Source organism: Humulus lupulus, chromosome 3, assembly GCF_963169125.1.
Source record: "Humulus lupulus chromosome 3, drHumLupu1.1, whole genome shotgun sequence".
Lineage (NCBI taxonomy): Eukaryota > Viridiplantae > Streptophyta > Magnoliopsida > Rosales > Cannabaceae > Humulus > Humulus lupulus.
The window spans coordinates 52,924,463-52,996,551 of record NC_084795.1 but is presented as its reverse complement, the minus strand read 5'-3'; the positions used below and the strand labels follow the sequence as shown (position 1 = coordinate 52,996,551).

The 72,089-nt window shown below is 38.1% G+C and overlaps 3 protein-coding genes across 4 annotated transcripts; 2 read left to right on the top strand and 1 right to left on the bottom strand.

Moving 5' to 3' along the window:
* The first annotated feature begins 19,441 nt into the window (after nt 1–19,441).
* LOC133822701 (primase homolog protein-like) lies at nt 19,442–24,622 on the top strand. Of its 2 annotated transcripts, XM_062255133.1 has the most exons (13): nt 19,444–19,740; nt 19,828–19,949; nt 20,123–20,178; nt 20,255–20,306; nt 20,409–20,513; nt 21,770–21,850; nt 22,291–22,374; nt 22,692–22,757; nt 22,869–22,982; nt 23,100–23,147; nt 23,233–23,318; nt 23,634–23,694; nt 24,244–24,622. In XM_062255133.1, the coding sequence occupies exons 1-13, from the start codon at nt 19,563–19,565 to the stop codon at nt 24,355–24,357; spliced, it is 1,167 nt and encodes a 388-aa protein (XP_062111117.1). In that variant the 5' UTR covers nt 19,444–19,562; the 3' UTR covers nt 24,358–24,622. The 2 variants fall into 2 exon arrangements, with proteins under 2 accessions (XP_062111118.1, XP_062111117.1); XM_062255134.1 differs by lacking the exon at nt 23,233–23,318 and having other exon boundaries at nt 19,442–19,740.
* Nucleotides 24,623–27,323: 2,701 nt separating this feature from the next.
* Nucleotides 27,324–28,994, bottom strand: LOC133824158 (uncharacterized). Its single transcript, XM_062257033.1, has 3 exons — nt 28,856–28,994; nt 28,004–28,470; nt 27,324–27,545 (listed from the first exon to the last, which is right to left on the bottom strand). Exons 1-3 carry the CDS (start codon nt 28,992–28,994, stop codon nt 27,324–27,326), a joined length of 828 nt encoding a protein of 275 aa, XP_062113017.1.
* A 5,252-nt stretch (nt 28,995–34,246) lies between these two features.
* Nucleotides 34,247–36,973, top strand: LOC133822700 (small ribosomal subunit protein uS11x-like). Its single transcript, XM_062255132.1, has 6 exons — nt 34,247–34,403; nt 35,245–35,367; nt 35,450–35,495; nt 36,081–36,166; nt 36,358–36,487; nt 36,634–36,973. The coding sequence occupies exons 1-6, from the start codon at nt 34,401–34,403 to the stop codon at nt 36,699–36,701; spliced, it is 456 nt and encodes a 151-aa protein (XP_062111116.1). The 5' UTR covers nt 34,247–34,400; the 3' UTR covers nt 36,702–36,973.
* Nucleotides 36,974–72,089: the final 35,116 nt, after the last annotated feature.

Genomic DNA, 72,089 nt, shown 5'->3' with positions numbered 1-72,089 from the left:
TGATTTTATTTATGGAGTTCCATATTTGGTTATGACTAGGTGACCGCCAAGGGATCAAAGGATCGATCGTTCTCAAGGGTCGTTTTTAACTTGTTTCACACTCGAACCAGAGGTAAGAAAATTGCACCCAGTATGTGACATGCATGGTTATTAATGAATCTTTTTGAGTGCTCTATATGTGGACATTGATTGCATATTAAATGCTTAGCAGTCTTGCTTATCTATGAATGGTGCTGGCTTATTAGTCAAAATCTGTAATGGTGTCAGTATTGAGTGTGAAGCTATGACTCATTAGTCAAGTTCGACAGTTGTATTGAGCACTGGTCGTATGGTATTTGCTTATGAGTCAAGAATGGGTAGTAACTAAAGGCTAGTTACTAAAGGGTAGTTACTTAGAGCTAGGGCCAAAAGGCTCAGGTGACTACATCATCACATGGCTAAGGGTACAGAGCCCAAGTTTGTGACTTACTCATCAGTCACTTATCTAATTCAACTTCGTGACTCCATAGTCACTTATCTGGTTTAAGTTCGTGACTTACTCATCGGTCACTTATCTGATTCAAGTTTGTGACTCCATAGTCACTTATCTGGTTTATGTTCATGACTTACTCATCAGTCATTTATCTGATTAGGACTACACGCCCCATCATGATTATTAGAATCTCGATACCATCTTATTAGGGCTACATGCCCCAACATGATTATTAGAATCTCGATATTATCTGATTAGGGCTACAAGCCCAGTATGATTATCATAATCATCAATTGATATTATATACATGAAGTAATGAGCTTTCTTGCTGAGCCTTGGCTCACGGGTGCTATGTGGTGCAGGTAAAGGAAAAGAAAAGCTCACCCAGCCTTGAGTGGAGAGCTTAGGTAGTGATGTGTACATATGCGGCTGCTTGACCACCACAGCCAAGGTGTTTCTCAGATGAACTAGGGGTTAACCCTATTTTTGTTGCTTAGGTCGGGGGGTTGTAATTTTTTTACACTATAATGACCATTTTGGATTGTAAATAACTTGTGAACGTTGTATGGGCCCATGTATAGTTTTATGTTTTAAATAAAATATATTCATTCCTTTTAATATAAATTTTTCACCTTAGCCTATTAATAACACCTAGATGCACGTTTATAACCAAATGACTCGTTTAGCAAGTTAAGCATTGTTTAAAGTTCACAGTAACGGTCTTGGAGCTTGATTACACCATGGGCCTATGAAATCAAGCTCCAATAAGTTATATAAATCTAACAAATAAATTTACTAACTTATTAATTCCTCATGACTCCAGTAAAGACTCGGAATTGCACTCTTGAATTCATAGAACGCTTTATAAAAAATATAGATACGCTATTAATTATCTATTGTTACAACCATAATTTTCACTCAATTCTCTATAGACGATCTACAATGAGATGGAACTAAAATACCATTTTACCCCTCATTGTATTTTATCCTTAAAACACTTAGTTCCTTGTAAATGATATTTCAGTAAACTAATATTAATTACTAAAATGAGATATCTATCATCTAGCACCTTGAACCAAACTAAAAGGAAACCATCATTTCACTTCTTCATCAAAAGCTATAATATGTTCATATCTATGATTAACACTCTCACTCAATTATACTACCAAGTTCCCAAGATGAAAGTATGGGCTAGTCCGTAGGGTAAGCTGGTAACGAACAAGTCAAAGAACTAAAATAATACAATCAGTTAGAATATTAACCACTCAGAATTGAGATTGAATTGACATATGGTCAACTATATGATATAACTAGAATAGATAATAACGGTATGTTTACTTATCTTATCAACTCTCAATATCGGTCCAGTCTGATGTAACAAATACATTCGATCTTATCTACTTTGCTAATGTTCTAGAAAGAACATAACACTACAATGTGTAAGTAGATCATATCGTAGATTGGCAAGTCAGTGTAAATCCTATGCACTGACTAGTCTTAGGACTAACTTATTTTGAACATATAATCATATTTATATTCCACTATGATTACGTCACTATAAATACGATTTGCTATATGCTCTGGATTTTATAGAAGTTTATATTAAACAAATAATCATGAAAATAAAACATGTGAGCAAAGTGATTGACCAAGTCAAAAAATGACTTATATTCTTTTATTGATAATAAATGAGATTACAAACAAATTGGGTTTTAATTAGGGCATAAAACCCTAACACATATATATATATATGTGTATCATTATGTGAGTTATATTATAATATGACTTGATATGCATGTGTTAGGTGTATTAAATATGCATGTGGGTCCGTTTTTTGTTAAAATGGCAATTTTCGTAATTTGGCCCGTTATAGGTGTATTTGGCATATATGTGATATATGTGTGAGACCACATCATTATGTGGATATATTTGGGTTACTCGACGCTAGACGATCCTAGGGAATAAGTTAGTGGGAAAGTCACAACGAGGTCAAATACCGAGCTCGGGGTGAGCCTAGGGGTAATTTAGTAATTTATTACATTACCAGGACTGATCCAGTAATGGGGAAATTATTTGGTAATTAATTGAGAATATTGGAAGCAACAAGAATTATAGGACGTTAGTTATGATTAACGGGATATGTGGCAAACCACAAATTTGCCCTTGGGCATAAGAAGGCAAAGCTAAAGGGCAAGGGGCATATAGGTCATTTTGAGCCAAAATTAGTGACTTAGTCACTATTTCCTTCAGCAAAAGGAAACCCCAAAACAGAGCACCACTCAGCCCGTTCTCCCTCCCTCTCTCTCTCTCTCTTTCTCTCTATCTTTAGTTGGGAATTTCAGAAGCTAAAGTTAAGGGAATTCAAGGCTTGGCTTTGGGATTGGATTAGTTTCAGTTAGGAGGATACAAACCACAGCTGAGGTAAACTCCAATCCCTAATTTGATTCAATTCTATTTTTGGTTTAGGTGTTCTTGAGCTTTGAGGTTCAAGGTATTGGATTAAAGATTTGGTGGAGGTTTTGATTGAAGTTAAGCTTGGGTTTTAAGGGTGTTATTGTGCGGATAATGTTTGGGGGATTTAATTCTGAGTTTGGGATTCAATCGGGTTGAATTTTGGTTGAAATTGTCTGAGGAAAACAAGGGAAATTTTGGGTTCGTAGGGTCGCGCAGCGACCTTTTTCTTGGGGCGCCACGGCCCGTGTGAACCTAGGGCGTAGGGGCTCTATTTGGAGTAGGCGCATCGTGACCCTCAGGGTCAAGTCGCGGCGCGTGTCCCTGGGCAGAGGCAGGGGGAGGCCTCGGATTGGAGGCGCACCGCGACCCTCAAGGTCAAGTCGCATCTTGCATAGGCATTTTTGGCTAAGTTGGGCTTTTAGTGATGGGAAATCAAACCTAAGGGCTCGGGATCGAACCTACTACCCGGTTTAGTAGAGTTCGTCGTCCTAGAGGCTAGGACTCGGTTTGGAAGCTTTTATTCGCTCATTATTTATGGGATTCTATATTGTGGTTGTGACTAGGTTATCGCTAGGGGCTTGGAACCGAGATCATGCTCGAGGGTCGTTCATTCTTAACCAGTGCAAGGACCAAAGGTAAGAAAATTGCACCCGGTATGTGATACATGTGATTATGGCTTGGTCCAAATTGTTGAATAGGAATATGAATAGGCCATGAACGCTTGAGAATGTGCATGATTATGATTATGCTTGTGGTTGTTAATTAAGCATGTTGAATGCTTTGTATTTGGATATTTAATATATGATATATGCTTGTGTGCATTATCTGATTGAGAAAAGCATTGACTTATAAGTCAAGGGCAGCAATAGCGCGCTTAGCGCTGGTCGTTTTGGTTAGGCTAACCAGGAGTGCATCATACGGTTGTCCGACCTAATGGTCATAGAAAAACTCAGTGTCAGGTACGTTGGGCCAGCTCCAAGGCTGGTTATAAAGAGGATAAGGCAATGGGCCTCGGGGTGACTTATTAGTCCCATATCCTAGGGCACGGCCCCAGACTTAACTTATGAGTCAAAAACGACATTAGCACGCTGAGTGTCAGTCGGAAGCATTGACTTATGAGTCAAGGACAACAATAGCATTGAGCGTTGGTCGAAAATCATTGACTTATGAGTCAAGGACGGCAATGGCGCTGAGCGTTGGTCGATATGGTTATGCCTTGTAATGCTGCAAAATCCCTAATGCGGTTTAATGGTTGGATTTGGAGGCCGGGAGGTACATAATTGATTTATTATGCTATTAAATGATTTTCTGCATGTCTATGTGAATTATATTATAATATGATGTTAAATGCATGCATGTGGGTCCACATTTCATTATAGGGGCATTTTGGTAATTTGGCCTGTTGAGGGCGTAATTGTGTATTTTCATGCATGTTGGTGAATCATTGTTGAGGCCACATAATAATGTGGATTTGTTCGAGCCATTCGGTATGAGACGATCTTTGAGTGCAAGTTAGCGGTTTGGTCATAACAGGTTTAAGTTCGGGGCAGAGAATTGAATAAGTTAACAATCAAGAACAAGTATCATCTGCCAAGGATAGATGATCTATTTGATCAGTTGCAAGGTAAAAAGGCATTCTCAAAGATAGACCTTCATTCTAGTTGTCATTAGTTGAGGTTCAACGAGGGAGACATACCAAACTGCTTTTCGTACTAGGTATAGGCATTATGAGTTCTTAGTCGTGTCTTTTGGATTGACTGATGCCCCAGCTGCTTTTATGGATCTGATGAACAGAGTGTTCAAGGATTATCTAGACCAGTTTGTGATCGTCTTCATCGATGATATCCTGGTTTATTCTCAGTCAGAGTCAGAGCATGAACAACATTTGAGATTGGTTCTACAGAGACTGAGGGAACATAAATTGTTTGCAAAGTTCAAGAAATCTGAGTTCTGGTTATCTCGGGTATCTTTTCTTGGACACATTGTCAGTAAGAAGGGGATTAAGGTAGATCCAGCAAAGATTGAGGCAGTCAGAGATTGGCCAAGGCCAAAGAATGCTTCTGAGGTTTGAAGTTTCCTTGGATTGGCAGGTTATTACAAACGTTTCGTGGAAGGGTTCTCAAAGATTGCTACTTCATTGACTGAGCTGACATGCAAGAATCAGAAGTTTGTGTGGTCAGACAAGTGTGAGAACAGCTTATAGGAACTGAAGCAGAGATTGATTGCATGTAACGCCCCACGTCACTATGGCTGCTTCTTGGAATGACGACTGGCCCTACAAACCAACACGAGTATTTCCAGCGTGCTTTGTCCTCACTCGCACACTTCCTGGGAAAACTTCCCAGGAGGTCACCCAACTTGAGATTACTCCAGGTCAAGCACGCTTAACTTTGGAGTTCTCAAGTGATGGGTTATCAAAAACAAGATGCATCTTGTTGTCATAGGTAGTACCCATCAATCCATTTAAGCCTTCTTCAACTGTGTAGTCCCATACCTACACAGTCTTAGAATCATCACACTTAACCTTCCCCAGGCGGTGTGGGATTGCACAGCTTTACCCGGTCTTTCCCCCTACGGATCACGGGATACTGACTGTCACATTACAGCTCTGGTTCTGAGTCTTCCAACAGATCAGGAGAAGTTTGTGATTTACTGTGATGCTTCACATCAGGGTTTGGGTTGTGTTCTGATGCAGTCAGGAAAGGTGATTGCTTATGCATCACGTCAGTTGAAGGAGTACGAACACAGATATCCTACTCATGATTTAAAGTTAGCAGCTCTGGTTTTTTCTTTAAAGGTATGGAGGCATTACCTTTATGGGGAGAAGTGTGAGATCTATACAAACCACAAGAGCCTAAAATACTTCTTCACGCAGAAAGATTTGAACATGAGACAAAGGCATTAGATGGAGTTAGTAAAAGATTATGACTGTGAGATTCTGTATCATCCAGGAAAAGCCAACGTGGTAGCTGATACCTTAAGCCAGAAGGGTCCGGGGCAGATTTACAGTGCAAGGCTGATAGCCAGAGAGTTAGTAGATGATAGGACCAGAGCTGGTATAGAGTTGCTGGTGGACCAGTTGGCCAATATTACGCTACAATCTACACTATTGGAGAGAATTAAGGAGGGTCAATTGGATGATCCATAGCTGATCAAGATTATTGAAGATGTTTTAGCTGGAGTATCCAGGGATTATACAGTGTCTGAGATGGGCTTGTTGAGATACAAGGGTCGGATATGTGTTCCGTTAAACACTGCTTTGAGGCGAGAGATTCTGGATGAATCTCATACTACACCTTATTCTTTGCATCCAAACACCACGAAGATGTATCAAGATGTGAGATCATTGTATTGGTGGCCTGGGATGAAGAGGGATGTAGTGGAATATGTGGCTAAGTGCTTGAAATGTCAATAGGTCAAGGACGAGCATCAGAGTCCGGCAGAGTTATTACAGCCTCTAGATATCTCATAGTGGAAATGGGAGGACATCACGATGGATTTCGTGGTGGGATTACCCAGGACTGTTGGTCAACATGATTCTATTTGGGTTATTGTGGATCGCTATACCAAGTCAGCTCACTTCTTACCAGTGAGGACTACATATACAGTTGACCAGTATGCAGATCTCTATGTGAGAGAGATTGTGCGCCTCCATGGAGCACCAAGGTCAATTGTGTCAGATTGGGACCCCACTTTTACTTTCCAGTTCTGGGGGAGTTTACAGAAAGCCATGGGAACACAGTTGAAGTTCAGTACTACTTATCATCCTCAGACAGATGGACAATTTGAGAGGACGATTCAGATATTAGAAGACATGTTGCGAGCATGTGTGCTGGACTTTGGTGGATTCTGGAGTAAGTATCTACCTTTGATAGAGTTTTCCTACAACAACAGTTATCAATCTACCATTGGGGTTGCACCTTATGAGATGTTGTATGGTAGGAAGTGCAGATCTCCCATTCATTGGGATGAGACAGGGGAAAGGAGATACTTGGGTCCTGATGCAGTTCAGAAGACCAGTGAGGCCATTGAGAAGATTAGAGCTTGGATGCTCGCTTCTCATAGTAGACAGAAAAGTTATGCAGATCCCAAGCGCAGGAACGTGGAGTTCCAAGTGGGAGACTATGTTTTCCTTAGAGTCTCGCCATGGAAAAGGGTGAGGAGATTTAGGAAGAAGGGCAAGCTGAGCCCTAGATTTGTAGGTCCATTTAAGATCATGGACAGGAATGGTCAGGTGGCTTATAGGTTGGCCTTACCACCATCATTGTCAGTCGTGCATAACGTGTTTCACATTTCAGCTCTTCGGAGGTATGTATTTGATTTGACTCAAGTTTTGAGTTATGAAGATCTGGAGCTTGAGGCAGATCTCTCCTATGAGGTACAGCTAGTCCAGATACTTGACAGAAAGGACAAGGTCCACAGGAATAAGACGATACCTTTGGTTAAGGTATTGTGGAGGAACGGCAAGGTCGAGGAAGCGACCTGAGAGCTGGAGTCAGATATGCAGAATCAGTATCCCGAGTCGTTCAGGTAAATTTCGAGGAAGAAATTTATGTAAGGAAGGGACAGTTGTAATGCCCCAAAATCCCTAATGCGGTTTAATGGTTGGATTTGGAGGCCGGGAAGGCCATAATTGATTTATTATGCCATTAAATGATTATGTGCATGTCTATGTGAATTATATTATAATATGATGTTAAATGCATGCATGTGGGTCCACATTTCATTATAGGGGCATTTTTGTAATTTGGCCCGTTGAGGGCGTAATTGTGTATTTTCATGCATGTTGGTGAATCATCGTTGAGGTCACATAATAATGTGGATTTGTCCGAGCCATTCGACATGAGACGATCTTTGAGTGCAAGTTAACAGTTTGGTCATAACAGGTTTAAGTTTGGGGCTCAAGGTAATTTGGTGATTAGAACGTTGCCGGGAATTAAAGGGTAACGGGATATGATTTTATTAGTATTTAAGCATGTTGGGAATTGGAGAGTGTTAATTATGATTAACGAAATAGGTGGGAAAGGACGGTTTTGCCCTTGGGGGCTGTTAAGAGATGAATTAAGCATGGGGGGTATTTTGGTCATTTGACCTAGGTTATATATAAGTTTGAAGGCTGTAGAACCTTTAAACAGAGCCTTGTCTTTCCTCCCTCATGATCATCATTTCCCATCTCTTTTCCTTTCAAATCGTGAAGCAAGTTTGGGGATTCAAACTTGGAGATTGAAGCTTGAGGTCTTAGGCTAGTGTTCAGCCATTGAAGAGGTTTCAATTCAAGTTTAAAGTAAGATTTTAGTTCAAGTTTATGTTTCCTTGCTCTGTTTTTATGTTAGTTTTGAGATTGGAGTTTTGATCATTGAAATGGGAATTTGATGAAGTTTTGAATGGTTTAAGGCATAGGTTTTGTTGGTTATATGGTGAATAAGTTGTGGTAATAGTTGGTGGCTTTGCTTTGTGATATTTGGAGTGTTTGAATGGGTTATTGAAATGAGTTCGAAGGGGAAAAACAAGGGTTTTTGGCTTAGTTTCAGGTGGGATCGTGGCTCTGTTATAGAGCGTCGCGGCCCAAGCTTGTTGAAGGTGAAGGGTGCCTCGGATGGGCCGTTGGGCCGCGGCATGGTGAAGGTGGGCTTAGATGCGTGTTGGGGGTTGGAGTTCGAGTGCCTCTGGTTGAGGAGGCAGGCCGCGGCATGGTAGTGTAAGGTCGCGGCCATTAGTGGCATTTTGGCCAGAATTGAGCTTTTGTCATGGGGATTCAAACCTTAGGCCTCGAGATTGTTCCTACTACCCGATTTAGTAGGATTCGATGTCCCAGAGGCTAGGTCTTGGTCCGGGAACCTTTATGATTCATTTTATTGATGGAATCCCATAATTGGTTATGACTAGGTGACTGTCAAGGAACTAAAAGGTTGATCGTTCTCAAGGATCGTTCTTTTACTAATTCTTGCTCGAACCAGAGGTAAGAAAACTGCACCCCATATGTGACATGCATGACTATCATTGAGGCATGTTGAATGTTTAAATGTGGACATTGATTTCATATCAAATGCTTAGCAAAAATTGCTCACTTGTGCATGGCACTGGCTAATTAGTCAGAATTGGCAATGGTGTCAGTATTAACTGTGAAGTTGTGACTCACTAATCAAGTTCGACAGTAGTACTGAGCACTGGCCACATGGTATTGAATAATAATTCAAGAATAGTCTTAGCGTGTTTAACGCAAGCCGACAAAGATTAGATCTAATCGACTTCTGCATTGAATGACTCATCGTGAGCATTAATGCCAGACCAACCTCAAGTTCGATGAAAACTAAAAGCGCTTGTCTAGCCTATGGCTAGTCACTTAGAGCCAGGGCCAGAAGGCCCAGGTGACTGCTTTGTCACATGGCTATGAGTGTTGAGCCCGTAGTGACTCACTCATCAGTCACTCATCTGTTTAAGCTAGTGACTACCCATTATTCACTCATATGGTTTACGGTAGTGACTTACTCATCAGTCACTCATCTGGTTTACGTTAGTGACTTGCTCGTCAGTCACTCATCTGATTAGGGCTAAAAGCCCCATCATGGTTAATGGAACCTCAATCGTTAAATCATAGATCACTCATCTGTTCAGAGCTATAAGCTCTGTATGATCATCTTGATCATCATTTGATATTATATACATGCAGTATTGAGTTTTCTTGCTGGGCTTTGGCTCATGGGTGCTATGTGGTGCAGGTAAAGAGAAAGAAAAGCTCACCCAGCCTTGAGTGGAGAGCTTAGGTGGTGATGTGTACATATGTGGCCACTTGACCACACGGCCAAGGAGTTTCTTGGAGGAACTAGGGGTTAAGCCTATTTTTGCCGTTTAGGTCGGCGGGTTGTAATTTTACACTGTAATGACCATTTTGGATTGTAAATAACTTGTAAACATTTTTTTTTTTGGCCCATGAACAGTTTTATGTTTTAAATAAAATATATCATTTTCTTTTTTATTGGTTTTCACCTTAACCTGTTAATGACACCTAGATGCACGTTTATAACCAAAGAACTTGATTAGCGAGTTAAGCACGATTCAAAGCTCACAGTAACGGTCTTGGTGTAACCAGGGCGTTACATGCCTAATCAAGAGTGTGACATACGCTTGACTGACCTATTGGTCGTGGGAAACTAAAGCATCAGATACGTTGGGCCAGTTTCAAGGATGGTTATATAGAGGATAGGACAAAGGGCCCCTGGGTGACTCACTAGTCTCATATCCTAGGTCACGAAGCCCCAGTATGATTTATTAATCATGTATTAGGGCGCTGAGTCCCAGTATGATTCATTAATCATTTATCTTGGGCTATTGGCCCTATAAGACGATGTAGTCATTTATATGAATTGTATGCATGCACAAGTAGGATTATTACTGCTAGGCATGCCTATATTGTGTAATGACCTGACTTAAAATCCATAAATTTACTAAATGCTTCATATTTAAATAAATTAATGTTTACATGAATCTATTTAAAAAAAACAAAACTTTTATTGAAAGAAACACAAATTAACACCTTTTTATAAAATGCAACTCAAGATCTCGATATTTCAAATAAATTTGTTTTACATGCACGTCGTAAGTAAAAATTAATGTTTAATAAACAACATAAAACCAAAGGTTGAAGGATTTTATAACAACAATGCATAAGTAGTACCATTTTAAACCCCCAGGTCAACCAATCACAACATGCACACATCAGACTGAGCCTGCTCCAACTCATCGCCTCATTTAGTACGCTTTTGCCCTTACCTGCAACATAGAGTACCCGTGAGCTAACGCCCAGTAAGAAGAGCTATGTAGGTCACAAACCCAAAGCCCAAACAAAAAACATAAACATAAAATATAACATAGTTCAAACTATGACAACCTAATTCATATACTATTCATAATCTATACCTTAACATAAATAGAGTTCAATAATAATTCATATCGTATTACATCATCTCATCATACAATCGTAAAACGTATTAGCGATGTCATATCGATCGTAAACTAGTGCTAACTTGGTCAAGTGTGCAACTAAGCACGAGAAACATAAGCATGCATTTTATCATAAAGTACACACATTTTCATCAAGTAAGCATGTCGCACAAGTATACAACAAACAAACAACGTAAGCAAGCGTTGACGGTTTATAGTAGCGAGTGACGTCCCACCCTAAACCTCCACGGCCTTGGACACTTACCTATTGCGGTAACTACCCTGTCCAATAACTTACCAAACACCAAACAATGTTATAACATAAACATAGGTTATAGCAACTCTGCTCAAGTGTATTCATACTCATGTCAATGTAAGCATGCAACAACATACGTAAACATGCAATATTCATAAACTCATAACATACATATCAAAACCATAACCATAACATACATAAACTTAATTATATCACATATACATAAATTTGTGCCTTCAAATGCACACCCTGTGTTACAGTGACCACTCTTCTTACCTGAATTCCAGTAATTAAGTTGATAAAACAATCCAAGTGTGACTCTGTTCAAGCGTCTCTTGCCAAACCTAAACAAAACCAATCAAAATCGATAAATACCAAGCTTAGTTCATGATTCTGACTCCAAAGTAATAACATATAAACTTGGCTTAGGTTCTAGTACTGTAGATCTTTTCACAAGCTTTCCAACCATATAAAGAACGTTCAAATCCGACATCGGGATCAAAAGTTATGGTCAAAATACGAAACCCGAAAATTATAACAGAAAAATGTATTTGAGCCGCGACACCTTCCCATAGAGCCGCAGCGCTACCGAAGTCAGAGAGAAAATTTCAGCCTAAAAGAGATGCATTTGAGCCACGTCGCTCATTGCTTGAGCCTTGGCGCCACTGCGGAAAAAACCCATAAATTTATGCGATTTCTCAATCCTTTCGACTCAAAACATCCCAAAACACTAGGGAACTCAAATCTTGCCCCACAACAGCTATCCTAACATGTTTCTAACCCTTGGAACCCAGATATTAACATCTCTAAACATATATTAAACATTCATCAACCCAAAAACAATAACAACAAATCTCATAATTTCAAAAAACTTAAATTGACAAAAACACTTACAGATAAAGATCCAGCCACCAACACTCAGATCCTTGCCTTCTATGAAATTCCTAGCCCTTCAATAGCCCAGATTGGTGATCTCCTTCTACCTCAAGCTTTCAAAAAAACTTTGATCAAGAACGAGAGATTGTTCTTGGTCTGTTCCCTTTCTGTCTATCGCCAAAAACCAGATCTGAAAATTGTACTAATCTAAACCTAATTTTCTTATTAATAGGTTATTTAATCTGACTTAATTTGTATAAAACTAAATGAATTTTTTGTCCCCAACCTCAAATTTATCCTTAATAATCACTTAAGACCCTTATTTTAATTTCCAACCAAAACTAATAGTTTTAACTTTTGATAATTACGCTTTCTATCATAAAACTCATAATTTCACTTTGACCCGTAATACATAACTTCTATTACACTTTGGCCCCTAATACTTGAAGAAACAGGTGTGAGTGGATTGCTTGGCAGAACACATAAATGAACATACATCATAAATCATGCATATCATAATTCATATAATTAAACGCATAATGGCATACAATTTACCATAATACCCTTACTAGTAAAAGCGAATATTACAATTAGCACTTAAACCCTCAATACTTGAAGGAACCGTGTCTTCCGCTACCATACATACACATATCATAATCATGAAATAAATCACACATTATCATGAAATAATAAAAAAAATTCACATATGCATCAACATAAATTACCAAATTGCCATCACAAGCCAAAATTACCACAATACCCGTGAAATGCAAATGCGGGTATTACATATTGATTTGGTAACAAGTTGTTAACTGCTTATGAGCATGTTTAAGTTTTCTTGCTGAGCCTTTGCTCACGAGTACTTTGTGGTGCATGTAAAGGGAAAAGAAAGTTGGATCATCCATGAGTTAGAGAGCTTAGATGACAATGTGTACATATGCAGCTGCTCGACCACCATGACCGAGGTTTTAAAGAGGAACTATGGTCAAACCCTATTTTGTCACTTAGGTCGGGTGGTTGTAACTTTTAAATTGTAGTTAACCTTTTTAAATGTATTTTGGGAACCTATGTATGGAAGTAAACGTTTTAGTGAAAAAATTGTACCTTTTGACCAAAAAATTTAACCCTAAACCATTAATCACGTTTAGTTACACGATTATGGCCAAATGACTCGTTTAGCGAGTTTAGCACTATTTAAAATACATAGTGTAACGGTCCCTGGTAGTAGGGCATTACATATAGCCTCTAAAATTCACAATCCAAAGTTATTCTAAAAGTTAACCCTAATCCTCATTAAAAATTACATTTAAAAATCAAAATTTAAGAAAAATTATATCGTAGGCCGCGACCAGTGATTCTTGGTGGTCACGGCCACGGGACTGTTCTAGGAAAAATACACGCTCTGACCGCGGCCACTAGTCTCTAACTCCTAGGTCGCAGCCAGTGATTCTTGGTGACCACGGCAAGTGACCATTTTCAGCACGCGTGCATTTTTCTTCATTTTTTTGTGTTTCTTCCACTGCAGTCACTGACGATATTATAACCATAACTTCCACGATATAGCTTAAAATTGGACGATTCAAAAATCTATGAAAATCTAAGAAAAAGATCTAAAACTTGTATTTCTTGAAAGATTTTCAAAGAGCATTGAAAAATTATCAAAATCAAGTATGAATTTTTATACTTGTAATTTCGAGCTTAACCATTGCTTGTAAAACATCCCAAATTTTTTATTTTTCACCCAAATATATTTGAAATCCTAAAAATACAAAATAAACTCATTAAACATATGTAAGCAAATATTCAAGTGCATAATCATAGAAGAATAGTGAATTAAAAATAGACAAATTCAATACTTATCATGTACATATAGCTAGATTGTGGGATAAAGATTGTAACGACCCAGTAAAAACGACCAACATAATTGCAAAAAACATACATCATTTGTGGAAAACATCTTACTTTCCTTTAATTAAAAGACCCAAAAATTCGTATAAAAAAAATGTTAAATACTTACTTTGTTTAGAAGCATGTGCATGCTTAAAATAAGATTACAATATTTGAAACTTTAAAACAACCTAAACATAAACGACATAAAGTTTTTACACAGCTTAAAACTTGACAAAAGCGTAGCGACTTCCACAGTCGGGCCACATGTACATTCCGCATGACAAACTCCAGTGCTCACTGATCCGCCTTGCATTTTTTCTAACCTACAACATGAAATAACTAGGTAAGCGAAATGCTTAGTAAAAACAACTTAACATACATAGCATAAAGAAGACAAACAGGAAGCCATAACAGTGATCATACAGATACTCAACCATAAATAGGGTTTCGAAGATTGAACCCTAACATACAATTCAAGAACGTGTGAACTTCCTGCCAAACTTATGGTCATGCCCAATAACCAGATTTCATAACTAAGTAAACCTGCACGCAAAAAATCCCAGAGCAGGTGTACATATACATATGATCTTAACTCATAACCTACTTGTCATACTTAACATGCATATCATACTTATCATCTTATCACACTTAACATGCATATCATACATATCGTACTTATCATACTTAACATGTATATCATACATATCGTACTTATCATCTTATCATACTTAACTTACATATCACACACATCGTACTTATCATCTTATCATACTTAACTTACATATCACGCATATCATACTTATCATCTTATCATACTTAACATGCATACCATACATATCGTTCTTATCATCTTATCATACTTAACTTACATATCATACATATCGTACTTATCATCTTATCATGCTTAACTTACTCAGCACAAACACGAGTGTATTTACTAAGACTCCTAGGAGAATTCAACATACTCTCATAATCTTAATGGCTTGATTCTAGAATCACCTTACATATTTGTCACAGAGTTTAACCGGACTCTTATGTCGCGGGTGTTAAACTAAACGTCTTACTTACATGTCACTGAGTTTAACCAGACTCTTATGTCGCGGGTGTTAAACCGGACGTCTTACTTACATGTCATGGAGTTTAACCAGACTCTTACATCGCGGGTGTCAAACCGAACATCTTACTTGTAAGGTGGCCAACCGAGCTTACTTACAAAGTCACTGGAGGCATCCGATGCTTGCTTACTTACGTATCAGGAGCTACCCAATTCTTACTTACTTGATATCGGTAGTTAGCCAGATGTCATAATCATAACTTCTTACCTTACTTATGAGTATGTGAACCTCCTTAGGACAACGGTCTTAAGTAACCTTCTAGAATTAGTTTTCAACTGTGTACTTGAGTCTTGAATTAAAAATAGTCATGTCATGTTGTAGCCAAACATTCATAAGTTGTCTTACCAGTTGTCCTTAGTGGATAAGCGGGATTCCTGAGTCCAAAAAGAAGCTTTCTCGTGCAAATAACACTGTAATGGAATTCATACAGTGAGTGACTCAGATTAATTATGGCGTTTAATTAATTAAGTTTATGTCTTTAAGTTGAGCAATTAGGGAGGAACTTAACTAATTTTCAATACTGTAAAAGCATTTGTTCTTAAATCTTAAAGCTTAGACTAAACCTTTGAATATATAGTCTTATCACATTATTCATAAAAACATGCCTACAAATAGTGGTGCCATAAATTTGGAAATAAATTCCCAGTTGCATAAAGAGACCACATTCTTAAGCCTAAAGAAAACTTCCATTACCACTTTCTTATTTTCCTTATAAAATAAAAGTATTAAACGTTATCTCCCGATTTATTAAAATTGTAAAGGAAAGCGTTCTGAAATTAGAATTACCAAGTTTAAAAAATAGATTTTTATTTTACTAATCTTTTAAATTAAAAATGTCCATTTTCAGTAAATTAAGAAACCCATAAGTTTTATTATACAAAAAGATTTTAGTTTCTCAAATAACCAAATAACAAATTTTAGTCCTAAGTGATAATTATTTTTGTGAAAAAAAAATAAAGTCCTGACTCACACAAGAGTACTATCTTAAGAATTTTCAATAAAATATAAAACATCATTATATTTTAAGCCACTTAAATCCTAACCCTTAATTCATAGAAAGTTATCTTCTATTTTACTTTAAGAAAAAAAAATGATTTGACTAGTGAATTATGACTTAAAGTTTAAAAATCAAATATGTCCAAAACATAACTTATTTGATAACCTTTTTAGGAAAATCAAAACTCACAATTTATGGCGTATTTCTTAGTCAACTCTAGCAGGACTTTTAATTAATATAAAAAGAATCTAAATAAATAAAACCAGCTAAAAATGTTGATATTAAACTTGCTAAAACGTTGTTCAAACATGCACTCTTCAAGCTATCAGTTTTTCACTCCAGCTTGTACATCAATCACAAAAAGCTTATAACTTGACATAGACATAACATTTTTGAGTGTTTCAAATGCTAAAATTAATTAATCTTCATAAATAATGAAATGATGAAAGTCCCATTTTAAAATTTGATCAATAACCTAGTGTTTGACCCGTTGGAAGCCACTGTAACAACACCATCTTGGCAACAAACAATTTTGAGCATCTAAGTTAGAAAATTCATAACTCCCAAAATATAGTGAATTTTAAAAAAAAAATGTTTCATAGGTTTAATATTAAATATACCAAGAATGTCTAGTTAAAATTTCAGCCACAAATAATTAGTTTAACCCATTCAAATCATTGCTCAAAGTCTCAATATTAAAACTGCCAGTCAACATTTCAAATTGCACATGCAATCCCAAAATGCTCATAACTTGAGTTATACAAAACGTTTTTCAGTGGTTAAAGATGCTAAAATTATGTACTCTTCCTAAATAATGCATTAGTGAAAACTCCATTTATAAACTAGGTCATTTTAGGCACTGTAAAACTCGTTGGAAGCTACTGTAATGTTTTTGGCAGCAAGTTATTTTCAACAAAGCCTATGTAAACTTTGGATTTTCCATTGCAAACAACCATAACTTACATGCACGCAAACCAAACAGCCATAACAACAATAATACACATCAACTCACTTGTTTCAACACCAAACATGACCCAAAAACTCAGAGTGTAGGATCACTCAAAAAGATTTAAGGTAAAGAATCATGATTTTACATTTGTATTCAAGCTTTGAGTTTGGCTTCTAGGGTTTGGTTCTAAGCTTCCCAAATGCTTTCCAACTTCTAACCTCTCCCCAATACCTCTTCAAGATCAGATTTTATTCAATAAAAAGAAGGAAAAGAGAATAAATACTAAAATTTCAAAACCCTACAAAAACTTACCTTGTTAGTGTTCAAAGCTTCAAATATGCCATAGAAGCTCTTGGATCTTGCATGCAACACTCCTAGGTTCTATATCAAAGATCAAAGAATGTTTTTAAGAGTGGAAACTCATAAAAAAAAAATAGAGGGAAAAAGAGAGCCCTAGGTTCGGCATAAGGGAGACGAAAAGAAAATTTCATGAACCTTACTTTTTGTGTGACTTGTTTCTTCAAGATAAGCCTAGGAGCTTCAATAGAGGCTTTTCCTTTCCTTAGAGAGAGAGAGGGAGCACGAAATTTTAAGAGGAAATGGAGAGAAAAATGGTCTGACTTTTGTAATTGGAATGAAAGAGAGAGAGAGAGAGAAGAAGAAGAAGAAGAAGAAGAGTGATGAGTAGAAGAGAGGCTTTTGAGTTCTATAGAAAGACCAAAATGCCCTCCCATTTTTTTTCTCTCCAACCCAAGCTTTTAAATAAAGCTACTTATTCACCAAGGCTAGAATGGTACTTTTGTAAAAATGTAATTTTCTATAGTTTTCAACTAAAAGAACTTAGGATTTTTAATTTAATTGAATGTCATACCAAAAATATTTGATGACATTAGTCTTACTAAATACATATACATAATTTTTCTTATGTAATTTTCTTTTGTCTTAATTCCACCTTAAGTAGGATTAAGTATTTTCCCATAGCTTGCTCATATTATATTTTTCTGGAAAATTCATTAAAATTATTTGTTTTTCCCTTATTCATAATTATTTTATGTTCAACTTAATTTTCCTTTCACCATAATTATTGGAGAATATTTTAGATATGAGATTTGCACCCAATTAGGGAATTTGACTTGGTCCGCAACTGCAATCTTAGTTTGATTGCATAACCAAACTTAACATATAATAACTAATATTTAAACACATAACTTACATACAAGACATAACATATTTCTTAGGATTTTTTTCAGTTGCAGTCCACATATTTTATACTTTGTAACACTTAGGTTCTGAAAGTTGATTTTGTTAGGTCCTCAATCTTTTTAAATCGTATCATTTTGGTCCTTAAATGTTATTTTTGTTTCTTTTTTCTTTCAAAATACATAAATAAAATACAAAAAATGGTAAATCAATCTTAAAAGAAAATCGGACCACTTAATCTATAATAATATCAAACATGACATTAAAAACAATTATTTTCATGATATTTAAAAAATATATATTTAATGGTTTTATAAATTAAATTAATTTTTCGTTAAAAAAAATCCTTACCTAGAATTTTTAATATTTATTACTGAACTATCACGAGATTATCAATATTTATAATGTACATATTTATTTTTTATTTAGTAAATTTTTCTACAATGCAACTTATAACTAATCATATATATATGCACATAAATAACTTTATATACACTATTATTAAATTTTAAAAAGAATGTATGAAATAAAAAATCATAAACATAATCAAAATTGGTAATATCAAGATATTCGAGTTAATATAGTTATTAATATTCATTATAAAACAACAATGTAGGTCAGAATATTTTTTTAATAAAAAATTAATTTAATTTATAAAAATATTAAATATTTTTAAAAATGCCTTGAAATTTTTTTTTTCTCATATCATGTTTTTATTGTCATAAATTAAATGTCAATATTTTAATAATGATTCACTATTTATTTTGTATTTTTTATGTATTTTCAAATAAAAAAGAAACAAAAATAACATTTATAGACCTAAATGATAAAATTTGAAAAGTTTGGGAACCTAATTGATACAAAATCAATTTTTGGGACTTAAGTGTTACAAAGTGTAAAAAATGGAGACCGAAGCTAAAAAAAACCCCTATTTCTTACAAGTATCAAAATACTTAGAAATAAAATTTTCGATAATAAAATTTCCCTTAAACCTAAATTCTACCCGTGCCCTAAACGCGGGACATTACAAAGATGGTGTTAAAAATTTATTAAAACAAATGACTCTTGTAATAATTTGGTAAATATGCAAATAAATGGGAAAAAGAAATCAAACTATGGTTTTGTATAAGTATGCAATTAGTTTTAGTAACGTTATAAAACGAACTTAACTATTAATTATAACTATATATGTAAATTTCCCTTGAAATTTTTCTCAATGTTAATTAATGGTTGCTCATTTATTCATTGAATAGTGTAATTTAATTTAATAAAAATAAAAAACTATCAAAATGAGAAGCTGACAAATCATTTTTAACAGATAAACCCCTCCCACCATAGTTCCCACTTCGTTGAACAGATAAACCCCTCCCACCGTAGTTTTTTAAAAAGAAGTTAGGAAGTAGAAGAAGAAAATGAGAATGAGTTCATCAATTGGAAGTATTTTGCGTCCAATCAACACAGCCCTCTTCTCCTCCAACCGTCGCTTTATAAGCTCTCCGGCCCTTTCGCCGACCAGACTAACCAAAGTTTGGTGTCATTCTTCCTCTAACTCTTCCAACCTCCACACTCAATCTACTGTTTCACTTCCAGGTTCCTTCTTTTCTTTGCTCTGCTTACAACACTTGCTTCCATCTTACCATACCCATTTCTTATTTGTCGTTCGTTTGTTTGTTACAGCTAAGTTGGAGCCATTCGATGAGGGTAAAGTGAGTGTATTGAAGCAGAAAATGGAGCTGCTTGGGGTTACTTGCAATCATTCCTGGGTGCCCGGACGATACTATAATCTTTTATGTCCTAAGGTAGGTACTGGATATTTTTGGTTGTAAACATGTTCGTTTCTTTTAATAATAATGTTGAAAAGTTTGAGAGAAAACCCCAATTCTTGTGAGAGAATATTCTGGTCATTTATTTTTCTTGTTTATCATGACATGTCAAGCAGCTATTTTGAAATATTTGTGTTTTGATAAACTAGTGCAATGGTGGGCAATCTATGGAGAGGAGTTTGTCATTTCACATCGTCCAAAATTGGTGAGTTGCTTTATGTTCCTAAGTGGTTTGAGAAAGATATTGTGATTGTTGTAACTTTTATAATTTGATTTTGTAGGGAATTTGCTATGTGGAGGTGCTTTCGCATTGATTGCGGTTGGGCTGGTCGGGTACAGAATATCATTTTGCTATGTAATTCTTTTCTTATTCTGCTTATGCTCAAAAGCATTGAATTTGATTTATTCTCAGGCAATTCATTGTTTGCAATTCAGGTGTTTGCAGATGACCGGGAAGCAGAAAATAGAGCCGAAAGGAAAGTCAAATCATCTGGAGAATTGTCAGAAAAGAGCCTGGGTTTAGTGCCTCTTGGTGAGGAGGTATATGGATTAGTCTTTCTCTTACATCGTGTGTGTGTTATGTTTGTTATTGTACTATAATAATGTAATTTCCCACTCGTCATTTGCTTATCTCTGTTCTTTCTCTTTTCATTGGTATCTATCTTATTTATATTGGTTGAATTGCTGCAAAAAAAAAATTGTTTGTAAAGCATTTCTGTTGCTGTCATGCATAGTCCTCGACAGGACTAACTGGATTTATTACGAATCCCTTTGATTTCTTGATCATAGGATTAGATAACTTCTTAAATGTGTATTTAGGCTGCCTAACTTAAATGCTGTCAGAAGGAAAAAGGTAAAGCATTCAAGATTGGATTTTGTCTGATACTATAGGAGTGAATAAGCTATTTCAAATGCAAAATGTGGTGATATTTCTTCCTAAAATTCAAGCAGCGCATTATTGACACAGTGGCCCTCAAACTTTTCCATCTGTGCTCTTGCTGCTGTCCTATTTTTAGAAGATTTACCAGGATATTCAAGTAAGAATTGTCAATTACTGTCAATTACTATGGAAAAATCTTTGAGAAACTTAACCCATTCACAAATTCTTTTCCGAGTTTAAAAGTTTGCAGTAAGTATTGGTCTGTTGTTGGAGCTTCATAGAAAAATCCCAATTACATATACTTAGCACTACTGCCATGAAAAGAGATACAAAAACTACTCGGTGTGTTCTCTGTTCCAAAAATTCATGTAGGAAAAGGAAGGAGATCATCTTAAAATGTTGTACTTATTAAAGTTATGTAGAAATAAGTTGAACTATCCTGATTTCAAAATAAAGATTTTGAATTTGATTATAAAGTTGAATGATGCAGATACATACATGTATGAATAAGAGGTTCTCACTTCTTCTTTTGAATAAAACAATGTCTTTTTGTTTTCCTAATGTTTGTGCAAAGTTGTGACTTTTATTAACACTCATTCTATTTTCATCAACCAACATTAATTTAATGCTGAAAATCTCCATCGCTTTTACCTGGTGTTCTTCCTTTGATACACAATAGAATTTGATTAGTTTGGTTTCAGAGAAATTAGTGTATTTATCAACCAGGGTTTCTTGAATTGGGAATTCTTGTGCCATAACTCCTTTCAGAGTCATTCATGAAACTCATGTTATTGTACTCATTAAGTTGGTTAAGTCATTTCCTGTTAATATTTATTCTACAGCTCAAAACATCCATTTGTGAGATTGCAGGAACATTATTTACTTTAATAGGTGTTTACTCTGTCTTATTCTTCAGCTTATTGCCTACTTCCGTGAGCGAATGATCTCTGAGGAGACTCTGCATAGAAATAGTGTTATGCAACTTTCTGGTAGCAAGGTACATTGAATTGCATCAACTGTTAAATTTATTTGACCATACTGTCCCTCAAAATATCTTAGACTATTCTTGGGTATTTGTACCAGTCTCTTTTATGGCCTGATAAATTTTTTAAATATCTTTCCTTTACAACTATAGTTATCCCACATGGCCAGTTCATTCTCTAATATAAATTTGCAAATAAATCTTACCAGATGTTTGGATTGCGGAATGTAATCTATATCACAATTTTATCAAAATATGCATACATACGCTTAATTCATATGTTTTTAGAATTACAATTGCCAATTTCTTTCTAACTGTTGGTATAATTGCTGAAATAATATAGTTGCATGATTAGTTCTTCAGTTCGGCTCTTTTCAGCAGTTAATTTTGGTTTCAGCTCCCAGTAACTTCACTGATGAAAGGTTTTATCATATCTAAATAGACTGAATTTGCAGCTTGTCATTGCGTTTACTTATAGACGAAATGGACTTCTAGTTGGTTGCAAGTACCGGACTATAGAGAAAAAAAGATTTTGGCAGGTACATTGCTCCTTATCCCTTTAAAGTCTCTTTGGTATGAGAGTGTTACATCCTAGTTGCTCATTTAGTTTGTTTGCCCATCACATTATGTATTTTTTGAATTGAAGAGATCTCATATGATGATACCATGTTGGCTTGTCCAGCGTGATCTGGATTGGTTCTTGAATGACTTTGTTTTATTTTTATTTTTATGAGAACTAATAATTATTTTATTGGAAATCCCTTGCACACAACAAAGTTTGAAAAGTTAGGCTGTATATTTCCATTTAAAAAGTTTGTTCTGTGTCCTTTCGATTCCTTTCATCCCTTTTTTTCAGATGAAGGATACAGCAAAAGTGTTATATGGACTGGATGACATTATTGATGCATCTGAAATCATCATTGTAAGCTACCTCATTTGGATTGCTACAACAGATATTTTATTTTATTTCTTTTTCTTTGGGTTAAACTATGCCCCTCTGATTTGATTCTTTTTATTTTGATGCTGCTTTTAGGTTGAAGGTGAGTTAGATAAGCTCTCAGTGGAGGAAGCTGGCTTTCCCAATTGTGTGAGTGTTCCTGGTGGAGCACCAGGAAAGATTTCTCATACATTACCATCTTCTGAGAAGGTGAGTACAAAAACCAACCAAAAACATGAAAAATAAACATATTTCCCTTTAAATTCTATTACCATCCCTCTATTTACATGCTTTTTTTTTTGTATGCATATGTTTGCATGAACTTAGGACGTTGCATTTCAGTACCTTTGGAATTGCAAACAATATTTGGATAAGGTAAAAAGACTTCTGCCCACTAAAAGCAACATGAATTATGCTTCTATAGAATTTTTCTTTATAGCATTTTCCTTTATAAATGAAGGCTTCTCGAATTATCCTTGCGACTGACAGTGACGTACCTGGCCAAGCTTTGGCTGAAGAGCTAGCTCGTCGTCTTGGAAAAGACAGGTTATTGACTGTGCGAATTTTCAATCTTATATATTTTCTTCCTAAATTTGTATGATTTGATTTTGATTCACTATTTTTTTCTTCGTGAACAACTTTTACTCAATTGATGATGCTTGACTGGCACATCTTGAGCTTGCAAATAAAGATTGAGGTCTTGAATTTCAAGATTACCTAGTGCTTGGACATGTGATAAGAGTTTTTAACATAAAGATTCAACGGCTTTTAATTCTTCTCTATAATGTAGATGGAGCTAGTAAGGTACAATTAAATCATAAAGCTGACCAACTATGACTTTCACAATTTTCTGTCTGTCAGGTGTTGGCAAGTAAGTTGGCCAAAGAAAGATGAGCATAGCTGTTACAAAGATGCTAATGAGGTGCTACATTGTTCCCACTCTGTTTCTCTGCTATCAATGTTTTATTCATATTAGACTGAGGTTGCTCTTGCTGTTATTTCTTAGATGTCAAAACACGTATTTGATTAAGATTTGTGACAACTGAGTACATAGGGGAAATTTTTACTCAACTTCAGGAACAACCAAAGAATCTGTAATGTGTAAATTCTGTTGAATTTAATATTAACAGTAGAAATACATAATAGTTGCTTACAGACATAGAACATATGATGTAAAATTGGCATAACTGATTGCATAATTAGCTCTTATTAACATTAAAGGGAGGTGCAATATTGTCGAAAATTTGATTTGATTCAACATCCTTAAACACATAATAGATCAGCTGCTTCTGGTTATCTTTGAGAATTTTTTTCTTTAGGTCAAACTGGAACCACACAATATTAGCCTTTCTACATCATAAGAAGTTTATGGATTAGTTCTTTCAGGGGAGAGTAGTAAAATTAAATAAATTAATTAGAAGAAAAGCTTCATATGCGTTGGATTCACTTACTATGTTTGATTTGTATACAGGTTTTGAGATATATGGGACCATGTGCTTTGAAGACTTTAATTGTTAGTGCCAAGCTATATCACAAGTCTATGGATGACCAAGAAATAAAATCTATGGATGACCAAGGAATATGAGGCCTATACTCTATAAATTATACTCATACCAAACTTCTGTATTATGCAATTGCAACAAAAGATGGAGGAGAAAGGTGTTGATTTTACAAACAGAACTGAGTTTCCCTCTTATAATCTGATTGTAGATAAAGTTAAAATCTAGTTGTACTTGTATGTATATGAAACTGAGAGAGGGACGTAGGAACTAGTTCTGATACAAGTAGTCTAATTTTATGTAACTGATGCTTATGGTTGTGTTATAATTTACTATGACAGATATTTGTTAGATTCATGAATCATGTTGCATCAACAAAGAAAAAAATAAGAAAATCACAAGCTAGAATATTGATACACTGCAGTAGACTAGATAAAGAGATAAGATGAATAGAGAGTGTGTTTTATTGATAGTCGGGGAAATTCGAGTCCCTGTTTCTCTCCAAGAGCCAAGGCTCAATACAGATCAAGAACAAAATATGCCCCCCTCTACCTCTCTTGCTATTTAATTACAAAAACATTCCTAATTAAACAGATAACAAATTGATACATTTCAAATCAATCAAGATAGCAAATTGATTCCATATCTTTGATACATCACCAAACTTAGCTATTACCATAATCAGCCCTCATGATTCATGTGCCTAATATAAGTGTGCCTAATTGGAGGTCTATCATTACCCCCTCCCAAACTTTCACCTTGTCCGCAAGGTGAAAAGAAGGAAATTGTTGGACCATGGTGTCATAGTGTTTCCAAGTGGCCTCAAAGAGCGGTAGGTCCTTCCATTTGATGAGTACTTCCACTTTGCTGCTTCCATCAGCTTTAGTATTCCGAACACCCATAACATTTGCAGGTTCAACCAACAACTCCATATCGGGATTCAATTGCGGTGGCAACAATGGGGAAGAGTGATGCACGCCATGGGCTCACCGAAGCTGAGAAATATGAAACACCGGATGCACCAAAGAGGTGGCAGGTAATGCCAACTTATAAGCGACTTGACCAATGCGTGCGAGTACTTCAAAAGGCCCGTAGAAGCAAGGAGAGAGCTTTTCATTGCGCCTGCCAACAATAGATTTCTGGTGGTAAGGCTTCAACTTGACAAATACCTTCTCTCCTACTTCAAAATGATCATCACGCTGCTTTTTATCCACCGTTAACTTCATCTTCTGTTGGCGCATGGAGCAGATGCATTTTGAGGTCATCAAGTTACGCATCTCGTTCTTCTAACATTTCCTCAAACGAAGAAACTGGGGTGGAGCTAGACTTGTACCAAATGAGTGAAGGAGAATCGCGACCATAGAGAATCTGAAATGGTGTGTGTTTCGATGACGCATGGAATGAGGTGTTGTACCCATATTCTGCCCAAGCGAGCCAAGCCAACCAAGTTCGGGGTTTCTCTGAGGCATAACAGCACAAATAAGTTTCCAAACATCGATTGACAACCTCCGATTGACATTCTGTTTGCGGATGATATGCAGTGTTGTGACGGAGCGTCGTGCCCTGGAGCTTGAACAACTCTTGCCAGAAATGACTCATGAAAATCTTATCACAGTCAGAAATGATAGATCTCGGAATTTCGTGTAGACGAACGATTTCCCGAACAAATACCTCAGCCACTATTTTAGTCGTAAAAGAATGCTTCAACGAAATGAAGTGAGCGTATCTGCTGAACCAATCCACCACAACCAAGATTGTATCCATACCATATGAACGAGGCAATTCCTCTATAAAATCCATGGTCAAGTCTTCCCAAACCAAGGAGGGAAAAGCAATGGGCTGTAATAACCCAGCAGGAGATATGGCTAAGGATTTGTGTTTCTAGCACACTTCGCAATTGCGCACCCATTCCGCCACGACCTTTATCATTCCCAACCAGTAAAAATCAGATGCAATGCGTTTGAAAGTTTTATCCTCACATGGCCCCCCAGAGCAGAATCGTGGTATTCCTTGAGTATGGTAGGGATAAGAGAGCATGTTTTGGACAACATTAAGCGTCCTTTATACCTCAATTGTCCATGGTCCAGGGAGAACCCAGCGGCGTGAGCCTTCCCTTGGTGTAAATCGGAAACGATTCTGCTTACAAAGTCATCTTGTAGTATCTCTTGGTGTAATGCCTCCTAGCCAATTCCCTGTGACAGTAGTATATTATGACATTCCACCTGGTGGGAAACTCGAGATAGAGCATCAACCGCCTTATTGCTAGCCCCCGATCGATATTGGATTTCGAAATCATACCCTAGCAACTTAGCCATCCACTTCTGGTACTCGGGAGCCACAATGTGTTGTTCTAATAGAAATTTTAGACTTTGCTGGTCAATGTGAACCACAAAACGCTGCCCAAGCAGATAAGGTTGTCATTTTTTAATAGCAAAGATAATAGCCATCAACTCCTTCTAATAAATCGGCTTGACTCGGGCTTGAGGCCCCAAAACTTGACTGTAAAAAGCCATCGGTCGCTGTTCTTGTATTAACACAACACCCACTCCGTAGCCAGACGCATCGATCTCTACTATGAACGGCTTGGTAAAATCAGGGAGGGCTAAAACCGGAACAGTGGTCCTAGCGTGTTTGAGGGCATCAAAAGCAACAGCAGTAGAGGCATTCCATCCAAACTGATCCTTCTTCAACTATTCGGTGAGGGGCTATGCAATCTCACTATAGCCTCGAACAAACTTGTGGTAGTAACCAGTAAGCCCTAAGAATCCTCACAGTTCCTTGATGTTCCTCGGAGCAGGCCAATCTAACATAGCCTGTACTTTTGCTTGGTCGGCTACCACTCCCATACCTGAAATGATGTAACCCAAGTAATCTAATTTCGCCCTTGCAAATAGACATTTTTTTAAATTTGCATAGAGTTTATGCTTGGAAAAAATTTGTAAAACTGTGGATAAGCAGGCAACATGCTCAGTGATATTACAACTGTAAACAAGGATATCATCAAAAAATACCAAAACAAAACGACGAAGATAAGGGCGAAAAACCTCATTCATCAAGGATTGGAATGTCGCCGGACGTTGGTGAGGCCAAAAGGCATGACCAGAAATTCATAATGACCCTCATGAGTGCGAAAAGCGGTCTTGGGCACGTCGGTAGGTTGAACCTGGATCTGGTGGTAACCAGATTTTAGGTCGAGCTTGGAGAAGATAGTAGTGCCATGAAGTTCATCCAACAACTCATCAATGGCCAAAATGGGAAATTTATCAAGAACCGTCTAACAATTAAGGGCCCGATAATCGACACAAAACTGGCAACTGCCATCTTTCTTCCAAACAAGCAATACCAGACTAGAGAATGGGCTCACACTCGGCTAGACAATACCAGCTGCCAACATTTCCCCAACCAACTTTTCGATCGCATCTTTTTTAACTTGAGGATAACGGTAAGGATATACACTAATAGGAGATGCACCTTCACGTAGAACAATGGCATGCTCTCATCCCCGTAACGGTGGAAGTTTCATGGGCATGTCAAAGACTTCCTTGGCCGTAGTTAACACCTCCTGCATTTATGGGGGGGTGTTGGAAGGATCATCAGGCGGTACGACCACTGCCCTAAGCTCAATCAGCGGGCATGCCCTTCATGTTGAATGGATCGCATCATTCTTTTGAGGGACCCAAGCGTTTTATGGAGGGCGGGATCACCTTGCAACAAAATAGTGTTATTACCTACCGAAAACTTCATGGAATGAGTCTTCCAATTGATGTGAGTGACCCCCAGAGTTTCCAGCCATTGAATGGGCAATATGATATCTGTATTTCCCAAATCCAAGGGAAGGAAATCCTCAACAATTTCAATGCCCTCTATGGTCACGCCGATGCCCCGACAGATTCCTTGAGTTTGAGTAGCCTTTCTCATGCCCAACACCATGCCGTACGATGCCGTTGTCGTAATAGGGAGCCCTAATTTGTGAATAAGGACATTGGAGATGAAGTTATGAGTGGCACCACTATCAATCAAGACGATCACTGATTGTGTCCCGATGTGGCCATCGAGCTTTAGAGTCTTCGGAGAAGTGAGGCCAACAACGGAATTTAGAAAAACTTCCACGACCTTATTTTCCAACTGTTCATCAACTGTGTCGACAACAAGGTGCACATCCTCAACGACGTCGTTGTGAACATCGTCGGTAGGTAAGTCTTGTAATATAATGACTTAAAGTTCCTTCTGTGTGCAGCGATGGCCGGGAGAGTACTTCTTGTCACATTTGAAACACAAGTCGCGCGCTTTGCGCTGTTGAAGCTCAGATTTTGACAGTCGGCGGAACCCGGACCATGTAGTATGACTATCCTCGGAAATTGTTGTAGTCCTGGGTGGAGGAGTTGAGTTGAGTGGGCCCGTATGCGTCCCACTAAAACGAGAAAGGGGTGCTCTCATGGCTAGTTTAGCTCTTTGTTGGGCCAATAATTTAGTCTCCACAATTTGGGCCAATTCCATGGTCTCCTCAAGCCCACTAGGGCTCAATATAGTAACCTCGTGTCCAATTTCAAATAAAAGCCCAATAATAAAAGTATATTTCAATACCTTTTTTAGAGAGACCCTCCAAAGAAGACGTGAATAGCTCAAACTGCTTCCGATAATCACGTACAGAGTCGGTTTGCTTCAAGGCCAAAAACGCACGATACATTGAGTCATCGGGCAGAAGCTTGAAGAGTCGCACCATCTATCGCTGGAGATTGGCCCACGACATGAATGGACAGCGACTATTCTCCCACTGGAACCAGATCAGCGCCTCTCCTTCAAGGCTGGTAACTGCAGTCTCAAGGCACTCGACATCAGTCAAACAGTGAAGAGAAAAGAAATGTTCATCCTTCAAGACCCAACCATCTGGGTTGTCGCTGTCAAAGGAAGAAAGCTCGATGCGACGGAGACGTATATCCCATCTCGGCGTCGGGGCGGGAGTGTCATGAGAAGACCCACCATCCCAAGAGCCTCTGCCTCCTGGGTCGACAGCCATACCCAACACCAACGAAGAGGGAACAGAGTCCACGTGAGGGGCTGGTTTGGATGCCAAAGCCTAGGTCCGATCAGCTGCCGTCGGTTGCACTTGCCGCTTTGTCTAGGCTGTCATAAAGGCGTCCAACCGACTAACCAAGGCAGCAATGCTGTGCTCCAAAACGGGTAACCGCTGCAAGTCCTCTTTGATGGTAAGCAACTCAATTTGGACGGTAGAAAGGAGACCTTCAACTGCTTCCACTCAAGATTCTATCTTGGTCACCATGGAGTTTGGTGACAGACGACACCAATTGATACACTGCAGTAGACTAGATAAAGAGATAAGAGGAATAAAGAGTGTGTTTTATTGATATTTTGGGAAATTCGAGAGTCCCAGTTTTTCTCCAAGAGCCAAGGCTCAATACAGATCAAGAACAAAATATGCCTCCCCCTTCACTCTCTTGCTATTTAATTACAAAAACATTTCTAATTAAATAGATAGCAAATTGATACATTTTAAATCAATCGGATAGCAAATTGATTATATATCCTTGATACATTACCAAACTTAGCTATTACCATAATCAGCCCCCATTCATGTGCCTAATTGGAGGTCTATGAAATATCATTTGTAGAATATTCTATTGAACAGATTTGAGTAATACTTGGTCTCAATGTATCAATAGCTTTACTTTTAGATTTTTCAATACTTTTTTTATAATGTGCTGAATTTTGTTTAAAAAACATATAATAAATGTTTTTTTATTGGGGGAATTAGCCTGACTTCTTTTTCTACATTCGGGAAAACAAATTCAGTGTCCCAATAATAAGAAAAATAAAATTAAAATATATGTCAAATCCCAAAAAATGATGATTTTTAATTGCGAAACACCAACAAGGGATTAATTTTAAAGGTCATTTGGCAAAATGAGTTATTTTTTAAAGTTATTTTGTATTTTAGCTTAATTTTAATAATTATTTGTAAAATAAAAAATATGTAGATAACATAAATTCTTGATTTTAAAGTTTCTTTTATTAACTTTAACATGATATTCTAAATATATAACAAAATATATTTTAAAAATATATATTTATTAATTATATTAATATAAAGAGATTTTTTAATTAATACGTATATAAAAAATTTATAGTTCATTTACACGGTAGATAAAGAATTAATTCAAAACTACATAAATTAAAGTTTTTTTATTAAAAATACGGCCTCTTGTAACCTTTAATCTATTCTTTATTTTCTTATGCTTTTACGGGAATAAGGTTTCAGCCCTAATCAACGAGCCTTGCCAGCGTCTCTTCCCACTTCTTTCACTTATTCTCTCTGTCCCTTTTTTGCTCATTTGCCTGTGCTTTCTCCTATGTTTTTTTGCTTATTTTTCTGCTACTTTAGTAGCTTCTTTTGTAGCTGCACAAATGTAGTTTTTGAAGTAGAAAGGATTAGGATATGAGAGCATTATTTTTTTATCAAATGACAACAACAATAATAATAATAATAATAATATCAAGTAGACTATTGATTTAAGCACGAGAGAGCTAAACTCTGGTTGAAGTGTGGCCAGCAACACCTACATTAGCACGAAATGAAGTAATAAATATATGTGCCATCACTCAATTGGATCGCTATATATATATATATATTGGTTTCCCATATGCAAATATCATTTATTAATTAATCTATAGATTCTTCTTCACATACTAGATATGTTATGAAATATGTCATCATCTATATAAGTGGGTCATGATGCATACACCAGTAGTTTTGTTACTAGTTGCTTTGATCGACACATTTATTTGTGAGCATAATTTTTTTCAATATGTATATATATATATATATAAATATATGTACATTCTCATCCATGGCAAGATCATTTTGCATAGAGATGAAAACAGTTTTCCATTAAAGTTCACCAAATGCAACGCCAAAACTCCCTGATTGTTTTCTGACATTACAAGGACTTACATGATAAAATATTGGCACAACAATTTGCCCAATGCAAGCTTAGGGCAAATATGTAGCTTAAAGCAACCTCAAATGCCATTGGGTTAAAGGAGTTACATTGAGCTTGCATTTGAAGCTGCAAAGGGTTACATGAGTTGGATAATGATGAAATTTACAAAAGAATTTTTTTAAATTTAATTTAGGTCGCATGGGGTTGCATTGGACTTGTATCTGAGGTTGTAGAGGGTTGCAAGAGTTGCATAATAATTAAATTAAGATATAAGTTTTTAAGTTGCTATGAGTTGTATTTGGTTGCATGTGCTTACATTTGAGGTTGTAGTGTGTGTTATTTTAGATTGCATTGAACTTGCATTTGAAATTGCAATAGGTTGCATGAGTTATATAAAGAATGAAATTTGCAAATGAATTTTTAAAGTTGTTTTAGGCTGCATGAGATTGCATTGAACTTGCATTTATGGTTGTATGAGTTGCATAAGGATGTAATTAACATATGAATTTTTAAGTTGACATGTGGTTGCATTCGTAATTCATTTGGATAACTCACATTAGGAGTTGCAGTGGGTTGCACTTGGACTAGCCATGTGTTGCTTTAGGTTGCATGTGGTTGCATTCGTAATTCATATGGATAACTCACATTAGGAGTTGCAGTGAGTTGCAGTGGGTTGCACTTGGACTAGCCATGTGTTGCTTTAGGTTGCATGTGGTTGCATTCGTAATTCATTTGGATAACTCGCATTAGGAGTTGCAGTGGGTTGCACTTGGACTAGCCATGAGTTGCTTTAGTTGCATGTGGTCGCATTCGTAATTCATATGGATAACTCATATTAGGAGTTGCAGTGAGTTGCAGTAGGTTGCAATTGGACTAGCCATGTGTTGCTTTAGGTTGCATGTGGTTGCATTCGTAATTTATTTGGATAACTCACATTAGGAGTTGCAGTGGGTTACACTTGGACTAGCCATGAGTTGCTTTAAGTTGCATGTGGTTGCATTCGTAATTCATATGGATAACTCACATTAGGAGTTGCAGTGGGTTGCACTTGGACTAGACATGGGTTGCCTTAGGTTGCGTGTGGTTGCATTCGTAATTCATATGTATAACTCACATTAGGAGTTGCAGTGGGTTGCACTTGGACTAGCCATGGGTTGTTTTAGGTTGCATGTGGTTCCATTCTTAAATCATATGTATAATTCACATTAGCAGCTGCAGTGGGTTGCACTTGGACTAGCCATGGGTTGTTTTAGGTTGCATGTGGTTGCATTCGTAATTCATATATATAACTCACATTAACAGTTGCAGTGGGTTGCACTTGGACTAGCCATGGGTTGCTTAATACTTACAGACACTTAAAGACCATTTCCTTAATACTTACATATTTATAAACAAATTTATAATGTTTCTGCCAACACTACAGCTCTCTCTTTTCTTCTTCTTTTTCTCTCCTTATAATAAATCCCCTCTTTGATCTGTTACTAGGCTACTACACTAAGACTTAAGTATGGATAAGTGGGAGAAAGAAACGAACCCATGAAGGAGAAGAACTCCATCTTTCTCTTCCTCTCTTCTAGACGTTATCTACCGTTCGATTGACGAATCAAAGGGTGGTGGTGATCACGAACAAGAGGAAGAGGAAGGTAGGAGTGGTTATGCTACTACTACTAGAGTAGTTATGAAGAAAAAACAGAAATAAGAGAAGGAGAAAAACAATCTCAGGCGAGCTATGATGATCGAGAATTGGGTCGAGAAACAATGATGATCGAGAATTGGGTCGAGAAACAGAGCGTTCAAAGTTCTGCGCTTTCGACTTCGGCCTGGAGCTCTTCGGTCGACTCAAGCTCCAATGCTCTGTGGTCTTCCTCCGAAACAGAGTCAACCCAAAAGTGAAGCAACCCATTTCTCCAGGGGTCGTATAGCGACCTTTATTAACTCCATTTTCAATTCGGGCAACGTTAAAAAGGCCAAAATTAAGTAAAAACTTAGTATGAAAAAAGGAAAAAACTAATGAACAAAACGTAAAACTGAAAATATAAAATTAAGTAAGTAGTATTAATGATAAAAATTCTTTATAAAAGTGAGAAGCTTTTTCAGGGATAGTAAAAATGAAAAAAAAATGCAAAATGTAGTAACTTTGGTAATTTCCTTAATATAAATTCAAATATTATAAAATATCATTATTATAACTAAATTTTTATTAGTTATATTAATATAAATTCAAATATTATAAATATTATTATTATTTGTATAAAAATCATAAAAAGCTAATAAAGATAATTAGTAAATTTATTTAATTTTTCTTTTGATTATTTAACTTAAAATTGATTAAATGAATCAATTTTTTAAAACAAAGTTAATTTTTTTTATCTCATATTGAGGTGTTAGACCTCTTAATTTTATTTATCTTAAAATATTGACTTAATACAATCAAAATAATTTTTTTTTATTTTAATGGTTTGTTCAATTTGAATATAGAAAAAATATATATTAAAAGAAGATATTTGTGGTGAAAGTGTTCAAATTTATCTATTTTGACGACAAAAGTTCAAAATTAACTTTTAGTTACATCATTAGTACTTATCGTTAGATGGTGACAATATGAATCAACGATGCAAATAAAAGTTGAATTTTGATACTTTTATGTAAAAAGAAATTTAGATACTTAATTGAAACTTTGTATAACTTGAATACATTTACCATAAATATTCCTAAATATATACTATAGATTAGGATCTACTCAATATACGTACGACCTTTTTATTCCAAAAAAATATTTGAATTAAAAGGTTGAATTTCAGTTTAAAAAAAAAACTCAATTTTTTATTTTTAAATTAAACTTTTAAATACATTATTTTGACACTTTGTAAAAAAATAATTATTTTGACACATTATTTCATAGACATTAAAACAGTAATGATATTTTTTATATAAAAAAAAACCAGTAATGATATTTAAGTAATATATTACCTTTTGTTCCAATAAGCATGTAGCACACAAATTTAGGGTTATTTTTGTAATATCGTAAAACCCTAGTCTCATATATAATTGAAGGCGAAGCCTCATTATCCTCTTCCTCCGTAGGGTTTTCTGGCAGGCGACTAGCAGAGCTTCACAACATTTCCTCAAAACCCTAGCTATCTCAGTCTCTGTCGTCTAGCTTCGAAAACATGGTGAGCGAATACGAATCCTATGCTTTCTAATGTGTTTTTCATTCATCCTCACTTACTGCTTTCATGCAAAGATATTTCCATACACTTCCATATTCAGCTCGAAATCGAATTTACTTTTGTTTCATTGCAGATTGAGAACATTAGCCTGCTTAAAAATATGTTTTTGATTTGGAATTTTAGGTATTTGCATTTGCACTACTTATTTTTGTTATTTTTCTGTGAATGTTTTTAGTCTCTGAAAATGTTCATCTAAATCTGTGTATTTTTATTAATGGGTTAATTTGTTGATTTTTATGATACTCTTTGTTCTTAATTCTTGTAAATAAATTTTTTTATACTTACCGATGTTGGTATTGTGATACATGTTCATTTTTAAGCATGGTTTGGTACATCAAATCTGGTTTTTGTGTTCTTTGGTGGCTCGTGTTAGAGTTTGATTATCTGTTTGACTTTCATATGTCGATCTTCTTTTTGAAATTTTGTTGTGCTTTTTTTTTTTTATAATCCTCTTGTAAGTAGCCTACATTGATTAATTGTCTATAAACAAAATCTGAGAGGGATTGAAATTAGCATGATGCATATTTCAAATCAAAATCAATTTTCTTTTTTCGAGAGTGGCATTGAGAAAAATGATAACTTCTCTTTATTGTTTAAGAAAACATTTAAAAGTGAAAATTTTCTTGTGGTTTTGTGGGGATTGTGAAATGTTTTTTTTTCACTGTTATAAAGTAATGTTGCAATTGGTCCATATCTATAGACTGTTGGCAGGTATAAATGATTTCCTAATTTTTAAATATTGTTAGTTTTATGTTAATTTGTTGTTGTGATATGTTTCTTACAGGCATCTAAGAGGAAGAACAGAGAGCCAAAGGAAGATAATGTCACCCTTGGCCCTGCTGTCAGAGAAGGAGAGCATGTTTTTGGTGTGGCACATATTTTTGCGTCTTTCAACGACACATTCATTGTAAGTGTAGTTCATTTTTCTGTGGATGTATTTATTGTCAATGATATTTGGTAGTAATTTTTATTTTTTGTTTTATATGCAGCATGTGACTGATCTTTCTGGGAGAGAAACCCTTGTTCGTATCACTGGTAGGGAATTTTTCTTGTAGACTTGTATTTGTTATTTTATTTAGTGTGGAGGTGTTAGCCCTTGTTTGATTTTTTCCCAATGAAGCATGTGATTGTGTTCTGTTTCTGTTTTAATGCGATATAACTCAACACAGTTTCTTAAATACACTTCCAAGATACTTGATGTGTCTTTGTTATCATCGAAAGATAGTAACACGGATGTGAACTGCCTCACACCCGAGATGTTTTAATTTACACCTTGTGGCCCCATGATTTCAAAGTTTGATAATAGATAATAGGAACTTTGTTATCAGTGCTTAGGATGTACCTATATTTGCAATTACAATGATTTGATTTAGTTTTATTGGTAGAGTAAGCATTTTTTTTTATTAAGATGCTTGGTTATGTTTTACCTCCGTTCAATTGTTGTGACATGTTTGTAATTGTCAATGTGAATCACATATATGAAACCTATAATTCAAATATTGGTTTCTGGATTTTACAGCACATGTGACGAGTAGTTTATAATTACCTTTTAGGATGTATGTTTATTCAATATTCCTGTTTGGTAATGTTTCCACAATATAATTTTTTTAATTTGCTCAGGTGGAATGAAGGTGAAAGCTGACAGAGATGAATCTTCTCCTTATGCTGCTATGCTTGCAGCTCAGGATGTTGCACAGAGATGCAAGGTTTGGACTCATTCATCTTAGTATTATTACTATACTCATCTTTTGTCTTCTCTTTTTCTTTTAAGTTTGTATTTGTAAACAGAAAATTATTGTGTTGCTGAATGTTGGAATTTTTTTGGATGACATTGTTCATCTATTTTAAGTTGAGTCTGTCTTTTTTAAGATACCAAGTTAAAGTTTTAATCATGCAGGAGTTGGGTGTTACCGCTCTTCATATTAAGCTTCGTGCCACTGGTGGTAACAAAACCAAGACACCTGGTCCAGGTGCCCAGTCTGCTCTTCGTGCTCTTGCTCGATCTGGAATGAGAGTTGGCCGTATTGGTAAGGATCTCATTTTGTGTCTTTTCTTGTAGATAAGAAAGTGAACTTTTTTAAGGTGTAAACTGAGCATTATTATTTGTTTCTTCTTTAGTAACAATATTTACATATACTAACAAGTTCATTTTAACATTGTGTATGTGTTTCAGAGGATGTCACTCCCATCCCAACTGACAGTACCCGTAGAAAGGGTGGTAGAAGAGGTAGAAGGCTTTAAGTTTTCTATATTCGCTACAAGTCAGTCTCAAAAAAATGGCAATTGTTGTGGTTCTCGATGGTACGAGGGACTTGAGTTAGGTTGATTGGACTTTCTAGTTTTGAGCCATATGTAGTTTTCTCAGTTGAGACTTTGCAAAGATTTTAATTAAGATTGTAGGAAGAGTTTGTGATATCATAAAATATTCCGATTCTTTTTCTACTTATCAAGTTGATTTAAGCTGATTATGGTACTTGCACAATGAGTTTTGAAAGAATTTATGTTTGCTCTGACTTCTTGGTCATGCTTTTACTCATTTGTTTGAATCCGTAAACCAATTCCAATTAGAAAAAAACGAGTATTTATATGCTTTTCTTTTCTGGTGAATATATTTATTCTTTTAGGTCGTAACAAGTTTGCCTTGTTCATTACTCATTGAAATGTGACAATTTAGTTATACGGGACATTATCTCTGAACTATTAACCCACCTTTATAATAAATAAAAAATGCAAATGACGCAAATATAAAGCACATCTCGTGATTAAAAAGCTACTAAAATAAATTATACTTGTAATCAAGGTAAATATCATTTTGTTCTTTGTTTTTTGTAAAGGTTACTGATTGGATAAATTCTACGTTTTTGTAAAATAGAAGCTTAATTTTGGTCAAATCTATGACCAAAATACATTTGAGTTTTATTAATGAATGAAATAATTAAATATATAATTGTTGACGCGGTTCTTCGCCAATAGATAATTATACGAATAAACAAGATGGATTAGTGTTAAATAATGAACCGTAATATGAAAATGTCGTAACTCTAAACTGGAGAAATTAGTATCGTGGGAATGTTATCACTCATTTCTTTTTAGGTGGTTTGAAGGTTAAAATCCCTCTAGTCCACCAGTCAATATTATTGATCTCTCTTGACAATTCCTTACAGGGTGTTTCTTTACAAAAAAATATGCACCCCTTGCAACGCCCAGGGTCTTGGTATTTATAGGGAGAGGATACCTGGGCGTTGGTAAAGGGGGTCATCCCGTGACCTTCTTATCCATCATGTCATCTCTGTGACACTGATGATTAATTCTTAAAATCTGACAGTAAGGTGTGGTCTAATCAATAGGTAAGGGGGGATAATGGGCTGCATGGCCCAAACCAGTCGTGGGGTGCTTGAACACGCACGTTTATACTGTGTGTCCGAGAATTCAGGAATGGAATAGACACGCGATGTCTGATATGTGCACGTTTACATTGCGTGGTAGCCTATACAAGGATTCGAGTGTCAGATCTATGCCGCATCTCGAGCTTGATGTAGCGCCAGCTCGTGATATCCATACTACTGACCCGCTGCCTTCGAGTAGGTTGTTAACTCTCTGATCAGCTCGGGCTAGAGAGGTGGAGACTCGTAACAGCAGCTCCCAGTGGACGATTTACACGTGGCAGATTGAATTATGCCATTTTCCAGCTCGCTAATAACTCGCGGATATTTAGGGCGTACATTTGCCCCCAAGCCCCTGCTCGTGACACATGACGTCATCTGTGACCACAGCGGGGGCTTTTAGGTTTCTTTTTCGACTCTTCATGTCCCGTCCACTGCGCAGGTATCAGACACGTGGAGCACCGTGGTTGGCGACGGTCCGGCTTCCGAGAATTGCATTAAATGGCCTAGCCTATCTTCGGCCGTCGTTTCGTTTCTCGAGTTGTGACCCTCGTATCTCGCATTAATGCAATCGAACGGTCCTCGTTCCTTTGCCTTTTACGTATATATAAGTTTGGACACCTTTCGCATGAGCCACCCTTTATTTGAAAAAATTTCCCTCATCTTCTCTCCTTTTTAGCCTCAGAAGTCTTTCAATTTCCAGTTATTGTCCCAGAGGCCTCTACGCTCCGGCCACAAGAGTTTCTCCGTGAATTCAGTTCTAAAGGCTCCACCAGGACTCCTACTCCTACGCTCCTTGCGACTTTCACATGGAAAAAACACTGTAAGTCCTCTTCCTGTTGCACGTTTTGATGTTTCTCTTGTTAGGTAAACTTCTTTCTTAGTCGCACACTGTAGGTTGTTTTTTGGCTGGTGTTTTGTGCGTAGGTTTTTATCCTAGGGGTATCGATCATATGAGAACATGTTTAGGAATGTGACGTATAGGTCAAGATAATTTCTGGGTAACTTTTCTAGGTAGCTTTTCGGAATGCCTGTTTGGAGAGTGGAAGGCGATAGGTTTCTGGGGTGCAAAACCGGGTAGCTTAGGGGTCACGCTTCCCAGGCGGTTTTTCTTTTTGAAACTTTCCCTCCAAGGCAAGCATTATCCTGAACCTCCTGACACACAGATCCCGAGAAATCGGGGATTCGTTGGGAACATAGGCGCGTGATCACAACATCGCGTGGCCTCACGCACCGCGGGCTGAGATTACCTCAGCCCGTGTACGAAAATCAATTCTCGCGCTAGATTCCCTTTTCTATTTTTAGGTCGCCTATCTAAACTTTCTTCATCTTTGTTCGCTAGGCGACCAGATGGGGCCCAGGAAGAACATGCCTAAAAAGAGCGCCGCCAGCTCGTCATCCCAGTAGGCCAACAAGGGGAAAGAGATAGTTGCTGAATCCCTAATCCCCCACTTTGGTCCCACCGTGGAGAAAGAGGTCGAGGTGGGACCTGACGCCTTCTTCGAGGCAGAGAGGATAGTCTCGAAGATTACGACTCAAGGGAAGGTCAACAAGATCTTGCTGTCCCATAACATCGAAATTGGGATAGGCGCTCTTGTTGCCCGACCTCCCTTCGAGGGCGAGAGGAGCTGCACGCCCCTCGACGAGGAGTTCGCGGCCTGGAGCGACAAACATCTCAAGGCCAGGGCCTTCTTTCCTTTGGACCAGTACTTCGCGGACTTTCTGAACTTCGTGAGGCTGGCTCCTTTCCAACTGCCCCCTAACTCCTACCGTTTGCTGGCGGGGCTGAGGTACCTCTTCCTGAAGCATGAGTGGGAGGTCCCTACACCAGCGGACATCCTTTATTTTTTCTGCCTCAAAGCCAGCCCGGATCAACGGGGGCGAGGCGACGGGTTCTACTACCTGACCCACTTTCCCAATTCTGCTGCAGTAATCGAGCTGCCCAGCCAGCCCAACGACTTCAAGGACCAGTTCTTTATGTCGACAGGGTTTCGCAACTGCGACCACCACTACTTCAACCATCCTCGTAAGTTCTTTCTATCCTTAGCTCGCAAAATCGTCACTGATCTATTTCTTTCTATGTGTATTGACTTGAATACCATCGTGCAGCCATTTTTGCGAGGACGGCCAAATCGGTGACCCTCGGGGGTCAATATGAGACCTTGGCGGGGCTCCCACCAAGCGAAAAAGACTACCGCCAGCTCGTGTCTGATGAGACGATGCTGGCATGCAAGTTAATTTCTCCGGGCCAGACCTTGGCCTTGAGGAGGTCACGGGCCTTCCTAGCAGCTTGTGAGTTGGCGCCCATTCCCGAGGGGGGTGCTGCGGTGAATGACGAGGAAGAAGAGGTGCCGCTCGTGCGCCGGAAGCGGGCCCTCGAGGTTGTTCAGGACCCTGACAGGAATCGGATCCAGTCCGGGGCAGCAGCCAGCCCCTCCGGCCAAGGTAACCCATACCTGTTTAGGGATTTAGACAGGGCTGTCGTAGACCTCGGATCGCTAGGTTTAACCCAAGCCAGCTCGTACATCGTCACCAAGATGACCCAGACCTTAACGTAACCCTACTCCAGTGTGTAGATCAACTGGTGCTACCCTATGACATGAGCCACCCTAGGGGCACTGTAGCAGTAGACAACACCCTGGCTTTTAGGTCAGCCTTTTTTTAGGAGTACGGGACCAACCTTAGGTCGTGGTCCTCCCTTCTAAAGGGTGTAGTCGCTCTGGGGCTTAGGCAGTATGTAGAGGAGTCCAGTCCTGAGGCTGATTCGGACCCCGAGCCCCCTCTCATTCACGAAGTTATAAACCTAGAGTCCCCCATAGAAGCTCTGCGGCTGGAGGTCGTGGCAATAGATTCCTCCTCCAGCTCGGAGGGTAGGACCTTTACAATATATCCTTAGATTTTTCTTCTAATCGAATAACCTTACATGTGTCCTAACGCTTCCTTCTTTTTGTTTCAGGTGAAGAAATAGCACAGCCCAGAGACAACGTCCTGCGGTCCATCTTCCAGGGGGAATCCTCCCTTCGGATTGTCCGGGCCACTAGTCAAGAAGCCCTGGTTTACCAAGAAGACTCCTCCCGAGCCCGTCTCCAAGTCTCCTGCTAAGGGGAGGAGCCAGGGCTTTGCAACAGTGGAGAACATGCCTCCACCTCCTCCGCGACCTCCTGTCCCTGCTCGAGATCAGGAAGCACCAACTGGAACCCTGCCAGCTCCCACTCCCACCGTGCGTATACCGATTAACACTCAGGCTCTGGAGAAACTCCCCGAGGCCTTCCGAGGGACGGTCTACGAGACCGCAAGCTATACAGTGGAGCATTACTACAACGCCACCCCGAGGGACTTGCGGGAGATCGAGACGAGGAGCCCCGAGAATGTCATAGAGTCTTCGCTGGGGATGAACCTCACGGTAAGGTTACCTAGTTAACTTAGTCAATTTTCTCTGCTTTCTCTTTAGCACATGCCTTACTATCTTTTCCTTTGCAGGCGACTTCGACTCTACACCGCAGCATAGCTCGGTCCAAGGCTAGGTTTGACAAGATCAAGGGCGAGTTCCAGACTGCTCAGGCCACACAGGTCGCACTGGCTGCTGCGAAGGCCGATCTGGAAGCCGCACAGGGCGCCTTGGCCACGGCGAAAACCAATCTCGAGGCTGCACAGGCCGCCTTGGCCGCTGCGAAGGCCGAGCTTGAGGAGGCCAAGGCCACCCTTGTTGCAGAGAGGGCATCTTCCAGCTCCTCCATGGAAACCATGCTCTATCTTTGCTGGGTCTTCAACCAGGATGGCGATTTCTCCTTCCTGGCGCCGGAGGTGTGGGAGCCCTTCCTCGAGAAGTTTAAGGCTCGCCTTCAACAGGAGGCGCCCTTTGAGACCGGGGAGACTTTCGCTGCAGGCGAGCAGGAGACCGAAGGGGTGACCTCAACGGAACGGCCTGGGGGGGCCTAGAATTTTTATTTTTATTTGTTTGTAATCTTTTACCACGAGGTTTTTCTCCTCGAGAAAATTGGTTTTCCCGAGTTTCATTTTAGTCTACTTTTACCATTATTGTTATTTACTTTTAGCGCATTTGGTAAAAACTTAGTTTGTGTTAATTTATTATTGATATTTCGTGCTTTTTTAAGAAAAACATCGATTGACCAATTTAAATCAACTTCTAAGTTTGGGACCTGGTTGTATCTAGGACGTTGATTTTAAAAACATAGTTCGCGTTAATTCTTTATTGATATCTCGTGCTTTTTAAGAAAAACATCGATTAATTAATTTGAATCAACTTCTAAGTTTAGGACCTGGTTGTTTCCAGGATATTGATTTTAAAAACTTCGTTCGCGTTAATTCTTTATTGATATCCCGTGCTTTTTAAGAAAAACATCGATTAATCAATTTGAATCAACTTCTAAGTTTAGGACCTGGTTGTTTCTAGGATATTGATTTTAAAAACTTAGTTCGCGTTAATTCTTTATTGATATCTCGCGCTTTTTAAGAAAAACATCAATTAATCAATTTGAATCAACTTCTAAGTTTAGAACCTGGTTTAATCCAAGACGTATGTCCCCCAAGTAACCAGGAAAAGACATTTCGTGGTTACTTGAAACGTGCTCTTTTAACATTACGTCCACAAAAATACACAATAATACGAAGAAACTGTCTCATTATCTAATAAAACAAGCTGGCTTTTCTAACTAAGCCTTACAAAAGTATTACTGATAATATTTCTTTAGGTGTATAGCGTTCCAGGTCCATGGGATTGCCTCTCCATTAAGTCGAGCTAGCTTAAAGGTTCCTTCTTTCACAACCTCTATTATTTGATAGGGTCCTTCCCAGTTTGGCCCCAACACTCCATCCTTGGGATCCTTACCGGCTAAGAAGACTCTTCTGAGCACCAGGTCGCCTACGCTAAAGATGTGTTTCTTGACCTTTGAGTTGAAGTAACGAGTGATCTTCTGTTGATAATGCACGTGTTGATAATGCGCGAGCTGTAGCTGCGAAGCTTCTCGTTTTTTGTCAATTAGGTCGAGGGACGCGCAGAGAAATTTGTCGTTCTGTTCTTGGTCAAATGTCCGGACTTTGTGCGAGGCTATCTTTGCTTCGATGGGAAGGACGACCTCACTCCTGAAAGCCAGGGAGAAAGGAGTGTGACCTGTCGAAGTTCGGTGTGAGGTCCGGTATGCCCACAACACCTGGGGGAGCTGTTCGGGCCAAACTCCCTTGGCTTCATCCAACCTCTTCTTAAGGCTCGCTTTCAATGTCTTGTTCACAGCCTCGACCTGCCCATTAGCCTGGGGATAGGCCACAAAGGAGAAGCTTTTAACTATGTCGTGCCTCTCGCAGAATTCGGTGAAGAGGTCACTATCGAACTGTGTTCCGTTATCCGATACGATCTTCTTTGGCAACCCGAATCGACAGACAATATTCTTGACCACGAAGTTGGGGACCCTCTTTGAAGTAATCGTCGCCAGGGCTTTTGCCTCTGCCCATTTTGTGAAGTAGTCTATAAGTACCACAACATAGCGAACTCCTCTATTTCCCATGGGAAGGGCACCAACTAAATCAATCCCTCAGACCGCGAACGGCCACGGGGATGAGATCATCTTTAGCTCGACTGGAGGGGCTCGGGCGATCGTGGCGAACTGCTGGCACCTGTCGCAACTTTTGACATAAGAGATCGAGTCCTTTGAAAGAGTGGGCCAATAGTACCCTTGCCTCAACACCTTTAAGGCTAGGGATTGCCCCTCAGCGTGATCTCCGCAAAATCCCTCATGCACCTCCTGCAAAATGGTCTTCGCCTCGCCTGGCAGAACACACCGCAGAAGAGGTAAAGAGAGGCCACGCAGGTACAATATCCCGTCTATCATTATATACCTCAGAGCCTGGTAAAGTACCCTCCTTGCGTCGTTTCTCTCCTCGGGTAACTTCCCTGTGGTAAGGTACTCGATTATAGGAGTCATCCAGGTCGGTCTGGTGTCGATCATCTCGACCTCCGCCCCAACTTCCTCTATGCTTGGTCTTTCCAAGAACTCTACCGGTACCAGGCCCAAAGTTTCTGCCTCCCTGGAGGTGGCGAGCTTTGCCAGGGCGTCAGCATTGGCATTCTGCTCCCGAGTTATCTGCTCAATTAAGCCGTGCTCAAATGCAGATAGCTCCTTCTTTACCTTGGCCAGGTAAGCAGCCATCTTGGTTCCCCATGCTTGGTATTCTCCTAATACTTGGTTTACCAGGAGCTGGGAATCGTTGTAGCATTGGACGGAGCTGACCTTCAGCTCCCGGGCCACCCTTAGCCCGGCCAATAAAGCTTCGTATTCGGCCTCGTTGTTGGATGCTTTGAATCCGAATCACAACACAGAGTGGAATCGATGTCCCTCTGGGGATATCAATATGATTCCTACCCCAGACCCGTTCTCGTTAGACGAGCCATCTACGAAGACTTTCCATGAGGCCCGAACCAGTTCTTCCACTGGTTCTTCTCAGAATCTTGTGCACTCTGCCACAAAATCAGCCAGGGCTTGGCTTTTCACATCAGTTCGCGGCACGTACAATATCTCAAATTGGCTGAGCTCGATAGCCCATTTCAACAGACGTCCCGATGCCTCAGGTTTCTGCAAAACCTGCCTTAAAGGCTGATCGGTTATGACGTGTATTGAATGGGACTGGAAATACGGCCAGAGCTTTCAGGAGGCCGTAATAAGGCAGAAAGCCATCTTTTCCATCAACGAGTATCGGGATTCAGCTTCGAGAAGTCTCTTGCTGATGTAATAGACTGGCTTCTGAGACCGGTCTTCTTCCCGGACCAGTACGGTGCTAGCCACATCTTCCGTGACAGCCAGGTAAAGGAAAAGAGGCTCTCCTGCTGTTGGTTTGGACAACACTGGCAGCTCGGCTAAATGTGCTTTCAGGTCGAGGAAGGCACGTTCGCACTCGTCGATCCACTCGAATTTTTTATTTTCCCGGAGCAGGTTGTAGAATGGCAAACACTTGTCAGTAGATTTGGAAATGAACCGATTAAGGGCTGCCACCCATCCTGTCAAACTTTGAACGTCTTTTCGCAACCGAGGTGATGGCATCTCGAGAAGCGACCTAATCTTATCAGGGTTCGCCTCTATTCCTCTGGTATTGACAATGAAACCCAGAAATTTTCCTGACGCAACCCCGAAAGTACACTTTTGGGGATTTAGCCTCATGCCGTATTCTCTTAAAATCTTAAAGCATTCCTTCAGATCAGAGACATGTTTATCGACAGTTTTTGTAACGCCCCAACTCCAGGGACCGCTACAGTACACATTACAAATAGTGCTAAACTCGCTAATCGAGTCGTTTGGCCATAAATGTGTAACTAAGTGTGATTAGCGGTTTAGGGATTGAACATTTTGGTTAAGGTATAACGTTTCACTAGAACGTTTACTGTATACGTGGGGATCCCAAAAATATAATTTCAGAGTTTATTACAAGAAAGTGTTTACATTAGGCCGTTCTAAGCGGCAAAACAGGGTTTAGCCCTAGTTCCACTTTCAAACCTCGCCCAAGTATTGGTCGAGCAGCTGCATATGTACACGTCATCACCTAAGCTCTCCAACTCAAGGATGGTCCAGCTTCCTTTTTCCTTTACCTGCACCACAAAGCACCCGTGAGCCGAAGCCCAGCAAGAAAACTCATATGCTCATAAACAATCATATCATGATATAAAATCATATCTGGCATGCCTAGCAAACATAGCTTTATTCAAGCATGCAAATGAATTCAAACAATGCTGGGGTATCCAGGATAAGAAATCCTGCCCTTCTGATTGGAGGACTATTAAGTCAACTGTAATGCCCCAAATATCCTAATAAGGTTTATGACCTTGATTAGGAGGCCGGGAGGACCATAATTGCTTTATTATGCTATTTAATGATAATATGCATGTTTAGGTGTATTAAATATGCATGTGAACCCATTTGTGATTAATTGGGTGATTTTCATATTTTGGCCATTTCGGGCATATATGTGAAATGGGCATGGTGCTTTGTTATTATCTGGTTGTGCCAGGGTTACCCAGCACAAGACGATCCTAGGAGGTAAGCTAGTGGGAAAGTCACAACGGGATTTAAGCTTGACTTGGAGTAAGTCAATGGGTATTTAGAGCATTACCGGGTTATTGGGTAATGGGAATTAATATTTGGTGATAAATTGGGAGTTAGTAAGACCAGGGGAAAATTCTGGAAGTTTTGACTATAATGTCCCCGGGGGTGTTTTCGGGACCCCGAGCATTAGGTTTTATTGGAAGCTACTTAAGCTTGAAGTAACCTTTTAGGAAAATAAAAAGAACGTTCTGTACGTTCTCTCTCCCTAAAGTTCCCTTTTCGTTCCCGATTGCGTTTTCGAGGATAACTTGAGTTCTAGGACTCGGAATCAAGCGAGGATCGAGGCATAGCAATCCTAAGGAGAATTAGAAGCTTATTAGCTGGAGGATTTATTTGGAAACAACTCAATCAGAGGTAATTCAAGTTTAAATTTTAAGTTTTTAAAAGTTTTAAAGCTTGAATTGGGATTTGTGAATCGTTGAGTTTTTAGGTTGTTTGAACCTTGGGTTTTGGTGGTTTTGGACCATTGAGGAGTTTGGGAAATTTGATTTAATGATTTGGGAATGTTTAGACATGTTTTTGGGAGGTTTTAAAAGGTTAAAACAAAGGAAAAATGGCTGCCCCGAAGTTGGGCCGCGGCCCTGTTCTTGGGTGCCGCGGCCCTTGCTCGATGAAGCAGGTGCCTATTCTGTCTTGCTGGGTGCCGGGACCCTTGGGTTGGGCGCCGCGGCGCTCGCCTCTGGTGGTGCTGGGGGCCACGGCTCAAGGTGTCAGGGCCACGGCTCAGGCAGGCTTTTGAGCCCGTTCGGGTGTTTTGACCCCAAAAACATGGTTTTAGGCCTCAGGATCATTCCTACTACCCGGATTAGTGAGGATTGATGTCATGGAGGCTAAGTTTTAGTTCAAGGGTTGGTTTTAGAACTTGAACTCATTAGATCACCATTTGTGGTTGTGACTAGGTTAATACTAGAGGCTTGGATCAAGATCGTGCTTGTGGCTCATTTGTTGGTAACCTGTGCTTGGACCCAAGGTAAGAAAACTGCACCCCATATGTGACATGCATGGCTATGATTGATGCATGTTGGATGTTGAATGTGAACATTGATAGCATAATGAATGCTTGGAAATCTTGCCCATTTGCATATGATTATTATTGAGGCGTGCTGGTTGGTTAAGTGTGATGCATGTGATGCACGAGAAACATGTGATTAGGGCATGCCATGAATGATGAGTATGAGTTTGGTCAGAGCTTGAGTCTCTGAGTTAGTGCATGATCATAATTATGCTAGCAACTGTGAAGTAAGCATGCTGAATGCCCTACTTTTGGATAATTGGCATATGATACACATTGATAGCATTGCTTACTTGTGCATGGTACTGACTAATTAGTCAGATTTGGCAAAGGTGCTAGTATCAACTGTGAAGTTGTGACTCATTAGTCAGGTTTGGCAGTGGTACTGGGCACTGGTCACACAGGGCTGACTCATTAGTCAGAATTGGCAAAGGTGTTAGTATCAACTGTGAAGCCGTGACTCATTAGTCAGGTTCGGCAGTGGTACTGGGCACTGGTCACATTGTGCTAACTCACTAGTCATGACAACCCTAGTGTGTAGTGCAAGCTTTGTCGATTGGATCTAATCGACCCTCTGCATTGAATGACTCAAAGAGCATTAATGCAGGACCGACCTCAAGTTCGATGAATATAAACAAGCATTTATCTAGCCAAGGGCTAGTCATGTAGAGCCATTGCGGGAAATGGGCACTGGGCCCCTAGTGACCTGGTTGTCAGTCACTCAGTATGGTTTACCAGAACCTCAAGTGATATTCACTCATCTGATCAGAGCTATGGGCTCTGCATGATCATGTTGATCATCATATGCATGGCTTGGGCACCGAGGCCCCAGTGACTTGCTTGTTGGTCACTCAGCATGGTTTATCGGAACCTCTAGTGTTACGACACTCATCTGATTAGGATTGACTTGATAGTCCTCTAATCAGAAGGCCAGGACCTCTTGTCCTGGATACCGCAGCATCTGTTTGAATTCATTTGCATGCTGAATAGAGCTATGAGTGCTAGGCATGCCAGATATGATTTGATATCATGATATGACTGTTTATGAGCATATGAGTTTTCTTGCTGGGCTTCGGCTCACGGGTGCTTTGTGGTACAGGTAAATGAAAAAGGAAGCTGGACCATCCTTGAGTTGGAGAGCTTAGGTGATGACGTGTACATATGCAGCTGCTCGACCAATACTTGGGCGAGGTTTGAAAGTGGAACTAGGGCTGAACCCTGTTTTGCCGCTTAGAACGGCCTGATGTAAACACTTTCTTGTAATAAACTCTGAAATTATATTTTTGGGATCCCCACGTATACAGTAAATGTTCTAGTGAAACGTTATACCTTAACCAAAATGTTTAATCCCTAAACTGCTAATCACACTTAGTTACACGTTTATGGCCAAACGACTCGATTAGCGAGTTTAGCACTATTTGTAATGTGTACTGTAGCGGTCCCTGGAGTTGGGGTGTTACATCAATCCTAATCAGATGAGTGTTTCGATACTGGAGGTTCTGATAAACCATACTGAGTGACCAACAAGCAAGTCACTACGGGGCTCAACACCCAAAGCCATGCATATGATGATCAAAATGATCATACAGAGCTCATAGCTCTGATTAGATGAGTGAATATCACTTTGAGGTCCTGTTAAACCATAATGAGTGACTACCAAACAAGTCACTAGGGGGCTCAGTGCCCATAGCCGTGTAACGACACCGTTACCTGGGCTTTCCTGCAATGGCTCTAACCAAATGAGTGACTGATGGGTAGTCACTAGCTTAAACAGAAGAGTGGCTGCTGGGTAAGCCACTAGCCTTAAACAGATGAGAGACTGATGGGTAAGTCTCTAACTTAACAGATGAGTGACTGATGGGTAAGTCACACAAGCGCTTATAATATTCATCAAACTTGAGGCCGGTCCGGCATTAATGCACTTTGAGTCATCCAATGCAGATTGTCGATTAGATCTAATCTTTTTTGGCTTGCGTTGAACATGCTAAGGCCGTCCTGACTTATGAGTCAGCACCGTGTGACCAGTGCCGAGTACCACTGCCGAACCTGACTAATGAGTCACAACTTCACAGTTGATACTAACACATTTTCCAATTCTGACTAATGAATCAGTACCATGCACAAGTAAGCATTGCTACCAAACATATATCATATGTCAAACATCCAAAGATGGGGCATTCAGCATGCTTACATAATAATTGCGAGCATAATAATGATCATGCACAAACACAGAGACTCAAGCTCTGACCAATCTCATATTCATCATTCATGGCATGCCCTAATCACATGTTTCTCGTGCATCACATGCATCACACTTAATCATCCAACATGCCTCAATAATAATCATATGCAAATGAGCAAGATTGCTAAGCATTCAATATGCTATCAATGTTTACATTTAAACATCCAACATGCATCAAGAATGACCATGCATGTCACATATGGGGTGCAGTTTTCTTACCATTGGTCCAAGCACAGGTTACCAACAAACGAGCCACAAGAACGATCCCGATTCCAAGCCTCTAGAGATAACCTAGTCACAACCATAATATAAAACCTCATTAAAATGAGTAAATAGATACTTCCAAACCCAACCCAAGCCTCCGGAACATCGAATCCCACTCAACTAAGTAGTAGGATCGATCCTAGGCCCTTAGAGTTAAGTTTCCATCACAAAAACACACTTTTGGGAAACTTTTCCCTTAAGGGCCGCGGCCCTACAAGGACCATGCCGCGGCCCGCCCACCCGGCAGAGCCTCCTCCACCTTCTTCAAGCTAGGGCCGCGGCGCCCTAGAACAGGGTCGCGGCCCAACTTCGCACCAGCCACTTTTCTTCGTTTTTCCACTTTTAAAACCTTCCAAAAACCTATCCAAACATCTCCAAATCGTCAAATCAAAGTTCCCAAACTTCCCAATGGTCCAAAACCACCAAAACCTGAAGCTCAAACAAACTAAAAACTCAACGATTCACAAAGTCCAATTCAAGCTTAAAAACTTTTAAAACTTAAAACTTAAACTTGAATAACCTCCAATTGAGTTGTTTCCAATTAAATCCTCTGGTTAATAAGCTTCTAATCTTTCCTAGGATCACTATGCCTCAATCCTCGCTTGAATCCGAGTCCTATAACTCCAGATATCTTCGAAAACGCGATTGGGAGACGAAAAGGGAACTTTTAGGGAGAAAGAGTGTACAGAACGTTCTTTTTATTCTTTTAAAAGGTTACTTCGAGCTTAAGTAGCTTCCAATAAAACCTAGTGCTCGGGGTCCCGAAAACACCCCCGGGGACATTATAGTCAAAACTTCCAGAATTTCCCCCTGATCTTGCTAACTCCCAATTTATCACCAAATATTAATTCCCATTACCCAATAACCCGGTAATGCTCTAAATACCCCTTGACTTACTCCAAGTCAAGCTTAAATCCCGTTGTGACTTTCCCACTAGCTTACCTACTAGGATCGTCTTGTACTGGGTAACCCTGGCATAACCAAACAATAATAAAGCACCACACCCATTTCACATATATGCCAAAAATGCCCAAAATGGCCAAAATATGAAAATCACCCAATTAATCACAAATGGGTTCACATGCATATTTAATACACCTAAACATGCATAATGTCATTAAATAACATAATAAATCAATTATGGCCCTCCCGACCTCCTAATCAAGGTCTTAAACCTTATTAGGAAATTTGGGGCATTACAGTTTTTGACTTGACCAACATGTCGTCAACATACACTTCAATATTTTTCCCAATCCAATTGGTAAACATCATATTTACCAACCTCTGGTATGTAGCTCCTGCGTTTTTCAGCTTGAAAGGCATGACCTTGTAGCAATAAACGTTAGTTGGGGTCATGAAGCTAGTGTGCTCTTGGTCCGCCGGATTCATGGCGATCTGGTTATAGCTCGAGTATGCATCCATAAAAGACATGAGCTCGTGCCTCGCCGTGGCATCTACCAATTGGTCAATCCTTGGCAAAGGGAAGCAATCTTTGGGGCAGGCTTTGTTTAGATCGGAAAAGTCGATGCAGGTCCGCCACTTCCCGTTGGGCTTCGGGACCAAAACAGGATTGGCGACCCAGATCGGGTACTTTGCCTCGCGGATAAAGCCGCACTTTAAGAGCCGGGCTACTTCCTCCTCTAGGGCCTTAGCTCGGGTCGTGCCCAAGCACCTTTGTTTCTGGGACTTCGCAGGCACGTTCTTGTCCAAGTTGAGGGTGTGCATGATGACGCTCGGGCTGATCCCTACCATGTCCCCATGAGACTAGGCGAACACATCTAGATTTTCTTGTAGAAATCTAATCAGCTCCGCCTTCCTTTTGCTACACAGGTTTTTCTCGAGCTTTACCACCTTCGAGGGGTCTTGTGGGTCGATATTCACCTCCTCGAGCTCTTCGATGGCCTGGAGCTCGGGTCTATCCTCGCCTATTCTGGGGTTGATATCATTATTCAAGATGATACTCTCCCCACTGACATTCTGAGGTTTTTCTATCTCCGGAGTAAATCCTACTTCCTGAGATTCCTCGTCCCCGCCTTGGATGGTCATTGTCTACTGCCCGGGTCGTGACTTTCCCTTCATGGAAATGCTATAGCATTCCCTGGCAGCAAGCTGATCACCTCGGACCGTGCATATCCCCGTGGAAGAAGGGAATTTGACTGCGAGGTGGCGGATGGAGGTTACGGCCTCAAATGCTATCAACGTAGGCCGACCCAGAATGGCATTGTAGGCGGCGGGACAATCGATGACCACGAATTCGAGGAGTTTAGAGACAGTCCAGGGCCCCTCTCCCAAGGTAATTACCAGCTCGATTGTCCCTATCGCCGCTGATCCTTCTCTGGAAAATCCATACAGCATCATAGAGGTGGCTTTCAACTCAGTGACAGATAAACCTATCTTTTCCAGCGTAGACCGAAACAGCGGGTTCACTGAACTCCCATTATCGACCAGTATCCTCCTAACTCTCCGGTTGGCGAGCTGGGCGGTTATGACCAGAGGGTCGTTATTGGGGAACTGGACGTGACTAGCATCTTCCTCGGTGAATATGATTGGTTGCCTCTCCAGTCGTTGCTGTTTGGGTAGATGCTGCTCTGGGACGAACTCCACTCCGTTGTGAGCCTTCAACTCATTGACATATCTCTTCTGAGCACCTCTGCTCGTGCCGGCCAAATGGGGGCCTCTGGAGATTGTGGATATCTCTCCTCCTATCATAGAAGAAGGGGTGTCCTAATTTATTCGGGGCCCGGGCTGACTCACCGGAGCTTCCGGAGCCGGTTGACTGGTGGGAACTCTGTTCCGCGCATATTGAGCCAAATGTCCGGCTCTGATGAGAGTCTCGATCTCATCCTTCAGATGTCTACAATCATCAGTGTTGTGGCCAATGTTGTTGTGGAATTGACAGAACTTGGAAGGGTCCCTCTTGGCCTTCTGATGCTTCAAAGGCTCCGGTTTCTTCCAGGGGAGGCGGGCAGAGTTGGCTAGGAAAATGTGTTCCCTAGTGTTTGTGAGCTCGGTATGAGTCGCGTAGACTGGCTTAAATTTTTCCACGGGCTTGTTCTTCTTCGGACCGTGCTGGCCGCCCTCGCTGCTCCCTTTTCTCTTGCCTCCACCCACTTGGTTATTCTGTGTAACGGTTTGAGTCATTTTCACGACATCCATTCCCACTCCAACGGGCTGATCAGGGGCTTGGCTGGTTCCCGTGACCGAAGCTCGCGCCTCTTCCAGGTTTATCCATCCCTGGGCCTTGTTTAGGAATTCATCCACGGTGTTGACACCTCTTCTCTGTATCTCTTTCCATAGTTCGCCTCCAACGAGGATTCCAGTCCTCAAGGCCATAAGCTTGGAACTATCGTCCGCGTCCCTGGCTCGAGCCGCGATGTTTGCGAACCTGCTCAGGTAAGCTTTCAAAGGTTCCTCGGGCTGCTGCTTCACGTTTGCCAGGGTGTAGGCTTTGACGCGGGCAGCTTGAGAAGCTCGGAATGCCCTCTTGAAGTCAGCAGAAAAGGTCTTCCACGAGATGATGGACTGCTTTTTACTCTGCTTGAACTATTTCTTGGCCAGCCCAGTCAAGGTGGAAGGAAATATCAAACACCTTAGCTCGGGGCCGATGTTGTGGGCCATCATCAGGGTGTTGAACATACCCAAATGATCCGACAGGTCTCCGTCTCCATCGAACTTGGACAAGTGGGGCATCTGGAAACCCGGTGGATACGTCGTGGCCGCTATGCTGGGGGCAAAGAGCTCGAGTTCGTCCCCCGAGTCGTACTGGTCTTTTTCCTTGTCTGACAAGAGCTTCTTCATCAGCTTCTCCATATGAGCTAAACGCTCTAGGGTTTGATCTTTACTTCCTTGGTTGTTCTGGGGCTGTTCAACAGCTCCAGTTCCATTGTAAGTGTTAGGCGGGTTATTGTCCCTCCAAGCTTGAGCTTAGTTAGGTGGGACACTCCCGCTGTCACGTACTTCCGAAAGACCATCCCCTCGGCAAGCACGATTACCATTTCTAGCCGGATCTCCCCTCTGTGAATTGAGGCGATCTCGAAGGTCAGCCCTCGGGGTGCCCCGAGGGCTTTGCGCCGAACTCAAATGATTGTGCAGGTCTTCACCGGACCTGCCACTTCGGTGGCTCCCGGTCCAATAACTCCTGTTTGAAAAACTTGGAGCCCGCTGCTGAGGGTGAGGGTCCAAGACCTCCCCGCACTCTCGGCTGCAATGGGAGGGACCGGCAGAAGGAGGATTTCTCCTGCTGCTCTCATGAGCCGGAATGTCCCGAACTGGACGGGGAGGAGATGGGTATCTTATTGGCGATGGGGGATGCCTAACTGGTGATGCGATCCTAGTCCCGTCCGGGCAGATTAAGCTAGGTCGCGGCCGCTCCACTCTACCATCCCCTGCGTCCTGTGCTCGGCGGTCTGACTGTGGTGTAGGACAGCTGGCCGGAGCAGGCTGTCTTCGCGAGCCCTCCCTGGATCTTCTCCGCGAGCTGCCTCGGGCCCTTTTGGGTGCGTTCGATGGTGGAATCGAGCTAGGAGTTGAGGTTCGGACTGATCGGCTGAATTGCTGATTGGCCCTAGGAAACTCCTCAAACACAATTTCCTGGTGGTGGTGTGATGTGGGGGTAGAATTCAGAGTCGAGGCTCTGACTGATTGGCTGGGCCTGGACCGGTTATCCCGGCGAGACTTATGAGTCCCACTTTGCCTCTTTTCGACGTTAGCGTCGGTTGTAAGAGGGGGTAACCGGGCCAAGACCTCTTCGATTTGCTTGTTTGCTCTTGACAGCTAACTCCTCAACTGTATGTTCTCCATCTCTATCGCTGTTAGGAAATCCGGGTTCAGATTTGGCGGCTGGGGTGCCGAACTCCCGGTGTCGCCCTGACCCATAGGCTGCTTTCCCGGTTGTTGCTGGACCTCGGGGTTTTGTTCATCGGATATGGCGGCATGGTGGGCCTCCTACCCATCATGCTGATCCGCCTCATTACCATGTCTCGAATGAGTAACCACCATGGTCAGGTTTCTGCGATAGCACCAATCTAAATCCTCTCAATGAAAGCACCAAACTGTTGACGCGGTTCTTCGCCAACAGATAATTATACGGATAAACAGGATAGATTAGTGCTAAATAATGAACTGTAATATGAAAATGTTGTAACTCTAAACTGGAGAAATTAGTATTGTGGGAAGGTTATCACTCCTTTCTTTTTAGGTGATTCGAAGGTTAAAATATCACTAGTCCACCAATCAATATTATTGATCTCTCTTGACAATTCCTTACAAGGTGTTTCTTTACAAAAAATATGCCAACCCCTTGCAACATCCAGGGTCTTGGTATTTATAGGGAGAGGATACCTGGGCGTTGGTAAAAGGGGTCATCCCGTGACCTTCTTACCCATCATGTCATCTCTGTGACACTGATGATTAATTCCTAAAACCTGACAGTGAGGTGTGGTCTAATCAATAGGTAAGGGGGGATAATGGGCCGCATGGCCCAAACCAGTCGTGGGGTGCTTGAACACGCACGTTTATACTGCGTGTCCGAGAATTCAGGAATGGAATAGACACGTGATGTCTTATATGTGCACGTTTGCATTGCGTGGTAGCCTTTACAAGGATTCGGGTGTCAGATCTATGCCGCACCTCGAGCTTGATGTAGCACTAGCTCGTGATATCCATACTGCTGACCCGCTGCCTTCGAGTAGACTGTTAACTCTCTGATCAACTCGGGCTAGAGAGGTGGAGACTCGTAACAACAGCTCTGGATGGACAATTTACACGTGGCGGATAGAATTATACCATTTTCCAGCTCGCTAATAACTCGCGGATATTTAGGGCGTACAATAATTTAAAATAAAAAAATATTTTTAAATTAAAACCTATTTTAAGTAATAAAAAATTAACATAATAACATTAATAAAAACTAAAACTAAAACTAAATCTAAATCTATATCAGATAAAACTAAAAATTAAAATCGTTTTCTCTTCTTCAAAATTAGTAGCCTTCTTCTTCTTCTTTTCTAGGTGCCTTTTTCTTCTTCTTCTTCTTCTTCTTCTTCTTCTTCATGTGCTCGACGTCGGCGATTTTACGAGATCTGAAACCTGTAGTTTAGGATGACAAGCGGGCTGGGTGCTCGGGGATGGACGGATGGGTTGTGTGCAGGTCCTCGACGATGGATGGAACGACGACGAAGGGGCTAGGCACAGACTCGTTGGATATGGGGGGCTCGTTGTTGTCTGATCTGGGGGCTAAACGTTGAAGCCATAGTCAAGGCTCGCCAGATCTGTGATGGTGTGACGCGTGAGTTGGGCTGAGTCTGAGTTCGGGGCTAAGGTTCTTGAGTTTTGATGTTGAGTTTTTAGTGGGTATAGTCTAATCTGTTGACTGGGTATAGCAGGTTTCATGTTTGATGTTGATTTTCTAGTGTAATGTTAAAATTTGTTATTGATTTTTAATTTTGATTTTGAAATCTGATTTTGAGTGTGAATTTTGGGTTTGAAATGTGACGGGGAAATGTGTATGCATATTGTTAGTTTGGTTTGATTTTGTATCTAAATTTTTTTTCTTAAAATTTATTTGTGGGTTTAGAAGAAGAGGAACATGATGAATATAAAGTTTAGAGATTTAGGTTGGTTCAGATTTTATTTTTGATATATTTTAGTTTAAGAATTTGTTTTAATTTTTGTTTAACTAATAGAATTGTTATTGTTTTTTTTTTTGTTAATAATGTTCTTGGTTTTTTATTTTTATTTTATATCAAAGTTTATTAATTTTTTTATTTAATAATATTCATTGTATAAATTTTAAATGATTTTTATTTATTTTTAATATCTAAAATTAATTTATATAATTCAAAATTCATTAAATAAAAAATATAAGGGTATTTTGGTCATATTGAAAAAAAAGTTTGACCAAAATTGGGCTTAGGATATTAATATATTCAATTTTGCAAAAAGCATGGGTCCAAATTGTCATTTAACAAAACATAGGGTCCAAAATAGTATTTAACCTATAATCAATCCCTCCAACCAATTCTAATATCTTGTAATTTTGTGTCAATGGGTAAATAGTTGAAAAATTATTGGCTTCTAAAGTGTTTCTTTTCAAAGTTTTATACTCAATTAATAAAATTCTACTTGGCAAAAAAAATTGTTGAATGTTTTTTTTCATTTCTAATTTTTAATAAAATAAGAGGATAATTTTTTTATAATTATTTAATATAAATGTAATATTTTTATTTTTGTTTTGGTTTATATTTTTTTGGACATTTGTTTTAGTCAATTACTTGTTTGGATCTTATATTTTGACATTTTTTTTACCCTATGTTTTGTAAAATTATTCTAGTAGGCTCTTAAACCTAATTTTGGTTTAAGTTTTTGAGCTAAAATCATAAATAATTTACCAAACTAACAATTAAGAATAAAAACACAGTCATTCTACCTAATAATTGTGTTGTCTATTCGATATTTTCTTCATTAAAATTGAGTTTATGGGTTTATTTGAACTATTTTACAAAATATAAAGTCTAAAATGTAATTTTTTTTAAAATATAAGATTTAAACAGATAATTGGACAAAATACAAAGTCCAAAAAAATATAAACACATTTTTTTCATAAATATAAAATTATATTTATCTAAATTATACCAGCATGAGTAGATCAAATCCTAATTATATATATATATATTATATACAAACAATATACAATGCACGTTTGCTTAGTTTTATTTATAGAATCTATTAATTATATTTATTAAATTTGTAACATTGTCATATAAGTTTGAAATAAATTAACAATATTATATATAAAAAGAATGACATAAACGCATTAAATGAAAAATTAAACCAAAACATTGTTGTTTATGATTTATATATATATATAATAACAATTTTAAACATAAATGATAACTTTTTAATAAAAATTAAGATTATATATTATGTATTATTATAATGATATTTTATAATATTTAAATTTATATTAATATAAGTATTAAATATCTAATTTTGTATTAAATATTATTATAATAATATTTTATCATATTTGAATTCATATTAATATAATTAGTAAAAAATTAAGATTATATATTATTATAATATTTAAATTTATATTAATATAATTATTAAATGTATACTATTATAATAATGATATTTATAACATTTAAATTTGAATTTATATTGATATAATTATTATATATGTAATTTTATATTAAATATTAATATAATAATGATATTTTTTAATATTTAAATTTATATTAATATAATTAATAAATATCTATTTTTAGTTAGTTTTAGAATATTCCATTAAATTAACAAAACAATCCATTAAAACAAAAAATCTTCCTCAATACATTTTTTTTTTATATAGAAGTGATATAAATATTGGATTTGGAATTAATGATCACAAGCTCAACTACTAATAACTTATTGAAATAATATATACTAATTTAATTTAATTTTACGACAATTATATCAAATCGTTACATTTAGCTGTATTTGTTGGTACCAACCAAAATGTGACGCGGTATACTAATTAAAATTGAATTAATGCATGAGTGCAACTATTTATAAAAATTTGATGTTATTGCTGCAAATCTCTTAAATAATTTATAAACATTATCAAATCAATTTTAATTTATAAAAATATTAAGAATCTAAAAATTGAAAAGAAACCCCTAAAAAAACTAATTCATTTAGAAAAAAAAAACTTAATTAAACTCATTTAAAAAAAAAACAAATTAAATTAAAACCTAAAAAATAATAAAAAACACAACGCTCCCAAGAGAAACACAATAAAATAAAATAAATAAATATTTTTTTAGGTTTTCATTTTAATTAAGTTTTTCTCAATGAGTTAGTTTCAAAGAGTATTTATTTTGATAAATGAGGGTTTTTTTAAAAAAATAAAAAATTGTATCTTCAATATTTCTTTAGATTTTTTAATTTTAATTTTTTAGTTTAATAGTCTTATAAATTAACTTTTTTAATATATTTATTTAAGGGATATAAACGATAAAATAATACAAAATCTTTATTAATAGTTGTACTTATCTACAAATTCAATTTTAATAAGTGCATTAACCATAATGTGATACATTATAAAATTAGTAGTCATTCATCACTTAGAAGTTAGTACCTTAGAAGTTAGTACCAATAGTTACAACCAAATATAAAGATTTCAAAAAATTTAAATTGTTATATAAGTGCACCTGTCTAGAGAAACTTAATATTATAACTTGAAATATCTCTTAATATTTGTTGTTCGTGTTTTCACCAAAGGACACGTGACAATCTGAGTAGGGCATGTGGCAAGGAACACACCAAATCAGAAAGGGCCATACTGTCTGCACAAAGGAAACACCTGGTTAGTCCCGATAAAAGAAAGGAAAACCACAATAGAATAAAACGTGCAGAAAGGAGAATAAAACTCCTTGGGAGCCCCACCACGATCATGCTCCTCGGAATGGAGGATAGTATTAGTGAATTCGCATACGAGTCAACGCATCTCTTGTGTTAGGTTGGTCTCGTACTGACAAAACCAAGAGGCGTGCATGGTCGTCGTCTCATCAAGAGGCACGAAGCCTTGAGGGTGCCTCTTCCTCCTCGGGTTGCAGAGGAACACGTCGATGAGATCCTGGTAATCTTGGAACTCCTCTGCGGACCAGCGACGCTCCGAGACTTGGCCGCATTCGAGAAGGGAGGGAGAAAAGAATGAATGGTCGAGACTAGTTCCCTCCCCTACATGCCTAGAGTAAAGTATAATCGTAGATTTACCTTGAGGCATGGAAGACAATTCGATCCCCACCTCGAGCTCTGCCTTAAGTTCTTCATCTTCCTTTACCTCCGTAGCTGTCTTAATGGCAAGGACGCACTCCGCGTGCTCCTCGCAAAGGCATTGTATGTACTGATGTTGTGCCTTGGCCGCCATATACTTCATGTGTAGCCTTGTCGCATTCCGAGATTGCTTCGAATCCTGGAATCTGGTTAACACCACCAGATTTATGCTTTGCCTCGCCGCCTGCAGCAGCCCATATTGTCTAAGGTGGGCATCGGTGACGAGGAAGCCGAGCTCTAGCTCCTCATTGCGAATGGATTCCATCGCCCAAAGTCTTTCGTCGAAAGAGTCGACGAAGGGAGTGCGGCGAAATGAACCTGATTAAGACAGCACGAACAAGGATGAGTCACGAACTAAACATTATCTGTGGATGCCAAAAATCCACCAAGAAAAAAAAAATCGCCAAGGGTGCAAGGCACCCAAGAAGGAGGCCTGTATCAACATGTATAAAGTCTTCATATAGACTTCAAGGCACCCGAGTGCCTTACACCATGATACTTTATATAGGCAGCCAACCAAGTGCACTCACGCACCCCTCACAAGGCAAAGCACCTCGCATAAGCGAGGTCCCATGCGACTCGGCTAGCCAAGTGTCGAGGATAGCACGCCCACGTGAGCCTAGGTGTCCCGCGTAGCCAAGTGCCGAAGGTGGCACACCCACGAGGGCTGCACATGGGATTGGCGTCTCGCCCCGAGCTTTGCGCAGTGAGGCCATGCGTCTCGTGCCTGGCATCTCGCCCCAAGCCTCGCGTAGTGAGGCCATGCGTCTCGCGCCACGAAGAGGCGCACCATGCGTCTCGCACCACAAAGAGGTGCACCATGCGCCTGGCGTCTTGCCCCAAGCCTCGCGCAGCGAGGCCATGCATCTCGCGCTTGGCGTCTCGCCCCGAGCCTCGCGCAGCAAGGCCATGCGTCTCGCACCACAAAGAGGTGCACCATGCGTCTCGCACCACAAAGAGGCGCACCTTGTGCCTCGCTTCATACCTCACATCCTCCCTCAGACAGCCTCGCACCATACCTCGGATAGCCTCGCGCAGTGAGGCCAAGTGCCTCGCACCGTCCCTCAGATAGCCCCGCACAGCGAGGCCAAGTGCCTCGCACCGTCCCTCAGATAGCCTCGCGTAGCGAGGCCAAGTGCCTCGCGCCAAGCACCCTTCGGCCACACACCTAGGGCCTCGCAGCATGGGTCTCACGCCTAGAACCCTTCGGCCACACACCAAGGGCCTTGTGGCATAGGTCTCATGAAGTGAGATCCTAATCTCATACGCAGGCATCATGCCTCACCACACACGCAACAGGCCCCGTTGAAGAGGCCTTACCTCTCTTCCTAGGTAAGTGCCACCAACGGGGCACCACTCTCCCTGTGAGTCCCATGAGATGTAGGATTAAGGGCCTCTTGAACATGTAGTCGGGGAAGGTCAAAAAGGGCCTCACAACAATTTGACATGAAGTAAGAAGAGATACGGAATGAGCCTACAGACCAAGAAGAGCCAGGGTACGGATACGGTGTCCACGCCAGACAGGTAGTGGCAGTACATGAATGGTACATGGTCTGGACTCCCACAACATGCTTATGAGGTCCGTACCCGACAAGTAGTGGAGGCATAACGTGGTTCCAAGACAGAAGTACTTTTGCAGACCCTTGACACGTACCAAAGCAGACCACCACTCTTCCAACACCACTACCACCTGTGCCATTATCCAGACAATGTACTCATGTACTATTTTGTCCAAATGGACCACTATGTATAAGGGGCCATTAGAGCCCAGCTATAAATAGAGCTTTACCCCTCAGAATGAGGGGTTGGAAAATTCATTGTAGGCTGAAGCTATTAAGAAATATACAGTTTTTACTCCATTGTTGATCTATGTTTATCATTCCATAAGTCCATTCCAAGTTCTTATCTAAATATCACCTTACTTACCTTTGAGTTTTCCGATCTGATTTCGTTGATGAGATTTTACTTTCAACACTATCGTACTAACTTGCGTAAGGACAGGATTACTTACCAACTGTAGCAAATTCCAAGAGTAATGCGGAGTTGGTCCTTGTCGGGAATTCGTCCGCCCAAAAGAACTGGTCCTTGTTGGGTCGAGCATGATTCTCGTTGCCGTACAGGACTTTGTAGCCTCTCCCTGGGATTGTGTGCTTCATCAGGGTGTAGTATCCCCCTTTCCCTCCTTCTTTGCGCATTGGCAAAAACTGTAGATGTACAGTATTTCAGCTGAGGACAAAGTAGGGCAGTTTTGCCTCTTGTACAAAACGTACAACCCTGCCAGCACCCGATATCCATTTGGGGACAGTTGGAAATGAGCTATGCCGAAAAACTTAAGAATTTGACATAGTATTGGTGGAACGGCAGGGCTGCACCCGCTTGGAGATGAGAAGAGTTCCAGGGCCCGAGCCCATGAATGCTCTCGTGCTCTCTCTCGTCCTCTCAAGCTAGACGCACCAATGTTTTGCTATCGTCTACCCCGTAGTTTTTGAGGATCCTCTGCAAGGCGCCTTTATGTCGTAGCTTGATCGGGAGGTCTATCGCTTCGAATCCTATGGCAGGGTAAGGGGAGTCTAAAGGCGTCGGGCCCGTAATTGCCTCTTCCTCTGAGAGACCAGCTCTGAGAGGTCTTGTCACCACTGGTTCCGAGCTCTCCCGTACTGCGAGAGCTCGGCTGATACCAACCACTTTTTTCCCCTTCTTGGGGCGTTGTCCAGCTTCTAGAGCCATTCGAAGGATCTCATTGTTGAAGGCGTAGAAACCTTGTTGATGGAGTTGATGAAGCTCCTAGGACATTTGAAACAAACACCAAGCAATTAGCGCCTTGACCCGAAGAAAGTTAGGCCAAAATGAGCACCCTTAAGACTACTGCTCGGGAAAAATGAGAAGGAAAGAAAACTAATGATATTGGGGTGTCCTCAGAGCCAGGTGCCTGGCGCTAGAGACACCATCGGAAAAGATGAACACCATCGAAGATAATGAACATCACCGAAATCTAGAAATTTTCTAGATTCTGGTCGAAGGCCCATAATGACGAGAAACGCCCCAAAACACTTATATTCATCTAAATGAGCCATTTATGCCATTTTCAACAACAAATAAGGCAAAAACAGCCTCTAAAAGGCTCGAAAAAAACTCCTAAGAATGCATCCTAACTTCTAAAAATTGCACAAAAACAAAAAGTCACAGTTCAAAGATACTTACTCGAAATGTAGTGTCGGATGGTGCTAAACCGAGTACAAACTCTGAAGAACTGCTTGCCATTTACCCAGAAGTACGAAGCTTCAAGCCAATCATCCAGAATGACAGGGGAGTTAAAAAGGATGCAAGGCCAGAAAATTGTTTGAGAGGCTGAAGAGTTGAAAGCACAAGAAATTTAGAATGGGCTAAAATAACGTTGGAAAATTGGTTCTCGACCTTTTATATGTCCAATGCTTGGGGGTGAAGTAAGCTCACCTCGACCCTCAGATTACCTAGGACATAGGTACTTGAGAACGATCCAAGGGTTGAAGATCAGAAAGGTGCGGATCGTGATTATTGACATTGGAAAAGGGAAATCTCGAGTATAAGCTGAAATGACACCTAGGGTACGGAAAAGACGTTTTGCGCCGCGGACGTAACCCTTCATTAATTGCATGGATTGATGGGCCCATCAATGGGGGTTCAGCACGTGGCAGGAAATCTCGTAGTGGTGTCAGCAGAAGTCCAAACGTTTCCATCCGAGGACTATTCGAGTTTTCCTCAGTTTTAAGTCTCCACTGTCCAAGGATGAGTAAAGACTTGGGGGGAAAATGTTATTCGTATTTTCACCAAAGGACACGTGGCAATTCAAGTAGGGCATGTGGAAAGGGCGCGTACTTCTTCAGGTGATGCCACGCCTTGAGGATCATTCCTCAAAGGGTGGATTTCTCAGTTAGAGGTCACACCCCTCGGATAAAGGTAGGGCACAGATCTCTTCGAGGCCATGCCCCGAGAACTGGTTAATAGTCCTCAGTTTCCTTACAAACATTTATCTTCCAGGCCAAGGACCTTGTCCTTAGGGTCTAGAAGGCCAAGCAGGGGTCAACCGATGCAGGTTTGCAGCATTAGAGGATCACCTGACAACCTTTTAGGAGATCCATCCACAACGTTGTCAATTGTACGACTTGAAAATTTGCACTCCCACTACATCGTCTGACATGGAGATACATACATCATGCCCTGACAGTACCTGGGGTATGTTCCCCATAAAGTAGGTATCTTTCTGCAGTGGGCCTCGTGGACCTCACTTGGGTCGTGGTCTCTATTTAATGCAACCCAATGCATTGAATTAGTATTATTCCCCCAATAACATGAATAATGTATATTAATTACGAATGATTAGTATTAATGACATCAACCTCTATAAATAGGGCTGGGAGTCTCATCGTAAAGGGTTCAGTATTTTACAAAGAAAAACACCTTGTACTCAGAGCAATCTAAACGTTGCCTGAGAATACACCATTGGAGTTTGTCTCAGCAACCTTCCAATCCTCTTAATACTAGAAACTCGTGGACTAGGGATTTTTTATAGCCTGGTCCACGTAAAAATATTTGTTTTCCCGTTGTTTATTTCTTTAATCTTCCGTTTAAGATTGATAGCGAAAAAGACAATCAACGATATTATTATACCGTATATGATATATTCTACATCTTATATGATGATTCAAATCATATTCTATCTTACAATAATTTAAGGTAAATACCTAGAAGAAAATGTGATTGGTAAATTTTTGAATGGGCCACCAACCAAGCTTTGTTAGTTAAAGTTGAGCTAAAACAAATTAGAATACACAAAATTGGTTCTCAATTATTTTTAAAAAATGGCCAATTTTGAATTACTTAATAAATCTAAACTAATTATTGTTAATTAAAAAACCTTTGATAGAAACACAAATCTAATAATATTATATTTACTTTATTTTAACTGATTATTTTTAAATAATAGTATAAGCATAAATTCTACTTTTTATTTTCTTGGTTTGAACATTATAATATTTTTTATAAGGGTCAATTCCACAATGGATCCTCTATTTTAAAAAATATATTTTTGGATCCTGTGTGTTTGTCAAATGGTTAAGAAAGGTCTCCTAAATCCGAATTATGTTAAAATATTTTTGCTCTCAGGCTTTATTTACGAGATTATTGACTTGAAAAATGTGTGAATCTGTAACAAACATCAATTTTTATGAGGTTATATTTAAAAAAAATTCTGACTAAATTCAAATTTAAAGAATCATTTTTAACCATTTTTATAAACACACAAATTCCAAAAATATATATTTTAAAACATAAAGTCCTTTGTAAACTTAACGCGAAACACATGAACCTAAAATGGTTAAACCCTTCCTTTTTATAAAAATGAAATAGAACTAATATGGCATTGGGATTGAGATGTTTCATATTAATAATTTTGTAAAGAATATTTTACAAAAAGATACTGCTAAGAGACACTTATGATGTTTAATATCTTTTGACATGAGATACTGTTATTATGTAATTTAATAATGGGTTCTACATATTTTAATTTAGAATTCAAAATTGTTGTCGAATGTTAGTGTTCCAAAAGTGTGTCTAACCAATTAGGCTTTGATATTTGTAATAATTAATTATATTAATATATTTGACTTTTCTAACCAAGGGTAATTAATACCATGCAATTATTATTGAATGATAAAATGCATCAAATTCTTCAGTTAATTTTTTATTTTTATTTTTTACATAATCAAAATGAGAGTTTTAATTTCACTTTCTTATATATATATATATATATATATATATATATATATATACTTTGTAGAAGCAAAGGACATTGCACGTTTATTTAGATTTAAAGTTGTAAATATTTTCTATAATTTAAAAAAAAACTGGTTTAATGTTTTTAAAAAAAATATATATATATAATAGAATGAATTATCACTCTATAGTATATATAAATATTTATATCAATAATCTCTATATATACGACATTTAAGCATAACATTTACATAAGTATATTTATATATATATATTTACACGACTACATGACATATATATATAAAATACAATAATATTTAAAAATGAATTAATAATAGAAATAAAATAAGAATGGAAAAAGTCATAGCGTAGACAGTAGTATACATGCATAAACTATTTTTAGTTTATAATGTATCTTGCAATGTCCTTTGGTGAATTTGATGAAGAAAAAAAAATTCAATCACTTGATAAAAAATAAATTATCATGCAAATTTATAAGATAAAAAAATGATATGTATGCCTTTATTATTTTTAAATAAATATGATTTAATTATTTAAATTATCATAACATATCTTAAAAATATCCTATTTTAATTTATTTATTTATTTATTTTTGTTCAAGTTAATGTTTATTCTAGTTTTTTAATTTGGTAGCGACAACAAAAGATTATATATTATATGTTTAATAAAATATTAAGTTTAAGTTTAAGTTTAATTAAATTTTTATTTAAGTTGTAAAATGCATAGTTTTATTATTTTTAAATAATTATCATTGTAAAATGTCTAAAAAATATCCAATTTTAATTTGTTTATTTATTTAATTTTATTTGAGTTTAAGTCATGTTTACAATCTACAGTTAAATATAAGAATATTCTCTTAAAGTTAACGGAAAAAAAATAAAAAACCGTTAGAATAAAAAATTTCCATTATCTACACACTTTTTATATAGAAGAGATATATCATATATTCTTATTTCTTTCTTCTAAATTTTATTTAAAATTAAAAATAAATTCAAAAAGAATTTTCAGTTATAAATTTTCTCTCTGCATTAAATAAAAAGCTAAGTTTTTAAATATTTTTTTACTATAAATATTATTATTTTCCATTAATGTTTTATATTAAATTTAAAATATGCTCATAGTTTCTTTCTTTATAGTAACTTTTAAAATTTCTCATGTGTAATTTTAAGTTTGCTATGAATAAAATTACATTATATATTTATTTTTTTATCTCTTAACAAATCTATTCCTAATTTATAATATATAAGGAGGATGGCATAAATATATATATATATACATTTATTAAAGAGATATAAGAATATAAAATTATTTATGCCATTTGTGATTACTTTTTTTTTTTATTTTTATGTTACATCTCTTCTTGTTTAACACCCAAATCATGACAACTACTAAGCGGTGGTTGTAGTATAATCGGACGGTCGATCCACAAGGAGGTAACCTAAACTCAAAAGATTAGTAGAAAATAACACAAAAATTAGTAACAATAAATAAATAAAAAGATGGAGATGAAAAGAGATTTGAGATTTTGATGTTGTCTTTTTGATGAAATGATAAAATGAGATAGGTGAAATAAAGGTAAGATGTAATCAAGAGTTTGAGAAATAGAAATGTTTAAAGAATCATCCATATGCTTGCTTAGTTACTTGGTTACTTGATTTATAAAAATACACAAGTAAACAGTTCACATCCCAACATTTACTTGGAAAATCTAACATTAAAGTCCATATTCTTTTATAACAAAAGTCCATTTGAGTTCTTTACTTTAAAAGGACAATGTTAATCTTATGAAAAATCTAAAAATGACAAAATACCCAAGGGCAATAATGCAATAGAAGATTAGACATAAAATTATGTATCAATATTACTTTTACTAATTAGAAACACATAGAAAGAACATGACTAATCATATAAACTATTAGCATAAGTAAATAAAGATAACAAAATAGAGATGGAGATGAAAGAACATAAATAACTCAAATATTTTACATTAAGAACATAGTAAATTAAAGTAGCAAAATAACATCACTAGCATATGGAATCATCCCTAACCTTCCTAGGAAGATTATGCCATTATGCTCATGATTCTCACAAAATTCTAAGAAGAAAATATGAGAAGAAAGTGAGTAGAAATTTTGCTATAGTTTCTTTACTCTAAAAATTCATACTATGTGTGAAGAAGGAGTCCCTATTTATAGAGGGAGAAAAATACTAAAAAGAAATTAAACAACAAAATGAGGTTTACAAAATAAATCTGAAATATCAATAATAAAACATGATTTTGAAAAATCAAATCTTATTATTAATATTAACCTAGCTATTTTGGTGTATGATCATTTTTCCTTTTTCTAAAATACCACAAAACACATGAGCTTCAAAGCTCAAAATAGCAATTTTGCAAGACCCAATACCCACAAAATATGGGTTGAAGGTGGCTGGTGGCAGATGTGGATTTTGACCCATTCCCAGCCGATGGGGAAGTGCCACATAGGCGGCTGGCCGGGAGAGTTGGGTCCTCTGGGCTTGCTGCGTTGGGCCACTGGAGGAGGAAACCTCGGATGGGCCGCTTGACCAGTTGGACCTTGGGAGTGCTGGGTTTGTTGTTGGGAATGGCGTGGAGTGAAGCTGCTGGGCTTTAGATGAAACATGCAAGGCTGGTAAGAATGGCTGAGGACAGGTGGCAGGTGAAGAGCTGGGACGCGTCGCGCGAGGAGAAGGCTGGCAGCGTCAGGCGGCTCGCAGGCTCGGGGGTTCGGCTCGGCTTCAGTGGGCTGGGGAGGAAAATGGACCTGGGCTTCTCCTTCAATTGGGCTTTAATATCAAGAATACCATTTCTCTTCTCTTTTTTGTCAATTTTAACTATTTCTTTCTTCTATCTTTTTACTATTGTCCAAATGCAAATTATTTCCTGAAAATTAAACATAAATTAAATTAAAAATTATTATTTTCAATTAAAACAAATATTACAATAAATTCATGAAAATATTAATTAGAACTTAATTTATTTTACACTTTAAAACTAATGAATATGCATTTTTGAGCATTAATCACTTCTATATAAAAAATGTGTAGATAACTGAAATTATTGGTTTTAACGAGTTTTTATTTTTTTTCCGTTAACTTCAACGAAATATTCTTATATTTAACGGTAGATTGTAAACATGATTTAAACTTAAATAAAACTAATAAATGAATAATTAAACAAATTAAAATAAGATATTTTTGAGATATTTTACAATGATAATTATTTAAAAATAATAAAACTATATATTTTATAACTTAAATAAAATTTAATTAAACTCAAACTTAATATTATATTAAACATATAATAAATAATCTTTTGTTGTCACTCCAAAATTAAAAAAACTAGAACAAACATAAACTTAAACAAAAAAAATGAATTAATTAAAATATGATATTTTAAAGATATTTTATGATAATTTAATCATATTTATTTAAAAATAATAAAAACATACATATCATTTTTTTTATCTTATAAATTTGTGTGATAGTTTATTTTTTATCAAGTGATTGAAGCTTTTTTTCTTCATCGAATTCACCAAAGGACATTGTGAGATACATTAAAAACTAAAAATAATTTATGTATGTATACTATTATCTACACTATGACTTTTTTTTTTATTCTTATTCTATTTCTATTATCAATTTATTTTTAAATGTTATTGTATTTTATATATATATATATGTCAACGTTGTATTTAGATGTGATATATGTAAATATTATTGATATAAATATTTATATATACTATAAAACTATATTTCATTCTATTATATATATATAAATATTTAAAAAAAACCAGTGAACCAGATTTTATTAAAATTATAGATAATGTTTAAACTAAGCAAATGCGCATTGCATGTTGCTTCTACCTAGTACATAATAGTATATAGTATATATACTTAGGACGTTGCTGTGGTGCGGCTTAGAAAAATAACCGCACTGGTGGGAACGTTTTTTAAACAGTGGATAATATCATGGAAGGCTTAGATTTAAATGTTGTATAATAGATGTGTGGGTGTTACCGTGGTCATTGTTTTATGTTATAAATGTCTTCCTTTTTTGTTATATTTTTTTAATTTTCTTTGAGAAAGTCTTGGGTCAATTAAGGAGGGAGGGTTTTATTGCTTGTTGGGTCTTTTATGGAGCAGAAATTATTGCAAAGAGAAAGCAAAGGAGTCAAAGGAGAAGTAGGAGGTTTGAAGTTCTTAATTAATTTTTTAGATTTATATTTTGGTATTTCCTTAATGCGGTATTGATAGCTATTAACATCTGATTTTGTTGATCAATTAATTTATTTAAGTCCATCTGTTTGAAGGAAATCTTTAATTCCATCTGTTTGGAGAAAATTATTTGTGCTTAGTTTGTTTATTCGGCAATTACTTCGGTTTGAGGTTTGGGATCAATATTATATGATTTGTATGTGCTGAATGCTTGATATGTTTCTGTTAATGGCATTGTGTTCTAGTTTCCTGGGTTAATTTTATATCTTCTCTCTTTAATTTTATCAGTACCCCAGTTGTTTGTTTATCGTTTTAAGTGTCTGTATTGAGTTTTTGGATTGTTTGAAAGGAAAAAAAATGGTGGAAATGGGTGGTTGTAAAGATGGGAACTCGACTTTGGTTCATGGTAAATACGACCTCGGTCGACTTCGGGGTCATGGAAACATCGGAAAAGTTGTACCTTGGTCGGAAGTTGAAGAGGGGAAGGAGCGTGGCGACAAAGGTAGTGGGGAAGGAAAAGGTGATTAAGGTTGGAATGATGGAGAAAGTTAAGAGATAGATCTCTGTTATGAAAATGGTGAAGCATCTCAATATCGTTGAGTTACATGAAGTTATGGCTAGTAAGTCGAAGATTTACTTTGCTTTGGAGATAGTTAGAGGTGGAGAACTGTTTGCTAAGATTGCTAAAGGTCAGCTTAAAGAAGACGTTTCCAAACTCTACTTCCAGCAAATTTTGTCTGCTATAGATTTAAGCCACAACAGAGGTGTCTACCACCGTGTCCTGAAGCCCGAAAAACTTATTCTCGATGAAGATGGCATATAAAAAAAAAAGCTTTAAATTTGTTATGAATGATTTAGCATCCAATCATTTTTATGTGTACTCTAAACGTATATTTAGAATTATATTTGATTGTTTTCTGTATGTTTGTCTAATTTTAAGAGTCCTTGTTTTTAGGTTGTTGGGTTAGAGGGTTAAATTATGAGTGCCCATGTTTTGCGTGATTAGTATCGTCCATCCTAAAAAAATTTTGCATTGTTAATTTTGTTACAATTGCATTTTTAGATGGCATGATGGTTGAGGAGTCGATTTGAGCAATTGAAAATTAAATTTGTTGTTATTGTTGCGGTTATTTGTTGTCTATTGTAGATTAAATTTTGAACCTATATATTTTTTAATTTATGTAGCTATGGATAGGAAGAAGTTGGGGGACATTTTGATTTCACTGAAAGCACATGAAAGTAAAGTAAAGGAGTTGAAGGGTGTAGTAGCTTCTATTAGACATGGTGTTTCCGAGCTACGTGCTACTGGTTTGAGAGGATATGAAGATGGAAAATCATTTGAGGTATTTTTTGAGAAAGCACGTTGCTTAATGGGTGAAATTATTCGTTGTGAGGAAAATTTATATACTCCAGTTTGTTCTTTGAATGTGGAAAGGGTGGAAGAGATATCAGACGATGTTCCTGTAGTTGAACATAGATTAAGTAATGAAATCATGGAACATAAGGGTGGTTTTGTTCGGGATTGCGGGGGAGATAATCGATGTTCATATATTAATTTGGAGGACAATACCTTGAAAAATAGGACGAGTGAGGAGAAGAATAGTGTTTTTGAAGTGGTTGAAAATTTTGATTTTAGTAAAGGTTGCATGGCGTGGAGTGAAGCGGATGAGATGTCGATACAATTGGATGGTTTGATTGATTTGGTTGGCGGTAGTAATGATAGACGGGTGGGTGGAATTGGGATGTTTGAAGATAAGATTTTATGGAATTTTAAAGAGGAGGCTGATTTGGTTGCGTGTTTTGGAGGTTCTGTTTTTGACGGTAAAATGTATGACATTGAAGATGTTGAAATGAAGGCTATTTTTCGAAAGGTAATTATTTTTGTTTTAGTTTTATTTAATGAAAAATTTGATTATAATTGTTCGAGGAGTTTGAAATGTTTTCGTCCTATATTGCAGGATAGTAATAAATCTATGGTTTTTTCTGCGATGGTACTTAATTGTGGTTTATTGGGAGGTTTGGAGAGTAGGAGCGATGTAGAGAAATCGCTAATGAATTATGTGATGGACCCTAAGATGCCTTCAAAGTAATTAGAAATTTGTTGAAAAAAGTATATATATATATTTTTAATTTAATTATGATGTCCAACAAATTAATATAACTATTTTAATTTCTTAGCGAGATAGTTTTTGTGGGAGACAGAGTAGGTGGTCGGAGGCGAGATTTTTTGAGTTTGGTTGAGAAGGCCCTTGTTAGCGCAAGAGTAAGGGTGTCATTTATCATCCTTCATACAATGTAGTTGTTAGCATGTGGGTTGACCATTTTTAGATCATAAGTTTCCTTTTATATTTGGAAAGGTTGTCAATTGTTTGGTGGATATTTTATCAGCAGTGGAGGTTGATAGGCATGGGAAGAAAATGAAATTTTGGTGGATCCCAACTGCATTATCTGTGAGTATCTTCAGTAGTATATTAGATTTTATTGAAATTAAAGAGTTTTAATGTATTGGTGCTTAGTAAATTTGAAATTCATTTGACCAGCGGCGTGATCCTAGATCGTATTGCACTATGAGTGATAGAAGTAAATGGGTTGAGTGGTGTGGAGAACTTATGCATTGTGAGAAGGTAATTTTTTTTTAGATTTATGATAAATTATAATTTTTCAAACATTACAGATTTGTTTTAGTGAAAAATTAATTATTTGCGTTGATTGAACACTTTTTACAGGTGTATGTTCCTTTGCTAGTTAAGAGACATTGGTTTTTAATTGTCTTAAACATGTTGGAGAAGAGAG

What these genes read in the sequence shown, in the direction of transcription:
- LOC133822701 (XM_062255133.1), top strand. Translation starts at nt 19,563, where the DNA reads ATGAGAATGAGTTCATCAATTGGAAGTATTTTGCGTCCAATCAACACA. An exon ending in TGCAACTTTCTGGTAGCAAG is followed by an intron (nt 21,851 to 22,290) that starts GTACATTGAATT and finishes CTGAATTTGCAG; the next exon opens with CTTGTCATTGCGTTTACTTA. An exon ending in CATTACCATCTTCTGAGAAG is followed by an intron (nt 22,983 to 23,099) that starts GTGAGTACAAAA and finishes GCATGAACTTAG; the next exon opens with GACGTTGCATTTCAGTACCT.
- LOC133824158 (XM_062257033.1), bottom strand. Translation starts at nt 28,994, where the DNA reads ATGGTGCGACTCTTCAAGCTTCTGCCCGATGACTCAATGTATCGTGCG. An exon ending in GGAGGGTCTCTCTAAAAAAG is followed by an intron (nt 28,471 to 28,855) that starts GTATTGAAATAT and finishes TTATATTACAAG; the next exon opens with ACTTACCTACCGACGATGTT. An exon ending in CTCATTCCATGAAGTTTTCG is followed by an intron (nt 27,546 to 28,003) that starts GTAGGTAATAAC and finishes CTTAATTGTTAG; the next exon opens with ACGGTTCTTGATAAATTTCC.
- LOC133822700 (XM_062255132.1), top strand. An exon ending in AACCCTTGTTCGTATCACTG is followed by an intron (nt 35,496 to 36,080) that starts GTAGGGAATTTT and finishes TAATTTGCTCAG; the next exon opens with GTGGAATGAAGGTGAAAGCT. An exon ending in ATGTTGCACAGAGATGCAAG is followed by an intron (nt 36,167 to 36,357) that starts GTTTGGACTCAT and finishes TTAATCATGCAG; the next exon opens with GAGTTGGGTGTTACCGCTCT.